General features: G+C 44.4%; 1 protein-coding gene across 1 annotated transcript; it reads right to left on the bottom strand.

Moving 5' to 3' along the window:
* Window positions 1–39,237: 39,237 nt before the first annotated feature.
* On the bottom strand, window positions 39,238–44,116 carry LOC103645547 (probable ion channel CASTOR). The gene is made up of 6 exons (XM_020544012.1): window positions 44,086–44,116; window positions 41,651–42,080; window positions 41,298–41,328; window positions 39,847–40,062; window positions 39,665–39,757; window positions 39,238–39,519 (listed from the first exon to the last, which is right to left on the bottom strand). Exons 1-6 carry the CDS (start codon window positions 44,114–44,116, stop codon window positions 39,253–39,255), a joined length of 1,068 nt encoding a protein of 355 aa, XP_020399601.1. The 3' UTR covers window positions 39,238–39,252.
* Window positions 44,117–72,089: the final 27,973 nt, after the last annotated feature.

Genomic DNA, 72,089 nt, shown 5'->3' with positions numbered 1-72,089 from the left:
CAACGCTGTCATTGGTTTCGCAATCTTCGAAAACCCTTCAATGAATCGCCGATAATATCCGGCCATTCCAATGAAACTCTTGATTCCTCGGGCATCTGTTGGCGCTTTCCAGTTCAGAATGTCTGCCACTTTCTTCGGATCCACGGCCAATCCTTCTTTGTTGATTATGTGACCCAAGAACAGGACTTCACTGATCCAGAACTCACACTTGCTCAACTTTGCATACAACTGGTGCTCTCGCAATCTCTGCAATACCATCCTCAAATGATCTGCGTGTTCTTCTTCGCTATGAGAATAAACCAGAATGTCATCAATGAATACCACCACAAACTTATCAAGGTAGTCCATGAATACACTGTTCATCAAGTTCATGAAGAACGCTGGCGCATTGGTCAAACCAAAAGACATCACTATGAACTCGTACAAACCATACTTGGTAATGAATGCCGTCTTCGGAATGTCCAAAGGTCGGATCCTGAGCTGATGATAACCTGACCTCAGATCAATCTTGGAGAACACACTGGCTCCTCTCAACTGGTCGAACAGATCTTCAATTCTGGGCAAGGGATACTTGTTCTTGATCGTGACCTCATTCAAAGCTCGATAATCGATACACATCCTCTTGGTGCCATCTTTCTTTTCCACAAATAGGACAGGGGCGGCCCAAGGCGAGGTGCTTGGCCGAATGTAACCTTTCTCTGACAGCTCATCAATTTGCTTCTTAAGCTCAACCAACTCTGGTCCGGATATTCTGTAAGCTCTCTTGGAGATAGGGGCGGTTCCAGGAAGAAGCTCTATAGCAAACTCAACTTTCCGCTCTGGTGGCATACCCGGTAAGTCCTTTGGAAACACATCTGGGAACTCGGACACAATCTTGATCCTCTCAATTGGGTCTGCTTCACTGCTATCAACAGCTATCTGATAACAACTTCCTTTCTTTGGCTCAGGCGGGACTAACTCAGTCACCACTTCCTCTCCTAGTGGGGACACCAACTTGATTGTCCTCTTATCACAACTGATAACTGCCTGATACTTATCTAGCCAATTCATCCCTAGGATGACATCTATTCCCTGAGTACCCATTACTATAAGGTTGGCGGGAAACGCTATCCCCCTTATTTCCACACTTATATTCAAACAAATGCTATCGGCTCGAATTCTACCACCGGCTGAGTCAATTTGAATGGGGGTTGACATGGTAGTAATTGGAAGATTATGTGCTTCTACCCATGATGCAGTAATGAAAGAATGCGTTGCTCCAGTATCAAATAACACTTCTGCAATATGGGAGTCGACTGGGAACATACCTACTATCATGCCGGGGGTCTCCTGAACTGCTTCAGCTTCCAAGTGGTTCAGCCTTCCATGATTGTAGCGCGGCTGAGAGCGATTGCCTGTTCCGGGCTGAGGCACATTCTGCTTTGCTGGGGCATTGGGGCCTGACTGCTGCTGGGCTGCCTTCTTCGGACATTGCATCACCCAGTGGCCTTGCTCTCCACAGTGGAAACATGCTCTGTTTCCAACCTGAGCTGGTGCTGCCTGGTTGTTCTGCTAGTTTGTTGGGGGCAGGAAGACGAGGTGCCTGCTGATTCTGCCTCTGAAACTGACCTCCTGACTGATTGCTCTGACGGTTCTGGTACTGATGCTGAGGATACTGCCTTTGAAACTGCTGATGCTGCTGAGGTGGACGCTGGTTCTGCCTGAACTGCTGAGGTTGATTGCCTGAGAAACGAGGACGATTGCTGCTTCCAGGCTGGGGCCCACTACTCTTGCGCTTACGATCTTCCATCTCCTTGCGCTTCCTCTCTGTCATGATTGCTCTGTCAATCAGGTGCTGGAATGTCGAGAAGGTGTGATTCATCAGTTGGTACTGCAGAGGGTCAACCAAGCCTCTCAGGAAACGATACTGTCGCTTGGCGTCAGTGTTGACATCTTCAGGAGCATAGCGAGACAATTGCAGAAACCTGTCCCGGTACTCACTGACAGACAATGGCCCTTGCTTGAGGGCCAGGAACTCCTCCTTCTTCACTGTCATCAGACCTGCAGGAACATGGTACTGACGAAAGCTACCTCTGAACTCTTCCCAGGTGATGGCGTCAGGGTGGGCATGGGTGGCGAGGTAAGACTCCCACCATGATTGGGCTGCCCCTCTCAACAGACGGGGACCATACAGAACCTTCTCCCTGTCATCGCACTGAGCGGTATGCAACTCACGCTCCACAGTGCGTAGCCAGTCTTCAGCATCCATAGGGTCAGAAGAATGAGCGAACGTTGGTGGATGACCTCTCATGAATTCAGCACGCTTGTCTCTAGGCATCTGAGGCATCTGAGGCTGAGGTGGGGCCTGCTGCTGTTGCTGCTGCTGCTGCTGAATGGCGGCCAAAGTCTGACCGATGGCTTGAACTGCCTGAGTCTGCATCAGAAACATCTGCTCGATCGACATCGGGGGCGGGGGCGGCAGGTGCTGCTGCTGGGGCACCTCCTCCTGTTGAGCGGCTCGCTCCTGCTGAGCACGCCTTCCTCCTCTGCGCCTGTTCTCTGACATCTGCAGAATGCAACCACACATCAGAACTGATCTGGCAAATCTTGCAGCATAAGAAAAGAGTATAGAATTCTTCAACAGCACTGAACAGATGAGCATCTTCACTGATCTCCAACACAGACCACACAGCTTCTCAGATAAAGAGGAGAGTGGAATAAAAGGTTTCCCAACTATATAACTAACTCCATTAACATAATAGGTAAACCAAAATGCGGGGGATACCCACACTCTGGTGACAGTCATTACAAAGATCCAAACCAAACATAGTTCATCATGACAAACATAAATGCACAGGATATAGCAAACTACCCTGTCTAACTAAGACTAACTAAGGCTGAGACTGACGCTAAGACTGTAGCTTCTATGTATATATTTCGTATTAATTACACGATCCAACTCTAACGAGCTATGGTTCTAGATTTATCTTGGTCTTGCAGTCGGGGTTGCCATAAGACTGGTGTCCACGCTGAGGTGAGCGGTACGGGTGCTGAGTCCCGACGGGAGCGGGGGAACCACCATCCAAGTGACGATGTTCCGCGCGCTCAGCCCGCAGCAGGGCGATCTCAGCACGAGCCCTACTCAGCTCGTCTAATGCATGGTCCAGCTCCGTGTTTAGCACGGCGGCTAGGTTGACTGTGCTGCTCAACCTAGGATTGCCCTCACCGACAGGTGAGACAATCACGCCTCCTGTGCTGCCAGATGGACGGCGGGGGTAATACTTCAGGTCAAGACCGTCAGCTGCCCCACCGAAAACCGAGCAGTAGTGCGAAAGCGCACGCCGTGCAGCATCTTGCATGGCTGCCTCAGCTGAGTCCCGCTCAGAGATAGAATAGTGCTCTGAGCAGGCCTCCGCACCCTGGAGACTGTTCTCCGGGCAGCGCACCAAGCAAGTTGCCTCCCAGCGGTCCGGGTAGACCCCGCGACTGTGCTGGTAGACCACACAGCGATACTCGACGGACCAAGTATGCCGGTTAAATGCCCGATGTAGCAGGGTGTCGAGCGCATCGTGGAAGTGACACCCGCGAGCAGCGTCGCGAGTGATGGGTCGAGCAACCCATCCTTCCGGCTCAGGGTTAGCAGAGAAGTCGGTATCGTGGCTCGAGCTGTCGTCGCCACCTCCGTCGTCTGGGTCTCCTCCAGCAGCTACTCCAGAAGCTGGGACGCCCAGTGGTGGTGCAGGGGGCGCCTCCAGAGGAAGCACAGGGGAGCAGCTCCTCACAGACTCTATCTCCTGGTGGAGCGAGAAGGAAGAGCCCTGCTGCTCCTGTCGTCGACGTTCCTGCTCCTCACGCAGGCGGTGGTGTAGTCTCTCCAAGTGGCTGGACTGTCCGGCCACGGGACGGCGAAGCGGACGCTCAGCAAGACGGGAGGGTAAGAAGGGGATGACTGACTTTCGTGCAGTGTGTCTAAGTCGAGCCATCTACAAAAGACATCGCAAGCAAAAGGGTGAGAACAGAATCAATATGACCAGCAAGTAATGAATCATAAATAAATGAAGGATTAGAATAAAACACGATTTTCAGCAAGGTATAATATATAGTAGAACATAGGTTTGGTCGGTATGACCAACTTTTGAAGGGATATCAAAGTCAAGGCAGAGACAGAGGTCTATAGTCCTTAGAACGACCATTCTACTCTAGGTTAGCGGTCCTACAGTCAGCACAGCTCTGATACCACTTGTAACACCCCGTCCAATCCCTGGACCGGCGGTACTTACTCCTGGCAGCTCTCTAGGATCATATATTGTCCCCACAGACCAACACGAGTCTTTTGTGCGCACTTTGTCCTCACTCATGCGCACCCGAGAAAACTTCCCGGTTGGTCACTCATCCCAAATTGCTCCAAGCCAAGCACGCTTAACTTGGAGGTTCTTTTGAGATAGGCTTCCGAAAAAGAAGATGCACCTTGTTGGTATGATTACACTATTAATTCTATTTAGCCTTGGGCCAGGACATCCCATCCCAGGGGCCAGGATATCACAATCCACCCCCCTTAGAAGACCGACGTCCTCGTCGGTCAACCCCAATGCAGGAACCTCCCCTCTTGGCCACGTCTGTATGTCTAGTGTCGTCATATGCCATGCCATGTGACCACTCCGGGCCCACATGCGCCATGCGCCATATACCCGAACCCCCTAGCCTTGCAAAAGAAGTATTGCAAGCATGGTAAATAGTAGAAGGTTCATTACATACTCTCCTAGGCACATGATGCACAACATGATTTTTCCTAGGCTTACTTCTACCATGCACAAAAGTAGAGCTAGAGGCAAACATAGCATGTGAATTAAACACATCATAACTCCTATTATAATGAGCATTTCTAGAAAATTTTCTATCATAAATGTAAGCATGACATTTTTTAGAACTACTAGCCATAGGAGCCTTCCCTTTCTCCTTGTTGAGAATGGGAGCCTTTTGGCTTGTTAAGTTCTTGGTTTCCTTTTGAAAACCAAGTCCATCCTTAATAGAGGGGGTGTCTACCAATGGTGTAGGCATCCTTAGCAAATTTTAACTTATCAAAATCAACCTTGCAAGTCTTAAGTTGAGCATTAAGACTTGCCACCTCATCATTTAATTTAGTTATAGACATAAGGTGTTCATCTCAAGCATCAACATCAAAATCCTTACATCTATTACAAATACTAACATGCTCTACACATGAACTAGATTTATTTGCTTCTTCTAGCTTAACATTTAAATCATCATTAAGACTCTTTAAACTAGACACAGTTTCATGGCAAGCAGATAATTCAGAAGATAACATTTCATTCCTTTTAATCTCTAAAGCAAGGGATTTTTGAACACTAATAAACTTATCATGCTCTTCATACAAAATATCCTCTTGTTTTTCTAAAAGTCTATCCTTTTCATTTAAAGCATCAATTAATTCATTGATCTTTTCTACCTTAGCTCTATCTAAACCTTTGAATAAGCTAGAATAATCTACTTCATTGTCACTAGAATCATCATCGCTAGAAGTAGTGTATTTAGGGGTATCATGAACACTTACCTTCTTTTCCTTGGCCATTAGGCAAGTGTGTCGTTTATTGGGGAAGAGAGAGGACTTGTTGAAGGCTAAGGCTGCCAGTCCTTCATCGTCGGAGTCAGATGAAGAGCAGTCTGAATCCCATTCCTTGCCAAGGTGAGCCTCACCTTTCGCCTTCCTATAGCTTTTCTTCTTCTCCTTCTTCCCATGTCTTTCTTCCGCCTGGTCATTTTCATTATCGGGACATTAAGCAATAAAGTGACCAGTCTTACCACATTTGAAGCAGGAGCGCTTTCCCTTTGTCTTATTCTTGTTGGGGTACTCCTTGCATCCTTTTAATGCGGTCTTGAAGCACTTGATGATAAGCGCCATTTCGTCTTCATTGAGGTCGGCGGCCTCCACTTGTGCCACCTTGCTTAGTAGCGTCTTCTTGCTGCTAGTAGACTTAAGAGCCACAGGTTGAGGCTCGTAGACGGGTAGTAGACCGTTTAGCGCATCGTCCACATATCAAGCCTCCTTCACCATCATGCGCCCGCACACAAACTTCCCAAGAATCTCCTCGGTCGTCATCTTGGTGTACCTGGGTTTCTCACGAATAAGGTTGACAAGATGGGGGTCAATTACGGTAAATGACCTTAGCATTAGTCGGACGACGTCGTGGTCCATCCATCTTGTGCTTCCATAGCTCCTAATCTTGTTGACCAAGGTCTTGAGCCGGTTGTATGTTTGAGTTGGCTCCTCTCCCCTGATCATGGCAAACCTTCCCAGCTCGCCTTCCACCAGTTCCATCTTGATGATCATAGTGGCATCATTTCCCTCATGTGAGATCTTGAGGGTACCCAGATTTGCTTGGCGTTGTCCAAGCCGCTAACTTTATTGTATTCATCTCTGCAAAGCGAAGCTAACAAGACAGTAGTAGCTTGGGTATTCTTATGAATTTGTTCATTAATGAATACAGGGTTATCAGTGCCATCAAAATGCATCCCATTTTCCACTATTCCCCAAATGCTAGGATGGAGAGAAAATAGATGACTACACATTTTATGACTCCAAAATGAGTAGTCCTCTCCATCAAAGTGTGGAGGTTTTCCTAGTGGAATAGAGAGTATATGTGCATTTGTATTGTACGGCATGTGAGAATAGTCAAAAGAGTAATTTTGATTAACCGTCTTTTTCTTTGAAGAAGGATCGTCATCGTCGTCGTCTCTTGGTGAAGAAGAAGATTCATCGTTGTCGTAGTAGACGATCTTCTTGATGCGCCTCTTCTTCTTCCCATCCTTCTTCTTGTGACTTGAGCCAGAGTCAGTGGGCTTGTCGTCTCTAGGCTCGTTGACGAAGGACTCATTTTCCTTGTCGTTGACCACCATCCCCTTTCCCTTAGGATCCATCTCTTCGGGCGATTAGTCCCTTATGTGAAGAGAACGACTCTGATACCAATTGAGAGCACCTAAAGGGGGGTGAATAGGTGATCCTATAAAATTCAACACTAATAGCCACAAAACTTTGTTATGTAAGTTAGAACGGCTAAGAAGCTTGAAACGAGTTCTTGTGAACACAAATAATCAAAGGTAAAGCACACAAGAGACACGCGATTTTATCCCGTGGTTCGGCCAAGTAACACTTGCCTACTTCCATGTTGTGGCGTCCCAATGGACGAGGGTTGCACTCAACCCCTTTCAAGTGATCCAATGATCAACTTGAATACCACGGCTTTTCTTCCTTATCTCTTTTCCCGTTTGCGAGGAATCTCCACAAGTTGGAGTCTCTCGCCCTTACAACAAAGATCACAACGAAAACACAAGAGTAAGGTTGGAGAGCAACACACACAAATCCACAGCACACACACGCACACAAGCCAAGACTTGAGCTCAAAATGAAGCACAAAGAGTTCACAACTAGAACGGAGCTCAAATCAATAACACGATCGATAAAGTGCGCGGAGACGGAGTGTGGGAGACTTAGAATGCTTAGTGAATGCTTGGGGTGACTCCTCCATACGCCTAGGGGTCCCTTTTATAGCCCCAAGGCAGCTAGGACCCGTTGGAGGCCAACTAGGAAGGTTATCCTTGCCTTCTGTCGGGTGGCGCACCAGACAGTCCGGTGCACCACCGGACAGTCACTGTAGACGGTCCGGTGCGGATTTGTTTCCCTTTCTGGCGCAGACAATCGTTGCAGATTCGTGGCAGTTGGCGCACCGAACACTATCCGGTGCCCCCTGCCGACCGTTGGCGCGGGCCACGCGTCGCCCGTGGGTTGCGTGACCGACCGTTGTGCTGGCGGCCGTTGGCTCACCGGACAGTCAGATGCGCCACCGGACAGTCCGGTGAATTATAGTCGTACGCCGCCAAATTTTCCCGAGAGCGGCCTGTTCACCGGAGCTCAGCCCGGTGCACCGGACAGTCCGGTGTGCCAAGCCGAGCTGGACTTTGGTTGTACCAAGCCAAGTCTTTTGCATCTCTTTTCTTTTCTTCTTTTCTCTGTTTCTAGCACTTAGACAATATATATTAGTACTCAAAATAGTGTACTAAGTCTAGAAACGTACCTTGTTACATGATTTGCACTTCTCTCTTCATTTGACACATAATAACTCACTCACTATGTGTTGGACACTTAATCACCAAAATATAATAGAAATGTTGGATCTTTTATGGGCTTGGCCCATGGTGTGTAATGGTGGAGAATACCAATAGTACCATATTAGAAGTCCAAGGGTCTTTTGGCTTGACTTATATGGTGGGAATTATTCCACCTAACTTGAGAAGTCAAGAAACGGACAAGGGCGTGCCACGCGCGCGCGCGCGCCGCCGCTACCGGTCGGGCCGGGCGTGGCGTGGCGTGGCGAGGCAGGCAGGCAGGCAGGCGAGCGGGCGTGGTGTGGTTGTGTTAATTTTTAGCACTCACTAACCGCGTAAACCTTTCAGTTGCCTGTCTCTTCGTCAACTGCATACGAGACTCTTGTCCTTCAGCTGCCTTTCCCTTGGCATGCAGCATGCGACCCTTCTCCTTTAGCTTCCCTCTGCGAGAGGTTAAGTAGAGGAGAACCCCTGGCACTTGGTACACGTGAACAGAACCATTTCAGAGTCACAGCCCAGCCGCAAGTGAGAGTATTCCCATCTCGTGACTCTGCGTGCACAGAGCAGCGAGAGGGCAGGTGCCTCTGAAGCTCTTGCCGTTCGAGACCTTGCACGAGGGATCGACAATTAGGTTTTTGGGGAGCGTCTACGCGACTGCCCAAAACATCTTCTTCCTGGCGACATGACAAGGGAAGCTGGACAAGGATCTGGATCATCAGAGCGCATGGGAGGGTATGATCAGTTTATTTCCTTACTGTTTTGTGTTCTGCAGATTATATATGTTTCATATATTCATCTATGTTGTTTCATATGTAGCAATGATTTTATCTTATGTGTTCTGTCTTATTACAATATGTTAAATCTGTTTGTTTTAATTTTACAATCATGTTGTTTATATTGCTATCTGTTTGGTTTCAATTGTTCAGTTAGTTTACATGCTTATCGTATTTATATGATTTATATGATTCATATGCTTTGTGTTCTCATGATCCATATTGTTATGGATATATTTGAGATCATGATTTCTATGGTTAATTATCTTTTATATGTCATCATCATAATGTTAATTTATGGAATTAAAATGATATGGAAAATGCATATAACTCTAACAATCCAAAAACCTAATGTTAGACATTTTTCTGTCAGAGGTTTTGCTGCTGTGCTAAAGCCTGATCCTTTTGATGGTAAAAACTTCTTGATATGGAAAGCTAAGATGGAATTGTGGCTTACTGCAATGTCTTGTTTTCATGCCGCTAAGGGCAAGCCTGTCGACTTACCTCCTGAGGATGAGGCTAAGTTTAAGGCTGAAGGCAACCTCTTTCGAGGAGCAGTAATTAGCGCACTGGATACTAAATTCTAGAAAAGCTATATCATCCTTCCTACAGGGAAAGAGCTGTGGGATGCACTTGTTGGAAAGTTTGGAGTAACTGACGCTGGTAGTGAGTTGTATCTCATGGAGCAGCTGTATGACTACAAGATGGTTGAGAACCGATCTGTAGTGGAACAGGCTCATGAGTTTCAGACACTAGCTAAGGAACTCGAACTTTTTCCTTGTCCTTTGCCTGACAAGTTTGTGGCTGGCAGTATAATCGCCAAGTTGCCACCTTCTTGGAAGGACTTTGCTACCTCTCTCAAACATAAGAGACAAGAGTTCAATGTGGAAGAGCTCATTGGTACTCTTGATGTTGAGGAAAGGGCTAGAACAAAGGACAATGGAAAAGGTGTGGAGACCTCTACTGCTAATGTGGTGCATAAGATTCCGCAAGTTCAACAAGAAGAAAAACCAGAACAAACAAGAGAATGCAAATAAACCTGTTCAAATAGCACATTTTAAAAAGAAGAAGAACAACAACAAGGGAAAGGGAGGATGCTTTGTTTGTGGCAGTGATCAACATTGGGCTAGAGAGTGCCCTGATCGCAAGTTCACACAGGGCAAGAAATCAACTAATGTTGTAACCACTGAAACTGAAGATGGAACATCTGGGTATGGTAATTATTTACCATTTGTTCTTTCAGTCTGTAATTCACCTGAGTGGTGGATGGACAGTGGTGCAAACATTCATGTGTGTGCCGATGCCTCTATGTTCACTTCCTACCAGGTCGGGAGGTCTGGCGCCTTGTTAATGGGAAATGGGTCGCGTGCTCATGTTCTTGGTGTTGGTACAGTCATTCTGAAGTTTACTTCGGGAAAGACGGTGCCATTGAAGAGCGTGCAACATGTGCCCTCTATCAAGAAGAATCTCGTTAGCGCTTCTATGTTATGTCGAGATGGATACAAAGTTGTTCTTGAGTCTAATAAATGTGTTGTGTCGAAACATGGTACTTTTGTTGGTAAAGGATATGACTGCGGAGGCTTGTTCCGCTTATCCCTGCATGATGTGTGTAATAAAATGGTGAATTCTGTTAATTTTTCTGATGAGTCAGATTTATGACATTCACGTTTTTGTCATGCAAGCTTTGGCTGTCTTATGCGGTTAGCAAATCTAAATTTAATTCCTAAATTTAACTTGGTCAAAAAGTCTAAGTGCCATGTGTGTGTTGAATCAAAACAACCTCGCAAGCCTCACAAGGCTGCTGAGGCGAGGAATTTGGCACCTCTAGAACTTGTTCATTCTGATCTGTGTGAGATGAATGGAATTTTGACCAAAGGTGGTAAAAGATACTTTCTCACTTTTATAGATGACTCCACTTGATGTTGTTATGTGTATCTCTTAAAAACAAAAGATGAAACGTTCAATTATTTTAGGACCTATAAAGCTGAAGTTGAGAACCAACTTGAGAGGAAAATAAAACGTTTAAGGTCCGATCGAGGTGGAGAATATTTCTCTAATGTGTTCGATGAGTTCTGTGTGGAACATGGTATTATTCATGAGAGGACACCGCCATTCTCACCACAATCCAATGGGATTGCTGAAAGGAAAAACCGCACTCTAACAGATTTGGTGAATGCCATGTTGAGTACAGCGGGATTATCCAAGGCATGGTGGGGTGAGGCGATTTTGACAGCATGTCATGTCTTGAATAGAGTTCCAACAAAGAACAAAGAGATCACACCTTTTGAGGAATGGGAAAAGAGAAGATTAAATCTCTCATATTTGCGCACTTGGGGTTGCTTGGCTAAAGTGAATGTGCCAATCAACAAAAAAACGTAAACTTGGGCCTAAAACTGTTGATTGTATATTCCTTGGATACTCTTTTCACAGCACTGGGTATAGGTTCTTAATTATAAAATTTGATGTGCCTGATATGTATGTTGATACTATCATGGAATCAAGAGACGCAACATTTTTTTGAGAATGAGTTTCCCATGAAGAATACACCTAGTGATATAAGTCATGAGACTGTAATTCCCCACGAGCACGAACTGTCGATTCCTATAGATCATGCTGAGGATTCTCATGTGCACATCCCTGAGGAGGATGACACTATAGTCACTCGAAAGAGCAAGAGACAGAGGGTTGCAAAATCCTTTGGTAATGACTTTATTGAGAGCACCTAGAGGGGGGGGGTGAATAGGTGATCCTGTAAAAACTTGAAACTTATAACCACAAAACTTGGTTAAGTGTTAGTACAATGAAATCAAGTGGCTAAGGGTCGAGCTCTTGCGAAACACAATAGTCACAGTGAGAACAAGCACAAGAGACACGATGATTTATCCTGTGGTTCGGCCAAGCATAACACTTGCCTACTCCACGTTGTGGCGTCCCAATGGACGAGGGTTGCACTCAACCCCTTTCAAGTGATCCAAAGATCCACTTGAATACCATGTTGTTTTTCTTTCTTTCACTATATCCCGGTTGTGAGGAATCTCCACAACTTGGAGCCTCTCGCCCTTACAAAAGATGATCACAAAGAAGCACGGATGTAAGGGAGGGAAAAGCAACACACACAAGTCTTAAAAGCAACAGCTCAAACACGCATACTAGCCACAACTTGAGCTCTAAGTTCACACACGGAGTTCTCAACTCAAGAGGAGCTCAAATTGCTATCACAAAGAATCAAACGCGCTAGAATGAAGACTTGGTGCTTAGAGATGATCAAAGAATGCTTGGTTTTCTCCTCCATGCGCCTAGGGGTCCCTTTTATAGCCCCAAGGCAGCTAGGAGCTGTTGAAAGCAATCCGGGAAGGCAATCCTTGCCTTCTGTCGGGTGGCGCACCGGATAGTCCGGTGCACCACCGGACAGACACTATTCAGTGTCCGGTGCTGATTGCTTTCCTAATCTAGCGCAACCGACCGTTGAGGATTTGGAGTCGTTGGCGCACCAGACATTGTCCGGTGCACACCGGACAGTCCAGTGCTCCCATCAGACCGTTGGCCCGGCCACGCGTCACGCGCGGATTACGCGGCCGACCGTTGGCTCGGCCGACCGTTGGCTCACCGGACAGTCCGGTGCACCACCGGACAGTCCGGTGATTTTTAGCCGTACGCCGCCGACGAAATCCCGAGAGCGGCCAGTTTGACCAAAGCCAGCCTGGCGCACCAGACACTGTCCGGTGCACCACCGGACAGTCCGGTGCACCCAGACTGAGCAGAGTATTGGCTGCTTCAGCCAAGTCATTTTCCTTTTGTCTTTTATCTGATTCTAGCACTTAGACAAATATGTTAGTACACAAAAACCAATGTACTAAGTCTAGAATCATACTTTTGTGTTGATTTGCACTTCATCCACCATTAGGCACAGTTTAATACTTAAATCATTTTGTGTTGGCACTTAATCACCAAAATATTTAGAAATGGCCCAAGGGCACATTTCCCTTTCAATCTCCCCCTTTTTGGTGATTTATGCCAACACAACAAAAGCAACACATAGAAGTGCAACATCAATGCAAATAAGAACAAGAATTGTTTTTTATTCAAATTTGGCATATTTGGATCATTCTTTGCCACCACTTGGTTTGTTTTTGCAAATCAACTTCAATTTCCTATCTCTAAGTCAAACACACTTGTTGAGGCATGAAGAGAGGCATTCCAAGAGAAATTGATCAAAGATTCAAAAACTCCCCCTTTTTCCTATAATCAAAAAATCTCCCCACAAGAGACCAATTTTTGACAATAAGAGACAATAAGAGTATGTTGACAAAACAAAAGCTCTAACTCTATTATTTTCAAAATTCTCAAGTGGTAGCTGATCCATTTGCTTTAGCCCTATTTTCTCCCCCTTTGGCATCAAACACCAAAACGGGATCATTTTTGGCCCTTTAACCCCATTGCCTCACCAAAATCATCAATTAAGAGTAAAAAGGCAAAAAGAGCATGGAGATGAACTTGGAGTAAGTTACCCTCTCATCGGAGTGCAGTGGAAGTCTTTCATGGTCCAAGTCCACCTTTCCCTTTCAATCCACTTTTGAGACTAAAACAAGTGAACTCAAGCACACAGTTAGTCTCAAAGTGTCAAGTTGTAGCATGCCTCCCCCTAAATAAGTGCATCGCTTGCAAATGGACTTATGAGGTCCTGGGATCATGTGTACAACTTGAGCACCATAAATAAGCAACAATATGCATAAAAGAACATGATCAAAGGCATAAACACATGTATGCTATCGATCAATCCAAGTTACGCGAATCTAAGACATTTAGCTCACTATGCAGCCTGCAAAAGGTTGACTCATCTAGAGGCTTGGTAAAGATATCGGCTAGTTGGTTCTCGGTGCTAACATAAAACACTTCGATATCTCCCTTTTGTTGGCGGTCTCTCAAAAAGTGATGCCGGATGTCTATGTGCTTAGTGCGTCTGTGTTCAATAGGATTATCTGCCATGCGGATTGCACTCTTATTATCACATAGGAGTGGGACTTTGCTCAGATTGTAGCCAAAGTCCCTGAGGGTTTGCCTCATCCAAAGTAGTTGCGCGCAACACTGTTCTGCGGCAACGTACTCGGCCTCAGCGGTGGATAGGGCAACGGAGGTTTGTTTCTTAGAACTCCAAGACACCAGGGACCTTCCTAAGAATTGGCACGTCCCTGATGTACTCTTCCTATCAACCTTGCATCCAGCATAATCGAAGTCTGAGTATCCAATCAAGTCAAAGGTTGACCCCTTTGGATACTAGATCTCGAAGCAAGGCGTAGCAACTAAATATCTAAGAATTCGCTTAACGGCCACAAGGTGACACTTCCTTGGATCGGATTGAAATCTAGCACACATACATACGCTTAGCATAATATCCGGTCTACTAGCACATAAATAAAGTAAAGACCCTATCATAGACCAGTATGCCTTTTGATCAACGGACTTACCTCCTTTGTTGAGGTCGACATGTCCGTCGGTTCCCATTGGAGTCTTTGCGGGCTTGGCGTCCTTCATCCCAAACCGCTTGATCAAATCTTGCATGTACTTCGTTTGGGAGATGAAGGTGCCGTCCTTGAGTTGCTTCACTTGGAACCCAAGGAAGTAGTTCAACTCTCCTATCATCGACATCTCAAATTTTTGAGTCATCACCCTGCTAAACTCTTCACAAGACTTTTGGTTAGTAGAACCAAATATTATGTCATCGACATAAATTTGGCATACAAATAAGTCACCATCACAAGTCTTAGTGAATAAAGTTGGATCGGCTTTCCCAACCTTGAAAGCATTTGCAATTAAGAAGTCTCTAAGGCATTCATACCATGCTCTTGGAGCTTGCTTAAGTCCATAGAGCGCCTTAGAGAGCTTACACACGTGGTCGGGGTACCGTTCATCCTCAAAGCCAGGGGGTTGCTCTACGTATACCTCCTCCTTGATTGGCCCGTTGAGGAAAGCACTCTTCACATCCATTTGGAACAACCTGAAAGAATGGTGAGCGACATATGCTAACAAAATGCGAATGGACTCTAGCCTAGCTACAGGAGCAAAAGTCTCCTCAAAGTCCAAACCTGCGACTTGGGCATAACCTTTTGCCACAAGTCGTGCCTTGTTCCTTGTCACCACCCCGTGCTCATCTTGTTTGTTGTGGAACACCCACTTGGTTCCCACAATGTTTTGCTTGGGACGAGGCACCAGTGTCCAAACTTCATTTCGCTTGAAGTTGTTGAGCTCTTCCTGCATGGCCAACACCTAGTCCGGATCTAGCAAGGCTTCTTCTACCCTAAAAGGCTCAATAGAAGAGACAAAAGAGTAATGCTCACAAAAATTAACTAATCTAGAGCGAGTAGTTACTCCCTTGCTTATATCACCCAATATTTGGTCGACGGGATGATTCCTTTGAATCGTCGCTCGAACTTGGGTTGGAGGGACTTGAGGTGCTTCTTCCTCCATAACATGATCATCTTGTCCTCCCCCTTGATCACACGCCTCTTCTTGATGAACCTGTTCATCGTCTTGAGTTGGGGGGTGCACCATTGTTGAGGAAGAAGGTTGATCTTTCTCTTGGTGTTCCTATGGTCGCACATCTCCAATCGCCATGGTGCGAATTGCGTCCGTTGGAACATCATATTCATCTACATCATTAGGATCAACTTGCTCTCTTGGAGAGCCAGTAGTCTCATCAAATACAACGTCGCTAGAGACTTCAACCAAACCCGATGATTTGTTGAAGACTCTATACGCCTTTGTATTTGAGTCATAACCTAACAAAAACCTTTCTACAGCTTTGGGAGCAAATTTGGAATTCCTACCTTTCTTCACTAGAATGTAGCATTTACTCCCAAATACACGAAAGTATGAAACGTTGGTTTTTTACCGGTTAGAAGCTCATACGAAGTCTTCTTAAGGAGGCGATGAAGGTAGACCCGGTTTATGGCGTGGCAAGCCGTGTTCACGGCTTCCGACCAAAACCGCTCGGGCGTCTTGAACTCTCCAAGCATCATCCTCGCTATGTCTATGAGTGTCCTGTTCTTCCTCTCTATCACACTGTTTTGTTGTGGTGTGTAGGGAGCGGAGAATTCGTGATTGATTCCTTCCTCCTCAAGGTACTCCTCCACTTGAAGGTTCTTGAACTCGGACCCGTTGTCGCTCCTTATCTTCTTCACCTTGAGCTCAAATTCATTTTGAGCTCTCCTTAGGAAGCGCTTGAGGGTCCCTTGGGTTTCAGATTTATCCTGCAAAAAGAATACCGAAGTGAAGCGGGAAAAATCATCAACAATTACTAAACCATACTTACTTCCCCCGATGCTAAGGTAGGCGACGGGTCCGAAGAGGTCCATATGCAGCAGCTCCAGGGGTCTTGATGTGGTCATCACATTCTTGCTGTGATGAGCACTTCCCACTTGTTTACCTGCTTGACAAGCTAAGCCTTTAACCTTGCCTTGATTCCCGTCACCGAATATGATTGAATCTTGGGAATCTTTGTTCTTGACGTAGGAGGTGAACATCTTCTTCTCCCCCGTCATGTGGTTTGTGCATCCGCTGTCGATAATCTAGCTTGATCCCCCGGATGTATAAACCTGCAAGGCAAATTAGGCTTGGGTTTTAGGTACCCAACTCTTGTTGGGTCCTACAAGGTTAGTTACAATAGTCTTAGGGACCCAAATGCAAATCTTGTCTCCTTTGCATTTGGCCCCCACCTTTTTAGCAATTACTTTTTCATTTCTACATGAAAGAACAAACTTAGTATTGCAAGCATGAAAGACAGTGGTAAGTCTATTATACACTTTCCTAGGTATATGATTAACAACATTTCTCCTAGGCATGTGATGAGTAACATTCTTCCTAGGCATATCTCTACCATGCACAAATGAAGAACTTGAAGCAATCATGGCATTTGAGTCATACGCATTACAACTCCTATCATGATGAACATTTCTAGAAAATTTCCTATCATGGTACGTGAAAGCATGGTTCTTTTGACTATTACTAGTCATAGGAGCCTTCCCTTTTTCCTTGTTGAAAATGGGAGCCTTATGACTTGTTAAGTTCTTAGCTTCCCTTCGAAAGCCAAGCCCATCCTTAATAGAGGGGTGTCTACCAATAGTGTAGGCATCCCTTGCAAATTTTAGTTTGTCAAAGTCACTTTTGCTAGTCTTGAGTTGGGTATTAAGACTAGCCACTTCACCATTTAATTTTGCAATCGAAGCAAGGTGCTCAACACATGCATCAACATTAAAGTCCTTACACCTATTACAAATTACTACATGTTCAATACATGAGCTAGATTTGTTAGCTACTTCTAACTTAGCATTTAATTCATCATTAATACTTTTTAAGCTACAAATAGATTCATGGCATGTAGATAATTCACATGAAAGCATTTCATTTCTACTAACTTCTAAAGCAAGAGAATTTTGTGCACTTACAAATTTATCATGCTCTTCATATAAAAGATCCTCTTGCTTCTCTAACAATCTATTTTTCTCATTCAAGGCATCAATTAATTCATTGATCTTATCAATTTTGGTTCTATCTAAGCCTTTGAATAAACTTGCGTAGTCTACTTCATCATCACTTGAAGAAGTATATGCAATAGTACTATGAGTGCTTACCTTCTTTTCCTTTGCCATGAGGCAAGTGTGATGCTCGTTGGGGAAAAGAGCCGACTTGTTGAAGGCCGAGGCGGCGAGTCCTTCGTTGTCGGAGTCGGACGAGGAGCAATCCGAGTCCCACTCCTTTCCAAGGTGTGCCTCTCCCTTCGCCTTTTTGTAGGCCTTCTTCTTTTCCCACTTCCCACTCTTTCCTTGTTCTTGGTCACTATCATTATCGGGACAGTTAGCAATAAAGTGACCAATCTTACCACACTTGAAGCAGGAGCGCTTTCCCTTCGTCTTGCTCTTGTTGGGATGCTCCTTGCGACCTTTGAGCGCTGTCTTGAAGCGCTTGATGATGAGGGCCATTTCATCCTCATTTAGCCCGACCGCCTCGACTTGCGCCACCTTGCTAGGTAGCGCCTCCCTGTTACTTGTTGCTTTGAGAGCAACGGTTTGAGGCTCGTGGATTGGGCCATTCAACGCCTCATCAACGTATCTTGCCCCCTTGATCATCATTCGCCCGCTTACAAACTTTCCGAGTATTTCCTCGGGCGTCATCTTGGTGTACCTAGGATTCTCACGAATAGAATTAACAAGATGAGGATCAAGGATAGTGAAGGACCTTAGCATAAGCCGGACGACGTCGTGGTCCGTCCATCTCGTGCTTCCGTAGCTCCTTATTTTTTTGACCAGGGTCTTGAGCCTGTTGTACGTTTGGGTTGGCTCCTCCCCCTGATCATTGCGAAACTTCCTAGTTCGCCTTCCACCAACTCCATCTTGGTGAGCATAGTGACGTCGTTCCCCTCATGCGAGATCTTGAGGGTGTCCCAAATCTGCTTGGCGTTATCCAAGCCGCTCACCTTATGATATTCATCCCTGCACAATGATGCTAAAAGAACAGTAGTAGCTTGTGCATTTTTATGGATTTGTTCATTGATAAACATGGAGTTATCCGAACTATCAAATTGCATTCCATTTTCTACTATCTCCCATATACTTGGATGAAGAGAGAACAAGTGGCTACACATTTTATGACTCCAAAATCCGTAGTCCTCTCCATCAAAGTGTGGAGGTTTACCAAGTGGAATGGAAAGCAAATGAGTATTGGAATTTTGCGGAATACGAGAATAATCGAAAGAAAAGTTTGAGTTAACCGTTTTCTTTTTCTCCTCTTATTCGTCGTCCTTTTGAGAAGAGGAAGATTCGTCGCTGTCGTAGTAGACGATCTTCTTGATGCGCCTCTTCTTCTTTCCATCCTTCTTCTTTTGACTTGAGCCGGAGTCATTGGCTTTGTCGTCCCTCGGCTCATTGAAGATGGACTTCTCATTGTCGTTGATCACCATCCCCTTTCCCTTAGGATCCATCCCTTCGGGCGATTAGTCCCTTTCTTGAAGAGAACGGCTCTGATACCAATTGAGAGCACCTAGAAGGGGGGTGAATAGGTGATCCTGTAAAAACTTGAAACTTATAACCACAAAACTTGGTTAAGTGTTAGTACAATGAAATCAAGTGGCCAAGGGCCAAGCTCTTGCGAAACACAATAGTCACAATGAGAACAAGCACAAGAGACACGATGATTTTTATCCCGTGGTTCGGCCAAGCATAACACTTGCCTACTCCACGTTGTGGTGTCCCAATGGACGAGGGTTGCACTCAACCCATTTCAAGTGATCCAAAGATCCACTTGAATACCACGTTGTTTTTCTTTCTTTCACTATATCCCGGTTGCGAGGAATCTCCACAACTTGGAGCCTCTCGCCCTTACAAAAGATGATCACAAAGAAGCATGGATGTAAGGGAGGGAAAAGCAACACACACAAGTCTCAAAAGCAACAGCTCAAACACGCACACTAGTCACAACTTGAGCTCTAAGTTCACACACGGAGTTCTCAACTCAAGAGGAGCTCAAATTGCTATCACAAAGAATCAAACACGCTAGAATGAAGACTTGGTGCTTAGAGATGATCAAAGAATTCTTGGTTTTCTCCTCCATGCGCCTAGGGGTCCCTTTTATAGCCCTAAGGCAGCTAGGAGCCGTTGAAAGCAATCCGGGAAGGCAATCCTTGCCTTCTGTCGGGTGGCGCACCGAACAGTCCGGTGCACCACCGGACGGGCACTGTTCAGTGTCTGGTGCTGATTGCTTTCCTAATCTGGCGCAGCCGACCATTGAGGATTTGGAGCCGTTGGCGCACCGGACAGTCCGGTGCTCCCATCAGACCGTTGGCCCGGCCACACGTCACGCGCGGATTGCACGACCGACCGTTGGCTCACCGGACAGTCTGGTGCACCACCGGACAGTCCGGTGATTTTTAGCCGTACGTCGCCGATGAAATCCCGAGAGCGGCCAGTTTGACCAAAGCCAGCCTGGCGCACCGGACACTGTCCGGTGCACCCAGACTAAGCAGAGTCTTGGCTGCTTCAGCCAAGTCATTTTCCTTTTGTCTTTTCTCTGATTCTAGCACTTAGACAAATATGTTAGTACACAAAAACCAATGTACTAAGTCTAGAATCATACCTTTGTGTTGATTTGCACTTCATCCACCATTTGGCACAGTTTAATACTTAAATCATTTTGTGTTGGCACTTAATCACCAAATATTTATGTCGGGGACCATAATTAGGGGTACCCTCAAGACTCCTAATCTCAGCTGGTAACCCCCATCAGCACAAAGCTGCAAAGGCCTGATGGGTGCGATTAAGTCAAGGATCGGTCCACTCAAGGGACACGATCTCGCCTCGCCCGAGCCCAGCCTCGGGCAAGGGCAGCCGACCCCGGAGGATTTACGTCTCGCCCGAGAACCCCCTCCAGCAACGGACACACCTTCGGCTCGCCCGAGGCCCAGTCTTCGCCAAGAAGCAACCTTGGCCAAGTCGCCACGCCGACCGACCGTATCGCAGGAGCATTTAATGCAAAGGTGGCCTGACACCTTATCCTGACGCGCGCCCTTCAGCTGACTGAGCCGAAGTGAGCACAGTCACTTCGCCGCTCCACTGACCGGCCTGACAAGAGAACAGCGCCGCCTGCACCACTCCGACTGTTGTGCCACTCGACAGAGTGAGGCTGACAGCAGCCAAGTCCGGCCTTGGGCGCCATAGGAAACTCCGCCTCGCCCGACCCAGGGCTCGGTCCCGGAAGACGACGAACTCCGCCTCGCCCGACCCAGGGCTCGGACTCGGGCTCGGCCCCGGAAGACGACGAACTCCGCCTCACCCGACCCAGGGCTCGGACTCGGGCTTGGCCCGGGAAGACGACGAACTCCGCCTCGCCCGACCCGGGGCTCGGACTCGACCTCGGCCTCAGCCGACGGTCTCCGTCTCGCCCGACCCAAGGGCTCGGGCTCGACCTCGACCTCGGAAGACAGACTCGACCTCGACCTCGGAGGAGCCTCCGCCTCGCCCAACCCAGGGCTCGAACCGACCACGTCACAGGAGGCGCCATCATTACCCTACCCCAAGCTAACTCAGGCTACGGGGAACAAGACCGGCGTCCCATCTGGCTCGCCCCGATAAACAAGTAATGATGGCGTCCCACATGCTCCATGACGACGGCGGCTCTCAGTCCCCTTACGGAAGCAAGGAGACGTCAGCAAGGACTCGACAGCCCCGACAGCTGTCCTTCCGCCAGGTTCCAGCGCTCCTCCGACGGCCACGACACCACACGAACCGGGTGCCAAAACCTCTCCGGTTGCCACGATGGCATGTACTCAGGGCACTAGCTCTTCTCTGCTAGACACGTTAGCACACTGCTACACCCCCCATTGTACACCTGGATCCTCTCCTTACGCCTATAAAAGGAAGGTCCAGGGCCCTCTTACAGAGGTTGGCCGCACGGGGAAGGACGAGACGGCGCTCGCGTAAGGCCTCTCGCTCCCTCCCGCGTGGACGCTTGTAACCCCCTACTGCAAGCGCACCCGACCTAGGCGCGGGACAAACACGAAGGTCGCGGGTTTCCCCTTTTACGCCTGTCTTCCTCCGGCTTTTCCCCCCTTCGCGCTCCGTCTCGCGCCGACCCATCTGGGCTGGGGCACGCAGCGACAATTTACTCGTCGGTCCAGGGACCCCCCGGGTTCAAAACACCGACAATTTAGAAATGGCCCAAGGGCACATTTCCCTTTCATTTATAGTGTACCTTATGGAAGACACACCAACTACCATTAGTGAGGCATACTCCTCTCCTGATGCTGACTTATGGAAGGAAGCAGTAAGGAGTGAGATGGAATCAATTATGTCTAATGGAACTTGGGAGGTCGAGAGTTGGATGAGGAGATCTACATGGATCAGTCAGAAGGGTTCACTGTGGATGGTCAAGAGAACAAGGTGTGCAGGTTGATAAAATCATTGTATGGCCTAAAACAAGCACCTAAGCAATGGCATGAAAAGTTTGATAATACTCTTACAGCTGTTGGCTTTACTGTAAATGAATCTGACACGTGTGTGTATTATCGGTATGGTGGGGGTGAGTCTGTTATGCTGTGCCTTTATGTTGATGACATCTTGATATTTGGATCAAATCTCAATGTGATTGAGGAAGTTAAAAATCTTTTATCGAGCAATTTCGAAATGAAAGATTTGGGAGAAGCTTATGTCATTCTAAACATCAAGCTTGTTAGAGAAGCTGATGGTGGGGTAACTTTGTTACAATCCCATTATGTGGAAAAGGTATTGAGTCGCTTTGGTTTTAGTGACTGTGATCCTGCTCCAACACCTTATGACCATAGTGTGCTATTGAGAAAGAATCGGAGAATAGCAAGGGATCAATTGACATACTCCCAGATCATTGGCTCGCTCATGTACCTTGCAAGTGCAACAAGGCCAAACATCTCTTATGCTGTGAGTAAGCTAAGTCGGTTTGTGTTGAAACCAGGAGATGATCACTGGCGTGCTCTTGAGAGAGTGTTGCGGTATTTGAAAGGTACTATGACATACGGTATTCATTATACTGGAAACGCAAAAGTGTTGGAAGGCTATTGTGATGCCAACTGGATTTCTGATGTTGATGAGCTTTATGCCACAAGCGGATGTGTGTTTCTATTTGGAGGTGGCGTTGTTTCCTGGAAGTCTTGCAAGCAGACTATCTTAACGAAGTCTACAATGGAAGCAGAACTCGCAGCATTAGACACTGCTGAGGCTGAGGTCGAGTGGCTTCGTGATTTCCTATTGGATTTACCGGTAGTTGAAAAACCGATACCGACTATTTCCATGAACTGTGACAACCAAACGGTGATTACAAAGGTTAACAGTTCTAGGAATAACATGAAGTCTACAAGGCATGTTAAGAGGAGATTGAAATCTGTCAGAAAGCTGAAAAACTCCGGAGTTATAACGGTGGATTATGTCCACACATCGAATAATCTGGCAGATCAATTCACTAAGGGTCTATCACGCAATGTGATAGAAAGTGCATCGAGAGAAATGGGTATGAGACCCATGTGAGATCTACTCTAGTGGTAACCTGCTCTATGTGATCGGAGATCCCGTGAAGCAGAGTGGAGAAACAAGCTAGGAGTAGATTGTGAGGAAAGATCCCTTCTTTAACTCATTTCTGATGCACATCTTTCCTATCTGTAAGGCAGGATGGTTTTTACCTTAATGTATTCCAAGAGTCTTATAAAGGTGAGATGTTGTCCTACAGAACATATTTTGAGGAATACACCTATATGAGTCAGGCTGCTGGTCACAGTCTATGGGACTTGGGTAATCCCTAAATACTCATGAAAGGCACTGAAGTGTGACTTATATACTTCTAAACAGCGGGAATACCCTTTTGCAGCCTAGTATCAGCAAAAGATTTGAGTGAATCTCACTTCGCACAAAACTGTCAATTCAAGGCTTAGTCCATTGTTCAGTTGTGAATGGGTGAAACTCTTATTCTAGATGGATGTTCAACTTAACAGTCTCCATCGAAACACTGGTATATCAAAGGATTGTGATTCTGATACTTCATCATTACAAACCCTAGAGTTTGGTAGGGATTGTTGGATCTTTTATGGGCTTGGCCCATTTATTGAATAAACTCTATGGTGTGTAATGGTGGAAAATACCAATAATACCATATTGGAAGTCTAAGGGTCTTTTGGCTTGACTTATATGGTGGGAATTATTCCACCTAACTTGAGAAGTCAAGAAACGGACAAGGGCGTGCCACACGCGCGCGCGCGCCGCCGCTGCCGCCGGCCGGGCCGGGCGTGGCGAGGCAGGCAGGCAGGCGAGCGGGCGTGGTGTGGTTGTGTTAATTTTTAGCACTCACTAACCGCGTAAACCTTTCAGTTGTCTGTCTCTTCGTCAGCTGCATGCGAGACTCTTGTCCTTCAGCTGCCTGTCCCTTGGCGTGCAGCATGCGACCCTTCTCCTTCAGCTTCCCTCTGCGAGAGGTTAAGTAGAGGAGAACCCCTGGCACTTGGTATACGTGAACAGAACCATTTCAGAGTCACAGCCCAGCCGCAAGTGAGAGTATTCTCATCTCGTGACTCTGCGCGCATAGAGCAGCGAGAGGGCAGGTGCCTCCGAAGCTCTTGCCGTTCGAGACCTTGCACGAGGGATCGGCAATTAGGTTTTTAGGGAGCGTCTACTCGACTGCCCAAAACATCTTCTTCCTGGCGACATGACAAAGGAAGCTGGACAAGGATCTGGATCATCAGAGCGCATGGGAGGGTATGATCAGTTTATTTCCTTACTGTTTTGTGTTCTGCAGATTATATATGTTTCATATATTCATCTATGTTGTTTCATATGTAGCAATGATTTTATCTTATTAGTTCTGTCTTATTACAATATGTTAAATCTGTTTGTTTTAATTTTACAGTCATGTTATTTATATTGCTATCTGTTTGGTTTCAATTGTTCAGTTAGTTTACATGCTTATCGTATTTATATGATTTATATGATTCATATGCTTTGTGTTCTCATGATCCATATTGTTATGGATATATTTGAGATCACGATTTCTATGATTAATTATCTTTTATATGTCATCATCATAATGTTAATTTATGGAATTAAAATGATATGGAAAATGCATATAACTCTAACAAGAAATGGCCCAAGGGCACATTTCCCTTTCGATTTTCTGCTAAATCCTTTGGTGACACTGGACATTTGCTATGCCGTGTTGATACTTGTGCTGCTAAGAAAGAAAAGGAACGATATGGTAGAATTCAATATATTCTTAAATATAATCCTGATGGTTCACTAATGTGTTGGGAGTACTATGATGCTAGGGCACGTACTGAATCATGTCGTTTGATTGCTAGAACAGATTTACCTATTTTCTTTGTTGAACGTGATGCATTTGAAGGATATATCGTGAATGCTCATGATCCTGTATTTGTTAAAACATCTAGACAAACTATTACTAGAGACCTAATCAAGCTTTATAATAAACGTATGGACAAATTAATTGAAACTTTGAAAAAGTTTGTGTCATCTGTTGCTATTACATCTGATATCTGGTTAGGAAAGGCTAAAGAAGATTATATAATTGTAGTTGCTCAATATGTCAATTCTGGCTGGGAGTTAGAAAAGAGGTTGCTTGGTTTAAGGCCAATTGAAGTGGCTCATACTGGACGACAGGTAAGGCTACAGAGGCATGGGATGACATATATGGGGATGATACTGATATCCTCATACCTTCCCAATCTACTAGAACTACTCCTACATCTGAATTATCTATTGTTGCTATATTTGAGTTGTCATCACATCTTGATAGTGATATTGTCACCCAGTTTGACTATGATTTCAATCTTCTAAACTGGTGGCAGCGGCACAAGTTGATATATCCCATGCTTTTTATACTTGCTAAAGATGTTCTAACTGTGTCTGCTTCCACTGTATCATCATAATCCACTTTTAGTTTAGCCGGCACAGTGCTTGAAGATCGACGGCGATGGCTAACTCTTGATACGGTTGAAGTTCTATTCTGCATAAAGGAATGAGAACTTGCTGACTTGCATAGCCAGCACACAGTGGAGAAAGACACCAAAGAACTTGAAGATGTTTTTGAAGCAATGTACCTAGAAGAAACTAGTGGAGGCAATGAATGAAGAGGTGGAGGATCTAGTGGAACTGGTGGAGGCCAAGAAAGAATATGTGGAGGATCTGGTGGAAGTGGAACTGGTGGAGCTGGTGGAACTATGGGTAGATCTTGAACAGTTGAGGCATGATGAATGTTGCATCTGTCCTATTGTTATTGCTTCTTGATTCTGTTGCTATTACTACTATGTTGTAACTTGTGATGAACTATTAAACTCTTGACTTATATTAAACATATAGGAGCTGGTTGTATTCTTTTACTTCCTTAGGTTTTCTTACGAGGTGTGAATTTTTACCTAGGAAGGCTTTTAATGATGCAACATTGCAGTAAGGTTCCATTAGTATATTGTTTGCATCAACTTTTGTCCCCGAGCTGTTTTGTGACCTTGAATATTTCATCACTTTGAATTGTGAGTATGTGAACTATGAATTTTCATACGTTAATGTGAACTATGGAAAGTGAGCTGTTTTGTGAACTGTGAATTTACATACGTTATTGTGTGAATTGTGCGAATTTCCATTTGTCTCTTAGCTGTTTTGTGAATCGCGTGCTTCGAGCCAGCCTGGCCTTGTGTGCTGACCGGGCCAGAGGCACGACACAACCCAGTTAATCTGTTTTCGTGTTGTGTTTGGGCCAGCTACTAAGCTCGCGGGCTAGCATGGAAGTAGTATTGTGTCGTGTCATGCTCCTCCGTGCCCATGTCGTGTTATCCCGACATGCATGAATGAACATGTATACTCCACCGTCGGTCGCCCTCCTTGTTAGCGACTTTTTCTCTGTTAGTTCGTCCTCCATCCCTTCTTTCTCCTCTCATGTGTCTATGTTCTAGGGTTTGGGTTTGTTGCCTGCGATGGCCACGACCACACAAAGAGGTCGCAGCTCCTGCGTCCCTATTGAGGCGTGTCGGATGGCATTCGGCAGGGCGGAGGCGACCGTCGGCGAGATCGAGGAGAAGGGCCTAGGCTGGGCGGCTTGGCTGCCGAACCTATATTGTGTGGTTGTAGAACCTGTACGGTGTGCTTTAGTTTCTGAAAGTCGAGAAGGCCCTGGGCTGGGAGACTTTTCATGCATATAGACTATAATGTCTCGTAGTGAGGATGTCACATATTCTTTTCAATTCAGGTTGGCTGCTCCCCTAGAGCAGTACAACGCTGTATCTCTCAGGGTACACTACTGTTAAAATCCAAAAGCAAGAAAAGTTCATCATTTGATGTTGTTGTCTCAGGTTAGCTAGCTTTCAAAATTTCAAGCCCACGGTTTTGCATGCATGTTGCCTTGTGCTTTCAGGAAAAAAGTATTGGCACTTTCGAGGAGTAATATATCTTGTTGAATAAATTATTGAAGGTAATTTGATGTTCAAATAGTTACTTTCAAAAAGGTTATGTCGTTAAGTGTCAAATAACAAGTATAAATATTTGAATAATGAATTTAGAGATATGATTTGTACTTACCATGTTGTAGGTCAGTAAACCTGTAATCCACGATAAAATTATGAAAAAGGTTGATAAACACTTGCCAGAAACTGCTAATATTATATATTACTAATCAGGCTGCAATTTCTGCAATTGAACCAGTTAGTAATTTATGCAGAACTCGTTAGTAAATTTCTACATTTTTTGTAATTTCTGCTAAGCTTAGAAATTTCTGCAAAGAAACGACATGTTGTACTTTTAGCTGCAAAGAAACGACATGTTGCAAGACTTTTGAAAAAGGTAATTTGGAACTGAATGGCCTGGTAAATTAAGATGGACATTTGTTCGAGACAATGTAATCTATCAATTATGTTATCCGACATTTGCGGTTGATATGTAGTTCATTACATTTTAGGCGTCTATTGTGCAGTTACCATGTACATGTAAAAATGGCACTCCTAATCTGAAATGCAAGTTGATACACTAAGGCCCTGTTTGGACAGCTCCAGCTCCAGAAAATTTGATGGAGTAGGTCATTAGGTACTATAGAAAATCATGGAGCTAGAGCTGTAAGCCTTTAAAAGACAATTGTATAAGTCATTTTCTTTATTATTTAGTTTAAAAATATTTATAAAACTATTTAAATTAATATTGTAGACTACAACTCCACACTAGAGCTAGAACGTGGATCCATCTCAAACACCCCCTAATTATGTGCAGATTGAAATCAAATATTTCCTTGGTGACCAAGCCTAATAGTATTGTTGAACTACGGAGTTCTGAATAATCATAGCATGAGTATGTGGATCACACGTTATTAGCTGATGAATAACTTGACGCCTTACCATTATGTCAAATTGCCTTTTGTGCTTTGTGCAAAAAAGATAAGTTTGATGGCCAACTTGTTTTTCTATCATTTTTTCCTTTTTAATCTGATCGATCCATTGCCTGCAAGTGGAAGGCCTATACTGACAATGTAGTCATATGTAATTCTGATTCTCTTTACCGAGGATACGTGTTTGAATAAATTGTTATAGGGTTCAAGACCATCCGGCTAAGCAGGTGGTGTTCTCTTAATTTGCTTCTTGGAGTACCGATCTGAAGTTTCAGTGCAGCAACCGTTTATTTCCTTTTGAGGTGGTCGTTTATAAGGTTGTTTGTAGATCCAGAAAAAATTTGCCGAGAAAAGAGCTCTACTAAAGGCTAGTTTGTGAACCTCATTTTTCTAAGAACAGTTCATCGTTGAACAATAGGTGTTGTGCAATAATGGCTGGGCAAAAATACATGGACTTTACTGTACTTCCGTGTGTTTAACGGGGACTTGTATCCAGTGGTGTAATCGAACAATGAGGAAATGAACATTGTATTAATCCCAGTTGTAAGTAATACACATATGGTTTAAGTGATATGGTATAGTTTCACTCAATCCAACTCTCTATTGAACCTTTGTGTGTGTTAAATACTAGCATGCCGAATAAGGCCTAAATGGACGGTGGTGTGAAAATTAGAAGAACAAGGCAAAACATTTCTTAACTTGTTAATTCGAACATCATTTTTTCGTGAGAAGACAAGAAAATCATTAAGTACAATTACAATGATGTAGATATCACACTCTCTATAGTAGTATACATGTCATCTAATATATTATACTGTAGTGATTTTTTGCAATGGTATATCTTTATAGATATATATAGCTATTTTTAATACTTACGTACACTCTTTTGTACCACCTCGGTTTCTACGTATAGGCTCACTCTGGGTTTATAAATAACAGCGCTCTCTGTTCATTTAATTCCTTGTCACATAAGGGTTTATAAATAGCAGCGCTCTCTTCATTTAATTCCTTGTCAGATAAGATAGATATTGATATAGACTTTTTATAGAGAGTTGACTTGGCACCATTACAGTTGCCCTAATGATCGTGGACCACTTGGTGCTTCTACGCCATGCCTAAAATTAGAGCAAGCTTAATGATATAGTCGACTGTCAGCTATACGAATCCTTGCCGCAACTATCTATATTAGCTCGCATGTATATCGGTAAACTCTTCATTATTAATGGATGATCCATTTGTCTCTCCCACAAGTTTTTTTGGTTTTTGTGTCTAAGTCGATTGTAAGTTTAGGCTCTTCCCAATGGGTAGTATCATACTTGTTGGAGACTCGTTCTCAACTGCTATGAATTAAGAACAAGGCAACATAAAATGTTAAATGTTAATGCCCTTCGTCCGCTGACGCATTATTCCTTTAAGGATTAACGAACTTCAGACGAAGGTTAAAGACGATGCAATTACGAAGGTTAAATCTTCGTAATTGAACCCCAATAGATTATATAAAATAATACGAAATATGAAGCATCAAAGGTAAATAAATTATAAATGAACATCATTACTTTCATATTGTATCAACTTAATGTACTCAAATATTAGATACATTTATACCTCTGCCTTGACAAAGATTAATTCCTGAGTGATGCGATTGCAATTACAGGAATGCGTGAACAGTAAAGGAGTATTGTTCACTATTTATAGGCACAAGACACAGCCTGTGAGGAATTACAATCATGCCCCTCATAAAAGTTTACAACAACGACTCAAACACTTATGGACTAAAAGGTCATTCTACTTTTAAGTGGGTTCGTAATTCCAAAGCTTCATGAACAGCAACCTTCGGTCATCACATGCAGACAGCTTCAGCCGAAGCTGTTTCTTCCTGCAGGACCTTCGGCGACGAAGCATGGTCCCAACAGTAGCCCCTTCGCGGTGCTAGATTGTTTTTCGTAACGAGCTTGATCCGTGAAAAAAGTCTCTTAGGCTTCAGGAAGCCGAAGGTCCGAAAAACACCTTCCCTGAGCTCGTTGTCGAGAAACGATTCAGTTTCCGAACGCGTAGCGGTCCCACCCTGCAGGGTTACTGTTTGGCCTCTGTGGTCCACCGCGCAGCGGGTGTAAGCAGCTGTTTGCCTGGTGTGAAAATCCTGATGATTCACCTTCTTACCTGCAGCACTATATAAACAGACGGGTAGGTGTGAAGTTACCACAGCATTCATTGCTATTGCACTGTTTTGCTGCCAAAAATTTTAACCATAGCCGAAGCTTGACTCTCGCAATCAGACGAAGCTCCAGTTTAAAGCGTACTTCGTCAGAAGAAAAAACTTCGAAAGGAAAAGTTTTTTAGTTCCCAAAAAATTCAGAATTAAATGGCCAGAGTGCGCTCTACCGCTAGAGTTGAGCGTGAGGGAGGCGAAGCCGAAGGAGCGGAGACCGTTCCCATCTCCGAAGCGATGCAACGATCCGGACTGGTGACCTCGGAAGGAATCCATACTGCCGAGACAGAGCAGACTGTTGCCGAGACAGAACAAGTTGCTGCCGAAGCAGAAGAAGGAAATATTGAAGAAGCTGATCTCGATGATGATTACCATATTGCCATGTCAAGCAAGCCCAGCCACTTGGACTTCGGAAAGTCGACTGTCTCTAAGGCTGATCTCTCCAAGATGGTGAAGTCGGGTTATTTTAGTGAGAATGAGAAGAAGCTACTTCGCTTCGGGGGGAAGAAACTACCCCGAAGCCAGAAAAGGATGAAATAGTCATTTTCAAGAGCTTCCTAAAGGCTGGGTTGAGATTTCCCTTAAATAGGATGATCTCTGATGTGCTGCAAAGATTTGGCATCTATTTTCACCAACTGACTCCCAACGCGATTGTCAGGCTCAGCGTCTATATCTGGGCTCTCCGAAGCCAGGCGGTGGAGCCATTTGCTGACAGCTTCTGTCGAGTTCATGAGCTGCATTACCAAACAAAAGCCAGAAAGGATGGATTGCATGAAAATTTTGGTTGCTATAATTTTGCTTATCGGAAAACCACGAAGTTTCCCGTGATCAGCTACCGAAGCAAATGGCCGGCAGGCTAGAAATCAGAATGGTTTTATGTCAAAGTTGACGAAGACAAAGAGAAGCTGGTTCAGAGCCCTCTTGAATTAACCTTCGGAGAAACAAGACCCCGATGCAGAATGGAAGTAGAAGGTCCAACTTGGGCTGCACTAGGCGAATTCAAAATTATTGCAGAACATATTGGCACTAGAGATTTAGTGCAGGAATTCCTAGCCTTCAGGGTTTTTCCAACTATGAAAGAGTGGACAATGCCGAAGCTTAAGGGGGAAAAGAAAAAGGGAGAACTCGTCCGACTGCCCTACCATTATAAGTTCAAGAAATACTTTAAAGTACCCTGCCAAGAATGGCTTGATACAATTGAAATAATGAGCAATGAAATTCTTGAGAATTACTCTAAAAAAGAGGACCAACTGATGACAGCGGCCTTCGGCACTCGGCCGAAACGAAGGCTGAACAGGGTACTTGATGCCATAGGATTTGAATACGCTGACTATGGTCGACTGGGCGGAGATGCTGGAGGCCCGAAGCGAAAAAGGATTGCCAGCGCTACTGACGAAGAGGTCGTCAAGGTAGCTAAAAAGAAAAAGAAAGATTCTGAAAATCTTAGCGCTGAAGAGTTAAATCCTGAGCCGAAGGTGGCCACTACAGAAAAGAGAAAAAGTGCATCCCCAGAGTCGGAAACGCCGGTCCGAGAAGAAGATACTTCTGCTTCTCCTTCTGCTATTGAAGTAGAAGAAATTATGAAGGTAATGACTGAACCTTTGCCTTTCAGGCTAAGTCCGCTGGCACTGGAACTGACGAAGTTTTTTCAGAAGGACAATGCAGCTTTGGCAGTAGAAAGTCCTGCGAAGCCAAAAAAACAGAGAATTATTCAAGTGACAGATGTGATCCATCAGACGCCGCCATCGGCAACGGTGTCAAAAATTGTTTTTGCTGAAACTGCCGAAGCCGAAGCTACTGGAATGAAAACTGCTGAAGCTGAAACCGGCGAAGCCGAAGCTACCGGGGCCGAAGCCGGGGCCACCGAAGAGTCGAACCTGGAAACCACACTTGAGGTTATTGACAACATACTGCTGAAAATGGCTGAAGAGGAAGCTACCGTGGCTACAGTGAATACGGCAACTGAGAAGGGGAAAGAGCAAATTGATGAAATTTCAGAAGAAGAAGATTTTAACTTTCAAGATTTGCTCGGACAAGAATTAACGGACGCCGAAAAAGAGGAGTTGAAAAAATATGCCATATCTTGCGGGTACAAATCAGGGGCTATGCTTTTTAGTGGGGTCAACGAAGGGAAATTAAGATGCCTTCGGAACCGCACCGAAGCCAAAATTGTTAGAACCCTTTCCAAAAGCATTGGCTTGCCGAAGCTGGAAGCGGACTTATGCCGTTACCAACGACAACACATCGCCGGAAGTTTGCTTTATGCTAACTTCAAGGTAACGAATATTTTTACTATTTTATTACTATTATTATTAATTTTTTGGGTCGTGTTCTGACGAAGATCATTTCGACAGAGCATATTATTAAGCAAGGTTCTGAAGATGCAACAAGATCTGGAGGAAGAGAAAAACAAAACCGTCATTCAAGATTTGGCTGAAAAAGTTAAAAATCATGAAGCCAATCTGAAAAAGAAAGACTTCGCAATTCAAGATCTTGAAATCATGGTCAAAGAGCACGAAGGTGCACTAGAAAAGAAGGATTTTATTATTCAGACCATGGAGGGCTCTTTGGCTGATGTCCAAACTGAAAATGACAAATTAAAGAATGAATTGCTCCGTCAATCAGAAAAATTCGAGCAAGAAAAGAAATATTTTGAAGCAAGCCTGAAGACTGAAGTGGATAAATACTCAAATCTGCAGAAATCCTTTACAGAACTTCAGGAGAAATGCTTAAGCTTCGGCATCCGATGTGTGCAGCGGTTGAAGGACGTGTTTCACTCTGTCGGAGCTAGCTCTTCGAAATTTACACCTTCAGCTGAAAACCTGCCAAGAACATTAGAACATATTGAAGGCGAAGTTGATGCCCTTGACGAAGTTATTGGTGGGCATGCTGACTTCTGCGCCCTGGTAGCTTCTCGGGGTACAGCTGCTGCTTTTTTGAAGGCTGGCTGCACACATGGAAACATTGTGAACAGACCAAACTTTAGCTTGTCAGCTTCAGATTTGTTAGATATCCCAAGCTTAGCCAGAAGCATCGGGAATAGATTCATGACCCAGATCTGGGTAAGTGGCGGGCGGAAAATGGCAGGCGACGAAGCTCGAAGCCATCTTAAGCCGGTAAAAAACTTATGTTTGTTACTTTTACCTTCTCATTTAAAATTTGTATCTTTCTTACTGTGTTGTTTGATATATATAGGATGACGAAGCTAAAGATTGACAATGCTGAAGTTTGACAAAACTGAAGACAAAGCCTTAGCTGAAGCTTAAAATTGCTTATACTGTGCTCACCTGCAAAAATTCTTGGAGAAACTCTTGTAATATAGATATAGAATAACTTGTGTAAATTTGTACATACCTTGTAATATATTCTGTCTCCTTTAACCGCATCCAGTCTGCTTTGCTGTGGACGAAACTTCTCTTTTGAGCCGAAGGCGAAAAACACCTTTCCTTCTTTTCGTACACAACGAAGCATAGAAAATTTTTCCTTCGAATCTTTTCTTTTTTTTCCTGAAGCATCTATCTTTTTTGTGTAGCATGATGATGATTCTATATATGTCTAAATGGATGTTTATGAATGCAAATGACATGATGATATGTTATGTGCAAATGAATATTAGGACACGTTCAAAAAACCATAAGCACAGCCCTTCGTCCCCTCAAGAATGATAAAAATCTTTTTGCCGTTTACTTTTCGGCTTCACCGTTTACTTTTCGGTATATCAGCGTTGACTTTTCGCTGTAAGCCTCCCTTAGGAGCTTCTTCGCCTTTTACTTTCAGCGGAATCAGCGTTTATTTTTCGTTGTAAGCCTCCCTTAGGAGCTTCTTCGCCTTTTACTTTCAGCGGAATCAGCGTTTATTTTTCGCTGTAAGCTCTGCATTCCCTTAGGAACGACTTTTGAGCTTCTCCCCGTTTTCTTTTCTTTCTCTTTGCACTCGAGGGTGCGTTCTCAGCTTTTATATTTACATTTTTGGGGGATATCGCTCTTATAGAATTGAAATAAGGAAAAGAAAAATTACATGTTGTGGCCCCATTAAAAACCTTTCTCCCCCTTTGGAAAGGAAAAGGGTGCCACAAAAAAGAATATAAAAAATTACATCAAACTAAACATAATATCTCCGAAGCTCATCCGCATTCCACGATCTGGGAATGTCATTGCCGTCCAAATCCTTCAACCTGTAGGAACCAGGTCTTGATGAAGATACTACCAAAAAGGGGCCTTCCCACTTCAGCTGTAATTTGCCTACTGTTTCAGGGTTAGCTACTCTTCGAAGTACCAAGTGTCCTGGTTCAATGTTCTTCAACTTGACCTTTCTATCTCGCCATTTTATTGTTTCAGCTTGATACTTATTGATGTTTTCCACAGCTTGTAGTCTGATCCCTTCAATAGCATCTTTTTCTATGGAGCAATCAGCTTCGTGTTCGCCCTCTGCCGAAGCTACTGTCCTTATTGATCCTGTTTTAGCCTCTTCTGGGGTTATTGCTTCGTCACCAAACAATAATTTAAAGGGTGTAAAGCCTGTTGATCTTGAGATGGTTGTGTTATGACTCCACACCACTTTGATTAACTCGTCTGGCCACTTTCCCTCGGTTGATTGAAGATTGACTTCATTATTCCTGTCATTATGATCCCATTGGCTCTTTCAACAAGTCCATTTGATTCTGGGTGTCGGACTGATGCAAAATGGATCTTCGTGCCGATTTGATTACAAAATTCCCTGAAGGCTTCAGAATCAAACTGTGTCCCATTGTCCACAGTGATAGCCTTCGGCACTCCGAAGCGACAAACAATGTTTTGCCAGAAAAACTTTTGAATAGTAAATGAAGTTATTGTGGCTAAGGGCTTCGCCTCAATCCATTTGGAAAAATATTCCACTGCCACCACCACATATCTTAAGTTCCCCTGTGCTGGTGGTAATGGACCTAGCAAATCCAGACCCCATCTTTGTAATGGCCAAGTGGGTTGTATTAATTGAGTTAAAGACGAAGGTTGTTTTTGATCTCTTGCACATTTCTGACAACCTTCGCACTTTTGAACTAAATCCGCTGCATCCGAAGCTGCCTTTGGCCAATAAAATCCTTGGCGAAAGACTTTCCCAAGCAAGCACTACAAGAAACTGGTTAAAGAACGTGGGTGAAAAACCGTCGAACTTAATGTAATAGGCCGTCGAACTTACCATAAAAACGTGGGTTTACCGACGAATATAGCCGACGGCGATTTTTGGACGAACTTAAAGAAGTAAGTTCGACGGCCCCCACGTTCTTAAGGTTAAGAACGTGGGTACCGTCGAACTTAACATTAAGAACGTGGGTACCGTCGAACTTAACATTAAGAACGTGCGTTTTTAAGTTCGACGGGGGCTGTCGAATTTAGAGAAGTAAGTTCGACGGTACCCACGTTCTTACTGTTAAGTTCGACGGGGACACGTGGTCGTCGAACTTATGTGGCATGCGTGGGTCTGCGTGGGCTGCACATTAAGTTCGACGGTACCCACGTTCTTAACATTAAGAACGTGGGTACCCACGTTCTTATCCTTTTTCCAAAAAAATAAAAATTACAGAAATGAAAAATTAGTCAAACATAAAATCACATGCAACATAGAATATCTCATACAATACAGATTTCAAACACATGGATATATGTTCATATCACAAATTCACATAAGTCCAAATATAAGTTCACAAATTCACAATTGTACAAATACATAAGTTCACAAATTTACACAAGTTCGCATCCATAGTTCACATTTTAGTTCACAAGTTCAAACATTAGCTCCATCGCTCTCGATCAGGACATCGAATTGTTGTTCGTAGCTCCACCACTAGAATTGAGACATCTGTCCGCAAAGTCAGCGTGAGGGGCAGGAGTCACTTGATGAGAGCCGAAATCCTACAAAATAAACCAAAATTCTCATAAATATACAACTGGCATTAAATCACATGTACACAAAGATATAGGAAAGCATGATAAACACAAAATGTGGCTTCCAAGAAGATCACAAAATGCTGGCATTAAATCACATGTACACGAAGATATAGGAAAGTATGATAAACACAAACTCTTGAGGGTAAGCCATCCCTGAACATATCTATCTTACATATCTACCTTACAGCCTAATGACCACCCTATCTGTGTGCTTAAATGCTAGTTACTCACCAATCTCATAGAACATGGCAGAAGTTTCCATGAAGAAGAGACCATTCTCTTGAGCGTAAGCCTTTGCTTCTTACGTCATAGGATCATGTTACCTAATGTATTTTGTTTTGGTTCAAACAAGACGACATAAGCAAAAAAAGACATTGCTGGTATCATGCACCAACATTTTCATGCTCCCAGGTCCCAGCTTACATGAGACCATTACTGCTATGGTTCAGAAAGAAAAGGACTTTGACATACGCATCAAGCTAATCAAATTCAAAACAGTGATAGGGAACTCGCTGAATGGGCTCTAGTCGATGTTGCCAGATATTCTCTTAATGAAAGTAAATTAGAGCAGCGTGTAATTGCAATCAATGAAGCTGAAGCAATCTCTGAGCAGATACGGGCAACTGTTGACCATGGTTATCAATGTTATATTTTCAGGCTTCAAAATTATATTTTCTATTACATAACATTGGCCATGCCTATGCATACATAATGTCACAAAATCAATAATTGCTACAGCAGATTATTGGAAGAGATGATCAGAATACCAAGTTCTCTCCATGTTATTGTTTGTCTCCTATATAATTTTACTTTACTTCTTTACTCCTCAAGAAGAGGTTCTGTTTTCCACCCCAAATTAAATCGCTTGTCCCCACTATCTCTACCTTTCCCTTTCTTTCTCGATCAAATTCCCATGGCCCAATCACTATCCTCATTCCGAGATCGGATATCTGTAACTCTACTTGGAAACATTGGGGTGGGATGGATTTCAACTGTTGAACCAAAGTAGAGCAGAGGCATTCCGGTTGAGCATGCACTCGAAAACAACTAATGCACACGCAGCAGAGACTTGGGAAGGGAGGAGCAGTGAGGACTTACCAGCAATGGGTGACGCGCACAAGTAGCCCGGACCTGGCGGCGCATCGTGAGGCCTTGCACTCCTCCTCGCTCTCCGGCACGCGCGCACTTCACCAACAGGGTTGTCGGCAAGGTTGCGAGGGAGGAGCAGTGAGTAGGAGAAGCATGCTGGTGGACTGGTGGGAGAGGATCACTGAGGACTTACCGGCGACGGGTGACATGCACGAGCAGACCGGACTTGCTTCACGTCATGACTCATGAGGCCTTGCACTCCACGCTGTCCGGCACGGACGCACTTCACCGACAAGGCCCTCCTTGCTGTTCAATGCTGATAAATATACCACAACAGTGGGCTCATTGATAATCATCATAACCTCGAGCCCGTCAATCCTACCAGCATCATTGGTAGCCTGGCGCTGAGCATCTGTTATTTACTATGAAATAAGCTGGGACATTTAAAAACACATTATAAATAATATGCTATCTGTTATTTACTTATTTTAAAAGACACAAATTTGAGGACAGAAGATGAGTAGCGTACCAAACTCCATGAAATCTCACACAATGCATCAGCCCATCGTGAGGTGGAGTCAGCAATCATAAATAGATTTGTCACGAATCATAAAAATCAGGTAACAGTTATGAAGAAAGAGGCATGAAACCACTTCACTATGATCTTAGCAGCATTAAATAATATATATGTGCATTTCAGAATATGGGCACAAGAGAGCTTGCAACTTTAATCAGATGAGTTAAGAACAGGTTATGCTAAAGCTGAATCCCAAAACACAACAACAATAACAATAACAAAGGTGCATAATCAAAACAGAAACAAAGAAACCTGATGTATTAGGTAGTAGCTACTTTAAGTTCACAGGGCTTATTCAAGTTTCCAGTAAAAAAATGAAGAACCTGAGTGCAGAACTAATCATTAGATTATTAGAAATACAATGGTTGTCAATCATTTGGCAATGGGACATCAATCTTTTTTGTCCAAGTATAAATTGAAAAGACTGCTACCAACATAAATAAATCACTACAGGCATGTTGATAAGTGAAAGGCCAAGAGTACCCCTAAACAACCCTGTCGTTTTCGACGTCAATTTACTATATATACCAGGTCTTGATGATGAGTGAAAGCAATATGTGGCCACAATCATCTTTTTTGTTTACTTCTTTCAAGCTATAAAATATATGCGAGTATCTATGTTAACCACATAGCAAACTCTCAAGAATTGGAGCGTTTTAAATCTAGAGTTTTCCTTGCAAAATGATTAAAAATAGGGATTTTTAAATCTGAGGCGAAAGAGGTGTGCATCAAAGATTCCACTCCAGTTTGCATATATATGAGTAAAAACAGAAATCAAAGAAAGTGAGAATAATATTCTCACACAAAGTATGTAAAAATGCATAGGCATATATGAAACTATTAGTGCCAGTGGCATACCATTTGCGCATCTAAATATCTGATCATGCTTTTACTCCTTCGCGCTCAGCGCTTGCCTTCTGCCAAATGCGCATCTGAATCAAATAGCTCTCTGCGTTGGTCGGTGTGTGTGTGCTGCGGCGCAGCTATCTGTTCTTCATTAGGTGTGGTCACTGGTCAGGAGCTTGCTTTTGTGTCAACTGTGATCTGATAAACCTCATTCTTTCTTGGATATAACAACAAAAACATCCTTGGGTGACCACCTTCGCCTTGAAACTTTGTCTATTGGATTGATTATGGCACGCTCAGCTGCCTCAAGATGGTACCTAATGACAATCTCTTTCCTCTGCCTAGCTCGCAGAATGACCTCAAAGAAATTTAATTCCTCTTCTTCTCTAAGGTACATATCAGAAGGTCGTATTTGCATTTCATTTCCCTGTAAAGGGTGCAGTTGCAAATACAGATTAACCAGACAGAAACATGAGAAGACACATGATTCAAAAGCAGCCAAGCTGCTAACTTAGAAATATAATCAAGCAAAGCGGAGCATGAGAAGAATCATATTTCTAAAGCACAAAAGGAAAAAAAGTGAACTTGAACAGAACGGTCTAATCATAATAGTCCAGAGCTATTCACATAGTCCTTCAGTCTGCAGATGGGATTTCATAGGTAAGGTTAACCTAGTAAACAATATCCATGTCAAATATAAAGCTCTAATAGTTCAGTTAATTTACTAGGGGTTGAAATATAATAAGTATATCTAATTGAATGCAGAATCATACTTGTAACTTTTGAGACGTAATTTCTAGGTGAGTAAAAAGTGATTGAACATGCAACTATAAGCTTTGAGAATTATACTTATTCAGCGAAGAGCTCCTCCAAGACATTATTTATCTGCCGATCTTCTGCGACCATTGCCAATGCCATGCTCACTAATTCATTTGAAAGAACGTAGTCACTAATTTTTGACACTGACAACAAATTTTTTGTCCTGGGGTCCAAAATTTCACTGATTATGACATATTTATCAGATGCTTGTTGCATCTCCCCTATCCAAGAACCTTCAGAAAAGGTCCCTCGGGGAACATGTGAAATCAATGATTCCTTGCATGTAAGACGTTTTGCCTACAGTAGTTAAGAAAGTGAGAACAATCTTCAGTTCTCGTCATGAGGAAAGACAACATGGAATATATTTATTAAAAAAACATGATCAAAGATGATTGCATGTGATCTGAAGATGATTTCACAATTCTCTGTTCTAGAAAGAAACCTGAATATCTCTTATCAGCAGCAAAGTTGCAAGTGACCTCGACTCAGCTTGGATTGCTGAATCTTCTACAGATTCATCTGCCAAAATCAGGATCTGCATTTGGTTTTCAAGCATCAGCCAGGAAAGGCCAACCAACTAGTCATTGGAATTAGTAGGGTACAACATAATATTTCATAACTTACAGAATCGAATGATTCTAAAGGAAGGCTCTCCAAGTGATGGCGAATAACAGCATTTCCCTCACGATGCACCAAAGTAATATTATCGAGGCGACTGAAGTCCAAACCTCCATCAATTAGCTTTCTTTCTCTGTCAACCTCAGGGACATCATTAAACATCCACAACCCTGATCCTGGCGCAAGGAAAGCATCAAGTACCTGGAAATCAACAACCAATGTTTAAAACATGTTCTCAACCAAAACAAATGAAGGCCTAAATAGTGAATACCACCTTCTATCAACATCGCTGCTTTGATATTAATTAAACATAATCAAATTCAAAACAGGAATAAATAATATACTATATATTAAGAAGCATTGGCACAGGTAAGTTCTGCCACCAAATCCTTTTGCCACAAATGTCTCCATTACATGCAAATGAACTAACAAAAAATTATACATGAAGAGTTAAAGAAGAATACAATAATTTTCTTAAAAGCACCCTACATAACTCAGATGTAATAAGCAGTTAAGCAAACCATATAACTAAATAATAATGATAATATATTTAGAGAAAATATTTGCAACATTGTCTTAGCCACAAACTCAGATGACACAAATGCTATAGCATATACAGATGACTTCTTGTCATGCTAGGGATTTAATGATTGCAAACTCTTCTAAGTTCCTACAAAACCAGTAACAACATAGATTACAAGGGATGCATCTGCTTATATGTAAGATATAGAAACATCTTGTTGCTCCCATAGGATACCCTTCTGTTTGGTGTAGTTCTATTTGCAAGATTAAAAGTAATGTGTAGAAGCCCATTGACCAAAATCAGGATTCTAGACACATCAAAACTCAGTGCAAGCAAAAGCATAGGGTATTCCATATGAGTGTTTAAGGTATGCCATTCAATCCTATTATTTAATTCCTTTCTCAGGCAAAGCAAGAGCCTTCTAATTACCTCCTTGAGCATCACTGAGAGATCAAGCCTAATAATTGATGGATCAAGATGCCATAAAAGCAACCTACTACAAATAAAAGATATGACTAAATCAGTATATTATAGAGAGTAGATGTTTAAAAGTCCAAGCAGTAACAACAAAAATACACTCTTTGCTTAATATGTAGCAAAGAGCCAGCTCCATCGGTGTGAGGAATCCTGTTAGTTGTGACACAGTTATTTCTAGAGTTTGATTCATAAGAGCCATATTACACATACTCCATGTGTTTAAGAAAGTTGAGCATTTACATATTGGCCGCACTAAATGATGCAAAAGACTACAAGCAGAACTTAAGCTTTGTTTTCCTCCCAAACATGCTTGAATAAAACCCAATTGTTCTTGGAAATAAGAAAAGTTAACCTGAAATTAAAAGTATAAGAGTTTGTTAGTTGACTGGACATGTAGTGATCTATTCAGAACCATTGAGGACACATGAACATGGTGAGTTGATCCAATAAATCAAACCCAATTGTTCTGGAGATAAGAAAAGTTGACCCTGAAATTAAAAATATAAGAGTCTGTCAGTTGAATGAACATGTAGTGAGCTATTCAGAACCATTGAGGACACATGAACACAATAAGTTGATCCAATAAATCAAACAAAAGCAATAGCATATACACAAATATTTAAATCACATAGCATGGAAGTAACAATATCAGCATTGAAGTTCTTTAACTATGAGTTTTATTTGGTTAACTATCATCTTCATCTTCTTTTAAAGAACCTTTAATATTTGTAGCGCTGCAGTCTGGAGTGGATTTCTAATTGAACAAAAATGAAAAGTAATACCATGCAAGTATTTATATACTAAACTTACCTGCAAGTGACGTGCAGACAGCCATCACGCTTCTCCACGAAGAACTCACACTTGGGGCACCGCTTCCAATTCTTCCCCTTAGCCATCTCAAGCAGCATCATGTCCTCGATGCCCCTGCCCCCCTTCTGTTCCTGTACTCGGTGCAGGTAACGCCGGCGTGCCACAGCGCAAGCACAGCTCGGGCACTCTGACTCAGCGAAGTCATTGTCGTTGTCCACCAGCATCTTCGCCGAGCAATCCTTGACAGGGCAGTAGGTCCTCTTGCCCCCAATAGCATGGACTCGCACACCGTGGCACCCTGATCTGGCGGCGGCGGCGAGCTGATCTGGCGGCAGCGGCGCGCTGAACAGGCGGCGGAGTGCTGAACTGGGGGCGACACGCTGAACTGGGGGCGGCGCTCTTATCGGGCTGGCGGTGGGTGGGCTGAGAGCTGGTGTGAGAGAGACCCGCGACGCAGGATAGGGTTTTGGTATTTTGGGTTAGGTTCGACGGTGTCGAGTTGGCCCACGAACTTAATCTAAGAACGTGGGTACCCACGCTCTTAATAGGTTAAGTTCGACGGTTTTGGCTAGGGCCCACGAATTTAATTTACGAACGTGGGTACCCACGCTCTTAAAAAAACTCATGAACTTAACTAATTTAAGAACGTCGGTACCCACGTTCTTAATAAAACCCACGAACATTTATCAATTTCTTGTAGTGAAGGGCCTAGATCCAATGTGAGATCCACACAGGCCTGCATGTATGTCCTTCATTAACTTTATACCTTCGAATCTGGATAAGCACTTGAGTAATGGGGAACAGACCCCGCGCTTGTATAACTCCTCTTCTATTATAATATAAGGTCGAGCTCTTGCTTCTATTCTCCTGTTATAAGCTTCGTCGTCTGAAAGAAAATTACCATGAAGGAAAGAGATGATCTCAGTTCTCCAATCTTCACTATAAACAGGGGATATGTTAAGGATTGCTCTTTCAAGAAGCTCGACCGAAGGTGCTTTTATTGTTTCAAAAAATACTTCCGAAGGTACAGGCAGCCCTTGGGCTGCTGACTTAGCCAATAGATCAGCGTATTCATTTTCTCCACGAGGAATATTTTTGACAGAGAAACCTTCGAAGGAAGCCTCAATCCTTCGGACTGTATCTAGATACTTTTCAAGCTTCGGGTCTCTTGCTTTGTAACTTTTGTCAATATGACCAGAAATAACTTGGGAATCAGTTTTAAGGATGGCCCTTCTGATTCCCATTGCCTTTAATTTCCGAAGACCCAAAAGCAGAGCTTCATACTCGGCGATGTTATTTGTGGAACTAAAATCAAGTTTTGCCGCATAACAAGTTTTAACTTTGGAAGGTGAAACCAACACAGCAGCCGCTCCCACTCCGAAGGTTCCCCAAGACCCATCGCAAAACACTGTCCATGCTTCGGCGTCTTTATTTGTTTCTTCCTCCTGAGCCCCTGGCGTCCAGTCAGCAATGAAGTCTGCTAACGCCTCACTACAAGAAACTGGTTAAAGAACGTGGGTGAAAAACCGTCGAACTTAATGTAATAGGTCGTCGAACTTACCATAAGAACGTGGGTTTACCCACGAACATAGCCGACGACGATTTTTGGACGAACTTAAAGAAGTAAGTTCGACGGCCCCGTCGAACTTAAGGTTAAGAACGTGGGTACCGTCGAACTTAAGGTTAAGAACGTGGGTACCGTCGAACTTAAGGTTAAGAACGTGGGTACCGTCGAACTTAAGTTTAAGAACGTGGGTTTTAAAGTTCGACGGGGGCCGTCGAATTTTTCCCCATAAGTTCGACGACACCCACGTTCTTAACCTTAAGTTCGACGGGGCCACGTGGCCGTCGAACTTATTGGTCGTGCCTGGGTCGGTGAGGGCTGCCCATTAAGTTCGACGGTACCCACGTTCTTAACCTTAAGAACGTGGGTACCCACGTTCTTAACCCTTTCCAGAAAAAAAATAAAAATTACAGAAATGTACAATTAGACACTCATAATATCACATGCAACACAATATATCACATACAATACAGATTTCAAACACATTGATATATGTTCATATCACAAATTCACATAAGTCCAAATATATAAGTTCGCAAATTCACATAATTAAGTCCAAATACATAAGTTCACAAATTCACACAGGTTCACATCCATAGTTCACAAGTTCAAACACACAAGTTCAAACACACAAGTTCAAACATTAGCTCCATCGCTCTCGATCAGGACATCGGATTGTTGTTCGTAGCTCCACCACTAGAATTGAGACATCTGTCCGCAAAGTCAACGTGAGGGGGCGGAGTCACTTGATGAGAGCCGGAATCCTACAAAATAAACCAAAATTCTCATAAATACACAACTGGCATTAAAACCAATCTAGAACTAACTGATTACCAACAGAAATCAACTAGCATTACATTCAGGAACGTACCGCTGGTGATGGAAGTGGCTGTGTTGGCCATGGGGGCCGTCCCCAAGGCCCCATTGGATGTGTAGGATATCCCCATGGTGGTGGCGGCCAATATCCCATACCTGGTTGTGGAGGAGGAAGAATCTGTCCTCTAGGGGGCATCGACCACTGTAAGTCCATCTGTGGGTTTCCTTGTCCGGTCTCAGAACCCTATAACCAAATAAAACGATGCATATGATTATAATTGTAAATGAAAGTAAATATACTACAAAACTATACCTGTGTTTCATTGGTGTTTGGAGTCTGTCCAGATTGTGACGGACGGGTGAACTGGGGTCCCATTTGAGATCCCATCTGAGCACTGTACATCTGCAAATACAATAAGCTTGAGTTTTATTTTAAACTAATGTATATATAGAGTTTATACTAAACAACTGAATTCTGAATCCGATGGAAAACATAAAGTGCATTGGAACGTGTAGGATTAGAGTGGTTGATAGATACAGAAGAAAGACAGAGCTAAAAAGCACTCGCGCCACCATAATCTATGTGCATGCTTTTTTTATTTCTACAACCAGACCATTTTAAAAAAACTTGGATGTAAAAATGTTGTAAACGATGGGATGCTAGCTGATGTCGAAGTTGGTTTACCAACTGAAGTCACAAGCAAGTTACCAACTGAACCATGAGTTAGGCTTTACCAATTGAAGTCACAATTCACTGATGCAGGCAGCAACTAGCAGATGACAGAAATTGCGATTACACATAACACAAAAATCAGCTAATCAAGAAAGCAAACAGAAATAGCCTAGATTACACATAACACAAAAATCAGCTAATCAACAAGTGTGTAGTGGAACATGCTGTCTACAGAAAAGGGGCTGGAACAAGGGAACTATAGGAACAAGTTATGGGATGCTAGCTGATGTCGAAGTTGGTTTACCAACTGAAGTCAAAGGGAACTATATGATACTAGTAGGAAAGGTACTCCAAAGAAGGATTGGCAGATTCCTGAGTTTTCAGATTGTAAATAATAGCTAAGTCTGAAATTCAGTATTTTGAGACTGACCTTGGAGCATCTTTATGGTAAATCTAAAGAGCTTTGGGCTGTGATGTTTATGGAGGAAGTAAAGACCATATGATGTTGAACAAATTTGTTTAAGTTAGTTTGATTTGGTTTTACACTAAAATTGGAGAAAAGGTGGCTCAAAGTTGAACTATCAGATTGGTTGGGCTGAATTTGTGTCACACTCTGAAATCTAAATTTCAGGTTAGGGTGCTTTGTTTGGGGCTGTTTTGTGGTTAATCTGTGTGGTTTGGCATTATAGTTTCCATAGCAACGTTGGAGACCACAGTAAAGTAAACAAGTTTTCTGGAGTGAGGCAGACTTAGTGCAGTTTTCTGAAACTGAATTTCAGTACAATTTGCTGAACTTCAGAGCTCTTTTCTGGAGTGAGGCAGACTTAGTGCAGTTTTCTGAAACTGATTGCAGTTTCTGTTTTAGTTAACAGGAGCAGTAGGTTGGGGTTTCGGTCAGTTTTTGGCAGCCCTTTTTTGTTGATCCCAGGATTATGAATTCTGGATCTTCTAGTAGAGTCTTAATGGATGCTTTGGTGTACAATTTTCATGTAGAGTAATCCCTCTGTCACAGCTGGGAGGGTGAGATAGGTGGGTGTAAGCAGGAAGGGGTGCAGTGGAATAGAGGATCTTCTACCACGCGGCGTTCACGGGATCGGGCTCATTCAACTTAGCTTGCCGCCACCGCCGTCGAAAGCTTGGTTGTTACTGAAGCACCAGTGCAACAAAGCACCAGATCAACATAATCTAGGTGTTGCAAATAGATTATGGTGTCTATAGTGAATTGTCAAACCATAGAAAGGTGAACAACTCTCTTGAGAAGGGTTGGGTCAGGTACTGCACAGAAACCTGAGTTAAATGCCCTCAAACATTCACTGTCAATAGGTGCTATGAACTGAATGGGATTCGAAAGCTAAAATCGAATTTCAGTAAATTGTGACCAACTCCGGAGTATTATAACTTAAGATCGAGGCACTTTTGGCTCTGGGCGGCTGTTTAAGATTTGAATCCTATAGTATGGTAAACAAGTTCCCTTAGGCAAGCTTGTCCAGGTGCTGCATAAAAAGTGGAGTAAAATGTGTTTCAATTTCCTCTGTTAGGTGTTGATTGCAGTTTCTGTTTTAGTTAACAGGAGCAGCAGGTTGGGGTTTCGGTCAGTTTTTGGCAGCCCTTTTTTGTTGATCCCAGGATTATGAATTCTGGATCTTCTAGTAGATTCTTAATGGATGCTTTGGTGTACAATTTTCATGTAGAGTAATCCCTCTGTCACAGCTGGGAGGGTGAGATAGGTGGGTGTAAGCAGGAAGGGGTGCAGTGGAATAGAGGATCTTCTACCACGCGGCGTTCACGGGATCGGGCTCATTGAACTTAGCTTGCCGCCACCGCCGTCGAAAGCTTGGTTGTTACTGAAGCACCAGTGCAACAAAGCACCAGATCAACATAATCTAGGTGTTGCAAATAACACAGTGCGAGAAGACACCGAAAGCTCCTGCGGGTGGCACAGCTCCGGCAGGAAGCACAACTCCGGTGGTTGCTACTAGGGTTAAAGGAGGCGCAGGTATGGAGAGACGAATGGGTATACATAAATTGTGTTGCATTTGTCTAATAAAAACAGGTATGTCTAATAAAAACAGCGCCTAGTTAAGGGTATGTTCATATCACAGGCTGTGACAACCTCCTAATAAATGCAGAAATCACTAAACAATTGACCAGACCGATTTTGGGCTGTCTAAGGCTCAGAGCGAGTTAGATAAAAAAATATGGGCAAATTCTGAGATTGGGCAGATTCTGAGCGTATTAATAAAATTATTACCTGCATCAGCATTCCATGCATCATCTGAACTTGTTGAGATAGTTGTTGAACTTGTTGTTGTTGTTGTCTTAGTTGCTCATCAAGCTCTGATTCCCTCGAAGTTGAAGTTCGAGATCTACTCCCCACCGAGGAAACTGACCGACGACCAAAGCTATCGCGACTCACAACCCCATCACCGATCCCCAACCTAGAAACATCACAAGTTATGAACCAATAGTTTTTATATATCACAACTTTGATCTTATCATACCTCCCATGTGGTAGCCCACCACCAGCAACATATGCTGCATCCAGATCGAAAGGTGCCTCCCTCCAATCTAGATCATCGTCTCCTGCTTTCCTCCTAACCTCTTCGGCATAACGAGTCTACAAAACAATTTATGTTAATTATAAATGAGTCACAAGTTAATTAAGAATAGATAGTTATTATTTACACCTACCAGCTTTTCTGTCGCGCTGTCGTCACATAAAACTTCTGGATGCTCTGGATCTGGACCTCGGTGTCCCTCCATGTAAACGTCAATGAATCGGGGTTCAACACCATCACGAGCCTCCTGCAGTAAGAGACATAATAAAATATACAAATTTGTCTGAGGGAAAAAGACTAAATGTTACTTAGCTCGTCATACCATTCGTTGTGATTTCCCAATAAATCCATCTGCTCCAAATCGATGGAGGCCCGGTTTGCTCTTCCGGTTCAAACGATTTCTATCTGAAATCACTTTGTACTCATCTGAGGCCCAGTACTCGCAGAGCTTGACCCAAGCTTCAGGATGAGCAGTGAGCCAGTCCACTTCACTTTGTTTGTACTCCTCAGCTGTCAAGTGGATTTCACATGCCTGCTTGTTGGTCATTCTTTGACCCTTCACTTTCTTGAAGTACACGGTAACAGCTTTGACCCGTGCATCTGACATTGAACCATTTATAACTTTTCTAGCAGCATTGTGGAATACACGTTTTGCATGTTCTTCGTTTGCTGTTTCGTCCAATCTAAATTGTTCCTGCAAAATGAAGAAGAAATTAAATTCATTTATAGACGCCCACGGTAAGTAAATTTAAAAGACATAATAAACTCACCCAAAACGATGACCACACCGCGTCTTGGTGAGTACGGTCGGGTCCATATGGTTTGAGGCCCCAGTGAGCCCAGTGATACGCCCCTATCTCTACCCCGTTGAGTTGTACCACCCCTGGATAGTGAAAACGAGCTATAGATCCCAGCACTGTGTTAACCGGTGTCCGGTGACCTTTGCCACTCCATGCCACCTCCACCCAGCTCCTCTCTCCTGCAGGGTTTATGACCCTACGTTGGTCCAAGGGTTGTGTCGGTGGAACTCTAAGGGACCGCCGAAACCTACAAAATTGTAAATTGTGCACTGGTAATAATATCAATCCAACAAAAAATAGAACTCCTCGTCAAAATAAAATTACCTGAAGTTTGTTGCCTGTGTCGTCGTAGCAACCTCATCATCGGCCTCTCCATCGTAGTCCTCCCCATAGTCATCATCATCACGCATCGGTGAACCTTGGCGTGCCAGCTCGTCCTCTAGCCTAGGTGCATTGTGCTCTGCCGCCTCGCGCGCTTGCTCAAATGCATTGTGGTCCTGCTCTAGCATAGGTCCACTTGAGCCTATCGCCTCACGCTCTGGCTCAAGTGCATTGTGGCCTGCCACATCGCGCTCTTGCCCAGGTGCACTATGGCCTGCCACCTCGCGCTCTTGCCCAGGTGCACTATGGCTTGCCACTTCGCGCCCCTGCTCCTCCATGCAACCAAGGAGCTGCTCTAGCCGTTGCCTTGACGCTGTAGAGCCCTACAAACATAATCAACAATGAGATATATCAAGTACTCGAAGTATACATAGAAGAAAAGAAAATAAAACAAATTAAATACCTGGAACAACATAGAGGATGTATCCCCACCACCTGAACCCCTAGTCGACCGTGACCTCGAGGAGTCACCACGGTCTCCGCGCTTCTTCCCTTTGAGCTTGTCCATGACCCTCATCATCTGCACAAATTTCATTACAAGAATTAATTATATATACTTTTAGTATTGAAATAGGAATGCATATACAAGAATTTAAATATATATACTTTTCAAAAATCATCGGCATCAGAATCTGCTTCAGCAACGCGCTGCTCAATTATTTCAAGTCTTTGTTGTTTTTCAAGAATTCTCTGTGACCTATGAGTCCTTGCCCTAGAAGGACCTGGTTCTTCTGCCATCAAATCTATGGCGAGACTAGCTACTTCATTGAGCCCTAAATCCTCAGATATAGTAAATTCTCTATTTTCTGACTGATCGCCTTCTTCTTGATAAATATTAACAGAATCATCATCTTCGTTATTTGTGTTGTAATAATCATATCGTAACGGATGGACTTCAGGATTAATTTTGTATACAACCCAACAAGACTTCAAGTTTTCATGAGGATATGTTAGATAGTACACCTGTTGCGCTTGATGTGCAAGCACAACATTGCTATAATCGCTGCCTTTAAACCGTGATTCATGCTTTACCTCCACAATTCCAAATTCATCCTCTCGCGTTTGTTGAGGATCAAACCATTCACAATCAAATAACACAAACATGAACTCTTTGGCCCCACCAAGAGTGTACTCCGTTATGTCTTGAAGAACACCATAATAGTCATGAGTGCCTCCGTCTGCATTTGTGGCAGTTGCTACTACTCCACTGTTTGTCGTGGCTGCCTGCGGGCGGATTTTTTCTAATTTTGATGTTCGAAAACGGTATCCATTAATATCATAGCGGCTATATTTTCTTGCTTTCAACTGACCATGTGATATCTGTCGCAAATCATCCGAGACTAGAGAGTCCAGTTTCTTACACTACATAGAGCAGAAAAAAAAAGATATAGGTAAATAGCAAGTCATATGTGCAAACTAAGTACACAAAGGAAAATTATAAAGAGATAATTACATGCTCGTGGAACCATTCAACAAAACATGGACCTCCATTCATCCCTTTCATACGTAGATTATCCAGTTCCTTTGGTGTAGGTTTGTGGCCAGCTAAATATATGGAATCAAACATTTCAAAGTATGGATCAAGTTCCTCCATGTTGGTGTACAAGTAGAGCATGGTGAAATTACGCTCTCTTATGTCAACATAATGTGCAGTAGAAGCCCCGACCCCTTTCCCCTTCCATAGAAAAACACTAAGGTCGGTCGAAGGACCTTCTTCTTCAGTATGATACCGTGTTGACTGAGCATTCACGTTGTTAGAGTGTGATAAATACTGACTTGAGAAGATTGTGATCTCTTTAGCTGCAAAGGCCTCTGCGATACACCCCTCAACCCTTGCTTTGTTCCGCACAGTAGCTCTAAGTTTTTTCAGTTCTCTTTCTTGACTATACATCCATCGGAACTGCACTGGTCCTCCTACCAATGCTTCATAAGGTAAGTGCACTAGCAAATGTTGCATCACATTCATAAATCCAGGCGGAAATACTTTTTCCATCTTGCATACAAGCACCGCGATTTGTTTCTCAAATTGAATCATCAATTTCTTTGAGATATGCTTAGCACATATATGTCTATATATGTAACTAAGTTCAGCAATCATCTTCCACAGAGGAGGCTTCAAATAGCCACGGAACATTACCGGCATAAGTCTTTCCATCAAAATATGGTAATCATGAGCCTTCAAGCCATTTAATTTATTAGTGTCGAGGTTAACAGTACGTTTTATGTTAGCTGCATAGCGGTCTGGAAACTTCAACATTTTCAACCATCGAAATACTTCTTTTCGCTCTTCCGGCTTTAGACAGTATGGAGCTCGTGGTGTCCTCTCCTTTCCATTAGGATTTAATTTGACCTCAAGGCTAGGGCGGTCGCAAAGATTAGCTAAATCTTTCCTGGCATTGATGTTGTCTTTTGTTTTACCCTTAATGTTTAGACACATGCTTATGATGCTTTCAGCAACATTGCGCTCTTGGTGCATCAAATCTATGTTGTGTGGTAAAATCAATACCTTCGCATACGGAAGTTCCCAGAGAAAAGATATATGAGTCCAGTTGTGATCTTGACCATAGCCTTCAAACTCATGACCTTCTGCAGCCCTTTGAAGCGCACGATGTTGTATCATGATATCTTCACCCATTAAACGTTTTGGTGGACCGTCTTTAACTTTTATGCCTCTTCTAAATGACTTCGTATCATTTCGAAACAGGTGGTTGGATGGAAGAAACCGTCGATGGCAATCAAAGAATGAGACCTTTTTACCATGCTCCAATCGATATGCTTGTGTGTCCCCCATGCATATGGGACAACACAGTCGACCGTGGACACACCAGCCAGACCAAATACCATATGCAGGCAAATCATGAATTGACCACAAATATGCAGCACGTAAGGTAAATTCACGTTTTAGAAGACCATCATATGCCTTTACCCCTACCCATAGCTCTTTGAACTCTTCAATCAATGGTTGCATGAATACATTGATCTTCTTTCCAGGATGTTTAGGCCCTGGAATAATAAGGGCAAGAAATATGAACCCTTCTTTCATGCATTTGTTGGGAGGGGGGTTGTAGGGCATGATGAAAACCGGCCAACAAGAGTATGAAGTTGAACTGTTGTCGTAAGGAGTGAAACCATCAGTGGACAAGCCTAGGCGAACACTCCTAGCGTCTCTTGCAAATTCTGGGTCAAAACGATCCAGAGCCTTCCAAGCTTCGCCATCTGATGGATGCATCATAATGTCTGGATCTTGGCTCTCACGTTCTCCTTCCTTATGCCACAACATTAGCTTCGCAGTTTCTGGGGTTAAAAACAGACGTTTAAGCCTTGGGGTGATGGGCATATATCGAAGTTGTTTAACTGCCACTTTTGTAGCAAAAGTAGCTCCATCCTCTTTTAGTACCTCCGCATATCTTGATTTACCGCATATCTGACAATGGGTGGCCGCTTCATATTCCTTCCAGAACAACATGCAATTATCTTCGCACACATCAATCTTCTTATACTTCATCCCAAGACCGGACACGATCTTTTTAGACTGGTATAAGTCTTTTGGCATCTTATGGTTCGATGGGATGAGATCAATAATCAGATTGATTATATCGTTATAGCAGTTATTCGAGAAGTTATACTTTGCCTTCATTGCCATAAGACGTGTAACCACCTGCAACACGGTCACAGTGGTGTCCTTATGCACTTTTTCCTCTGACGCGTGAAGAAGCTTATAAAACTCCTGCACTTCATCTGGTGTAGCCTGTTCTGAGGCCAATGTTGGATACTCTCTACTAATATCAGCCACCAAGTCATCCATCCGATCATCCTCATCATCATCAATTCTTTCTGACTCTATGATATTCTGCTCTACTTCTCCATGTGAGCGCCACACAAGATAGTTAGGCATAAACCCATTCTTGCAAAGGTGATGCTCCAGTTCTTCGATCTTTCTCACATACTTAAAATTCCGACACTTGGTACACGGACACTTCACCACACGAGGTCCACCGGAAAATGCGAGATCCACGAATTGTTTTGCAACCCTAACCCATTCCTTTGAGTGACCTAGAGTCACGCTATTGAATCCATCATACATCGCCCTTCTTCTATTGTCATCCATTTCTAAAACTACATAACCCAATGTATAAAAAATGTGAACATCATTAAGCATATAAACGTAAATCCAGACTGTGTATAATAACCCTATTAAAAAGAATCACTAGACATATGAAATATCTATTTATATGAAACTTTAAAATGCCCAATTAGAAAACTGAGGAACAAGGTTGCCTAGGTGAATACCCAAACCAAATACTTGCATGTTCATCGAAAAAAGCCAGGTGGAACTAATTGCTAAGACTACCACACAACAATTTGCATGGCAACGCAAACATGCTTCAAGTGTAACTGGGTCCAAAAATCTGCTAACCCAAAACAAAACATAACTATGGCTTCGTCCATACATTTAACATGTTTTTTAATAAGAAATGGCTCCACGGTATATCTGAAATGAAAAAAAATATCTAGAGGTAATTAGTTACTTACCCCTCTCCTATAAAAAACCTTATCTATTTGTGTTTTACACTATTCATGGAGTCCAGAATGTGTTCTTCTCTATTTTCGATGTTGCAGATTCTATGCAAGAGACACCCAAGAGCATGTAAAAATACCACAAACACTAACGTTAACTCATGGCACTATTATTAATTAATCAGTACAAAAAGATAATTGCAATTCAATAATATGATAGACAACATTTGCGTAAAACCAGAGAGCTCCTGCCTTTTGCATGTGGTCCAATTTATTACTATGTATCCTCATTATAAAAGAAAGTGAAATATGAGAGGCAAATGTATTAATTCTATCACACCATCTCTAAACGTGGTGCAGCAACAAAATAAACATATTCTTAGGTGTTCATATATTTATTTGTGGTGCACAAAAATTACATATAACTCAAGGTGGCAGTACTGTTGCAGTGCATGATTTGCTTTTCTGCACTCTCAACCAACTTTCGAGTATTTCCCAAGCATCAAATATTTATTTTATTTGCTTCACTTCACTATGGCAATGTGTTTGTGGTGTCCAAAGGCCTCGTCGTTTGTGGATTTCGCAGGGAAGAAGGCTAAGTATGTCAGCCGCTACCGTATTACCGATTCAGATTCATTAGATGCTGCAATGGAGGCAACTGACCACCAACGTCAAATCTCTGTTGGTGTGGTGTTTGTGACCGTTGGCATGAATGCTTTGATATAATGTTGCAAGTGGAATCTTCCGTGGCGCTAAGTTTAGTACAATCATGTTGGTTCTCTACAACACATTTTTCGTTCATTTATATGTAAATGCTAACTGCATCATCGCATCAAATTGTGTGAATAGTTAATGAAAATAAAATGTAAACACAAACATTTGGGTATGGCTACATAGATATTTGCAGGAGAGTTCTTGAATTGCAGGTATGCCACTTACTCCATTTGTATTTGTAGCTTTGTTATTAAGTTAAGATCACCAACTTTATGTCAAATTCTTAAAGAACATATGCTCACCAATCCGGGTGACACCACAGTTTACCATAAGAAGTTGTATGTGTTTCTACTCATGGTAAATCTCTGAGAGAAAAAAGATGCAGTGTTGGCAGCCACAACACCAGTTCATATTTATAGGGTCTGACAAAACCTATTTTGGCCGAAACATACAAAGGCCTCTTATGAGAGAAGGTTTTGCTTTGGTTCTAAACAATAGCACCACAACACCAGTTCATACTTAGGAAAAGCAAGTGGAACGGAGGGGAGCCAGGAAGCCTTACCGTGCCGGGGCGTTGGGGCTTCGGGGCGTCCGGGCGTCGGGTCGGCGGCGCGGCCCGCTTGCGGCGGCGTGGCGGCGGCGCGGCCCGGTCCCGGTGACGGCGCGGTGGCGGCGTGGGCTCGCGGTGACGGCGTGGTGAGAGAGGAGCGCGTGCCCCGGAGGGGACCCAGGAAGACCTACTGTCCCGGGGCGTCGGGGCGTAGGGGCGGCGGCGCGGCACGGTCCCGGTGACGGCGCGCGTGGGCTCCCGGCGTGTGGCGGCGTGGGCTCCCCGGTGAGAGAGGAGCGCGTGGTGAGAGAGGAGCGCGTGAGATGAGACAGAGGGTGAGAGAGAGACGCGCGCGTGGTTTTTTTGATGTAGGTTTAGGGTTAAGTTCGACGGTGTCTATAACCCCGACGAACTTAACTTAAGAACGTGGGTACCCACGTTCCTAACTAGTTAAGTTCGACGGTTTTATCCAGGGCCCACGAACTTAACTTAAGAACGTGGGTACCCACGTTCTTAATATAACCCATGAACTTAACTCGAGTAAGAACGTGGGTACCCACGTTCTTAATTTTACCCACGAACATTTATCAGTTTCTTGTAGTGCCTGGGACTGAATCAAAGATCTATGAACATATTCAATACAAAATTCATTGAGCTCTGCAGCCCATTTTCCAATCCTTCCAGTAGCTTCTCGGTTCCTCATAATATCCTTCAGAGGTTGTGAAGAAGGAACAATTATGTTGTAAGCTTGAAAATAGTGTTGAAGCTTCCTGGAGGCCATCAAGACAGCATACAGTACCTTCTCCAACTCTGTATAATTTTTCTTTGACAAACTAAGAACCTCGGATACAAAATATATTGGGGCCCGCCTCTTAACTTGGCCTTCAAGCTTCTCCTGAACAAGTGCTGCACTTACCGCTGAGTGCGAAGCTGCCACATATAATAACAAAGGAGCCCCTGGCGTAGGTGGAGTTAGTGTTGTCAGATCTATCAAATACTGTTTCAGTTCTTCAAAGGCCTTCTGCTGGATTGGTCCCCATTGAAAGACTTCGGCTGACTTCAGCACTCCGAAGAATGGTAAGTTTCTTTCTGCTGATCTGGATATGAATCTATTGAGAGATGTCAGCCTTCTTGTCAATCTTTGAGCCCCTTTTTTGTACTTGGTGGCTCCATTCGAAGTATAGCTTCGATTTTACTTGGGTTCACCTCAATTCCCTTTGTTGAAACTAAGCAACCAAGAAATTTCCCCTTCTTTACTCCGAAGACACATTTTTCTGGATTCAGCTTTAGACTAGCCTGTCTAAAATTAGCAAAGGTCTCTTGTAAATCAGCAATGTGGTTATCCTGCTTCGTGCTTTTTACAATGATATCATCAACATAAGTTAGTACATTCCTGCCTATCTAAGAATGGAGAACCTTTGCTGTCATTCTGCTGAAGCTTCCTCCAGCATTCTTAAGCCCTTCAGGCATCCGAAGGTAACAGTATGTCCCACTAGGGGTTATGAAGCTGGTTTTTGGTTCATCCTCCTTCTTCATCCAGATTTGATGATAGCCTGAATAGCAATCCAGCAGACTCATAAGTTCTGATGAAGCTGCTGCATCGACTAGAGAATCTATCCTTGGCAATGGGAACTCATCCTTCGGACAGGCCTTATTGAGATCAGTAAAATCGATGCACATTCTCCATTTACCATTGGCCTTCTTCACCATAACAGTGTTAGCCAACCATTCTGGGTATTTTACCTCTCTAATAACTCCGGCACTGAGGAGTCGTTTCACTTCATTCCGAGCACCTTCGGCCTTATCATCAGACATCTTCCGAAGTCTCTGCTTCCTGGGTCTGAAGGATGGATCAACATTGAGCGAGTGCTCAATAACATCCCTGTTAACTTCGCAAAGATCATTAGCTGACCAAGCAAAAACATCTTTATTGTTGAACAAAAACCTTATCAAGGTTTTCTCCTGCTCTTCGGACAATTGAGATCCCAATAGCACCTTCTGCTCTGCTATATCCTCACACAAGAGCATGGGTTTCGGCTGATCAGCTGAAGCAGCTTTTTCCCTTCTGAACTTGTACTGCTCACAAGCTTCAGTTCCATCTATATTATGGATTGCTTTTGAGTCTGTCCAATTTCCTTCGGCCCTTCTGGCAGCTTCTTGACTTCCATGAATAGCAATGGGCCCTTGGTCCGAAGGTATCTTCATGCAAAGATAAGCTGGATGCAGAATTTCTTCGAAGGCATTAAGAGTACCACGACCAATGATTGCATTGTAAGGGTATTCCATGTCAACGATATCAAACATAACTTGTTCAGTCCTTGTGTTGTTGATGAATCCGAAGGCCACTGACATTGAGATTTTACCGAGTGCTACAATTTGCCTTCCTCCGAAGCCGCAGAGGGGATGTGTGGCATCAAGAATTTTATCTTCGGGCTCTTGCATCTGTCTGAAGGCCTTAGCAAATATGATATCAGCTGCACTGCCTGTATCAACCAAAACATTGTGGACCAGAAATCCTTTGATAACACAAGAGATAACCATAGCATCATTGTGTGGGTAATCCTTGAGTTGAAGGTCCTCTTGGGAAAAGGTAATAGGAATGTGAGACCATCTTGACTTGACGAAGGGTCCTTGCACCCCGACATGTTGTACCCTTCTCTGTGCTTCCTTCTTCTATTTCTTGTTGGCTGGTTCTGAACATGAACCGCCCGTTATCGGGAGTACCAGCTTCGGAACCGAAGCAGCTCTAGCTTGAATATTGAACGAAGCCATTAGCTCAGAAAAATGGAAGTGAGTTCACCGGAGGTGGGCGCCAATGTTGGGGACTCGTTCTCAACTGCTATGAATTAAGAACAAGGCAACATAAAATGTTAAATGTTAATGCCCTTCGTCCGCTGACGCATTATTCCTTTAAGGATTAACGAACTTCGGACGAAGGTTAAAGACGATGCAATTACGAAGGTTAAATCTTCGTAATTGAACCCCAATAGATTATATAAAATAATACGAAATATGAAGCATCAAAGGTAAATAAATTATAAATGAACATCATTACTTTCATATTGTATCAACTTAATGTACTCAAATATTAGATACATTTATACCTCTGCCTTGACAAAGATTAATTCCTGAGTGATGCGATTGCAATTACAGGAATACGTGAACAGTAAAGAAGTACTGTTCACTATTTATAGGCACAAGACACAGCCTGTGAGGAATTACAATCATGCCCCTCATAAAAGTTTACAACAACGACTCAAACACTTATGGACTAAAAGGTCATTCTACTTTTAAGTCGGTTCGTAATTCCGAAGCTTCATGAACAGCAACCTTCGGTCATCATGTGCAGACAGCTTCAGCCGAAGCTGTTTCTTCCTGCAGGACCTTCGGCAACGAAGCATGGTCCCAACAATACTCATTAATGAGATGCTACATAGGACCTTTTGCTGATGTGATAAGATATTTAATATGATGGAGAGAAGAGTTATATATATACTGTTTTGGTATGATATCTTAGGTTACGGTACAAAAAACAATGTTTAGGTTCTCTTGTAGACACATCGTTACACCAATTAACTAGTTTAAATATATAAGTATGATATTACACCTTGTCGATGGGTATATCTTCCTAACAGTATCATAATTTATATTCTATATGACATTTTTCGATGATGTTGCAGTATGATACTTTAGACTAGAAATAGCCTTACAAGTTACAACCTGTTTCTGCTCTTATCTCTTTCATATCAACATTTAGCCTATTTGCAGTCTATTATTATACTAGTAACTCGCTCGCGCCATGCGCGAGTCTTTGACCGTTGTATTTACATGGTTGAAAGAGTATTAATTTAGGCATATAGAAACAACAAATTATATGTGGTACATAAAATTATCTAAATAGACAATTGTTAGAAGTATAACAATTTAGCATACAAATGTAGCATTATGAGCAATCTAAATCTTATATTACCATGGCGCTATTTACAGATAATCAAGTGGATATATATATATATAGAACGTTCAAAAATATTAATCTTAGTTGCCACAAAATAATTATGTGCTAAAAAAAGTTTACAATGAGTTTCTCAAGGTACACACCGAGAACGGATCAACCATACATACAAATTTATTGAGACAAAAAAAATATCGGTATAAGGCCACAAAATATAGATTGGCACTAAAGAAACATGTGTTTTTTTACAATCATGTTTAATATTCATGGAGTTCATTGTCCTATCTTTCGATGATGAAAGTGCATTCATCCCTTTTGTGAGTTTTGGTGATTTGGATAATGTAACGCCCTGAATTTGGGGGTAGAATTTTTTTCTTCTTTTCTCTCACCAAATTCGGGCGTTACTCTCTTTTCTCTTTCCCCGTTTGCTCCTTCTTCCCAATTTCAAACCAGTATAACGGCATGTGTCCGTGTCATGTATAAACCAAAACCTAAGTGTCATGGGTGTTGCATCATGCCGAAGCACATTTCTTTGTCTGATGTTGAGTGTTCGTCTCGTTCCGTTCCGGATTTTGATTCGCGTTTTAAGTTCGTTTAGTGGTCCGCGCTCGTCGTGGGTTTTCGATCCGCGAAGTGGCTCGGCCCAGCCCAACTTAGCCCAGCCCAGCTCAGCCGGCCCGGCCCGCCCTGGCCTGCGCCCCCGGCGCCCAAACCCCCCCCCATGCGCCCCCATCCTCTCTCTCTCTCTCATTTGGATCTCCCGCGCAACAACCTCTCCTCTCCCTCTTCCACCTCTCTCTCCCCGTGGTGCCCTAGGATTTGGAGACGGCGATCACCGGATTTTGGACCCCGAGGTGAGCTCCTCTCCCCTCCCCTTCTCTTCTCTCTCTCCCTCTCCCTCCTCTTCTTCCCCCCGCGCGCGCCCTCCCTCTCCCCCTGCCCGTGCGCGACCCCGCCCGTCCCCGCCCCTGCTCGGCGCGGCGGCGCCCGACCTCGGCCCTCCCCGGCGGCGCTCGGCCGCCTGCCCCTGCCCGTCCCGCGGCGGCTCCCCGCCCGGCCTCCCTCCCCGGCGGCGTGCGGCCCCCGCTCGGCCCCCTCGGCTCCCCGGCGGCGCTCGGCCCCGCTCGGCCCTCCCCGGCGGCGCTCGGCCGCCTGCCCCTGCCCGTCCCGCGGCGGCTCCCCGCCCGGCCTCCCTCCCCGGCGGCGTGCGGCCCCCGCTCGGCCCCCTCGGCTCCCCGGCGGCGCTCGGCCCCGCTCGGCCCTCCCCGGCGGCGTGCGGCCCCCGCTCGGCCCCGCTCGGCCCCTCCCCCTCCCTCCCCGGCGGCGCTCGGCCCCGTCCCGGCCTCCCCGGCGGCGCTCAGCCCCCGCCCGGCCTCCCCGCTCGCCCGCGCGCCCCCACCCCCCGGCTCGGCCGCCATGGCCGGCTCGGCCGCCCCCGCGCCCTGCCCCGTGCCCGCCCGGCTCGGCCGCCCCCGTGCCCGCCCGGCTCGGCCGCCCCTGGCCGGTTCAACCGCCCTCTGGGCCGGTTCAACCGCCCCCCCCCCCCCCCCCCCGTTCGGCCGCCCGTTCCCGTCCCGGCCTCGCCCGACCATATCTTCGCTCGCCCGCGCTCGCGGTGATTATTCGTTAATTAGCGTGTTGCGTCGCGCGCTTCGCCGCACGACGGATTTGTCTAAATTCAGATTCTATCTTGTGTGTGTCGTGCGCTTCGTCGCGCGACGATCCATTTTTGTTTCAGGTTGTTTAAGGTGTAACGTCGCGTGTGTATTCACGCGATGTTCCACTTTGGACTCAGTTTAGTCGACGTATGCCGTCGTGCGCTTCGTCGCGCGACGTTTAACGTCTCCTCGTATCTAAGGCGAAGTGTCTCGCTGCGTGCTCGGTCGCGCGACGAGTCGTTAACTTTTTAATTTGTTTTAGAGAGCTTTGTCGCGCGTCTCGCCACGCGACCATTCTTTTTATTTATCTCCACCTGCTTATAATAATTAGACATGAAACATGACTTTACTTTACGCTAAACATAGTGTCTACATTAAATTTCCTTCCATTAAGCGAGTAGTTAATTTATAATCATGTAACGTGATCGTTTCTCGACTGTCTTTTCCTCTTTCTCTCTTAACCGTACTCGCAAGCCCACGTGGAACGTCTGTTTACTTATTGCATTCTATTGTATGGTGTACTGTTCTTTTGTATTAAATGTGTGGATGTATGTATGTTTGCGCTCGCATAGAGAACGATCCGGTTGAAGAGCCCGAGGAACTCGCAGGAGAAGCCCCTGAGCAGCAGTCGGTTGGTGGAGGCAAGTGTCCTTTGACCTATCTCTGTCCTATTCATTCTTTAATTCACCTCCCGCTTTACATATTTATGCCTAAGGTTTGACTAGCTTTTGTTATCCCTATCCTTGCTTACCTATTTGGGTTGGATTATTACTGTTTAGCTTTATGCTATTGCTCAACTCTAATCAATGAACATGATGAGATTATCTATGATACGCTGTTTTCCCTTCTCTTATGATGATGTTGTACTTGTGACCTTCAAGGGGGCTCGAGCGGTTTCTCGAGTGCCTCTCCGTAAGGACCTGTTCTATGGATGACCGCCCGGGAAAACAGTGCAACCATGAGGGTGGAATGGGATGCCCTTAGCTGAATAATTAGAGGATCCGGGGTGTAGTTCACTTAGCCGTCGTGCCGTCAATGGGGCTCGGTGTATGCGGCTCGCTCTGCCAAGGTTGATTTGTCCCTTGGGGAGGAGTGCGGTACATTTAGGAAACCTAACGGGTGGCTACAGCCTCGGGGAATCTTTGTAAAGGCTACGTAGTGATGCCCTGCTAGGCCACCTAGGTAGTGGTCAATGGGGAGTAGCTCTCTCCGGGCAGAATGGGAATCACGGCTTGTGGGTAAAGTGCACAACCTCTGCAGAGTGTTTGAAAACTGATATATCAGTCGTGCTCGCGGTTATGAGCGGCCAAGGGAGCTCCAGTGATTAGTGAGACTTGATCAGAGATACTTTGGTACAGGTGGCAATGAGATTGATGGTTTTAGTTATGACTATGGTGCTGGTAAGTGGTATTCTTTCCGTTTGGAAAGGGTACATCGGGTTAATAACTTGGGTTAATGCTAAAACTTGGCTTTCTACTAGTAAGTAATAATCTGACCAACTAAAAGCAACTGCTTGACTTATCCCCACATAAAGCTAGTCCACTACAGCCAAACAGGATACTTGCTGAGTATGTTGATGTGTACTCACCCTTGCTCTACACACCAAACCCCCCCCCCCCCAGGTTGTCAGCATTGCAACCACTGCTCAGGCGAAGATGAAGCTGTGGAAGGAGACTTCCAGGAGTTCCAAGACTACGACGAGTTCTAGGAGTGGGTTAGCGGCAACCCCCAGTCGGCTGCCTGTGAAGGCCGCGTTTATCTACGTTTCTTTTCCGCACTTTGATTTATTGTAAGAACTATATGGACGTCTCAGACGTATGATGTAATCAACTATTATTCCCTTTTAATACTATTTTGAGCAATGTGTGATGATGTCCATATTATGTAACTGCTGTGTATGTGAATAACTGATCCTGGCACGTACATGGTTCGCATTCGGTTTGCCTTTTAAAACCGGGTGTGACAGATAACAACACATTTAAAGGTCTAACGAGTTTGCTAAGTGTTGAACAGGAAATTCAGTATGATGAACATACTTGAATAGTGTATAATGATCAATGAACGAAGGTTCAACACGAGGTTAAATAACCAATGAGACAATGCAAATGGATATTATATGATCTCTATATTGGTTTGAATATATGGACAAGACCCGAGAAATCACTACATACATATGATCAAAATAGAGGATGAAGTGATTAAGAGGATAGGTCAAGCCAAAGTGAATAAGATATGAGGAATCGTGAATTGGCTTGACCATATTACTATCAGTCCATATATGCTTCTATGAGAATCAAACTAGAGCTTGATTGATCTTAACAGTTATATCTAGAAGACATTCAAGCAAGGTTCACAATATTGAAGAAATGATTCTCTCAATGGATGATCAATATGATGTGACTCAAGAATGGCTTGATAGGGTGAAGATAGCAAGGAAAGGGCTTCGAGGAACTAAGCGAAGGTGAAGGCCAAGCGACGGCTTGTGGACCGAGGTACCATGGCTAAGGTGAAGAAGAGAGTACTTGCACTAAGTCGATGAACTAATCAGCTATGAAGAGTTATAACATGTTGATGCATCAGTACAGTGACTTGAAGCCATGATTTGAACTCACATATGGTGATATGGCACAAGTCACATGGTTTGATTTATGTTTGCTTCAAAAGGTGAGACAAAGATGTTTGTGATCCTTATGAAGCAACGCCATGGAGAAATCACACATGAGACACCAATGACTCAAGGAGTTTACTTAATATATTTTATTTAACTTGAGTATAGGAATCGTTGTACTATAAAGAGGGATCCAAAAAGAAGGTAGGTGTTTGCCAAAGCTCAAGCCTCTATATTCAAAAGCTATTTTCTGAAAACCAAAAATCTCTCTAAAATTCTATGGCTGACCGTGGTTAGGTTTGAGAAACCTAGAGTGTTCTTGTTGAAAAGTAGCTGAACTTCTTAAACTGCAGCTGAGCTTTTCAACTGAGCTGAACTTCAGCTGAGCTGAGCTTCTTCAGCTGCAGCTGAGCTGAACTTCAGCTGAGTTGAGCTTTCTCAACTCCAGCTGAACTTCAACTTCAACCGGGGTCCAGGGCAAGTTCAACCGGGGTCCAGAGAGGTTCAACCGGGGTCCAGGGCAAGTTCAACCGGGGTTCAGAGAGGTTCAACCGGTGTCCAGGGAAAGTTCAGCCGGGGTATTTTCCCCGGACCTCACTGGTCAAAACCGGTTGAACCGGTCCTAGGGGAGGTTCAACCGGTGTCAGGGTCACCTAACCGGTCTGACCTCCTGACTGGCAGACTGACTGCCAGTGTGACCCCCAGGCGGTTGAACCGGCCCTAGGGGCGGTTCAACCGGTGTTAGGACCTGTTTTTGTAGTCTGACCTGCAGTTTGCCAGTCTGACTGGCAGACTGTCTGTCAGCCTGCCCCAGGCGGTTGAACCGGTCTTAGGGGCGGTTCAACCGGTCTTGGTCAACTTGACCAGTCTGTAGGTCAGTCTGCCAGTCAGTCTGACAGTCTGACTGGCAGACAGTCTGCCTGACCTGCCAGGGGTGGTTCAGCCGCCCTAGGGGCGGTTCAACTGGTCTCAGACAGAAAAATCTGCCCAACGGCTAGTTTTGAGCTCCACCTATATATACTCACTCCTACCTCTCTCCCCACACACAAAAGCACGCACAAAACTTCATTCCCAACCTGAGAAACACCTCCCACTCTCTCTCACACACCTCTTGCCTCTCCCATTTCAAATCTTTGGAGAGAAATCTTTGAGTGAGTTTGAGAGCTGCGGTTTTTGTGATTCATCTCCAAATCTCTCTTGCTCTTATTGATTCGAGCTTTGGTATTACATCGAGTTCTTTGTGGATTCATTACTCTTGGAGCTTCTAGCTCCTAGACGACTAGGTGTCTCTTGTGAGTCTCCAAATATTGTGGAAGACCACAAGAAAGTTTGTATTACCCGCTCGTTTGAGCAAAGATTATTGTGTGGGCTTGACCTTTGTGGTCGGCAAAGGGAGGATTAGGGTTGAAAGAGACCCAGCTCTTTGTGGGCGCCTCAACGAGGAAGTAGGGCACCTTGGTGGTGTGACCGAACCTCGGGATAAATCTTGTGTCTCTTGTGTTCTTGCTCATTGTGTTTGTTTGTGTTCTTCGTTCTCTCACCATTGCGTGGAAGATTTGTTTATATCTTTTTGGTGTGTGGATTTTGAGAAGTGCCCTTCTCAGATCTACTACTTTGAATCCTGTGGATCATTTAGAACATCTCATTTCCAAAGTTAACTGGGTGAATTTCGAGATCAATTCAGTTTTACCCAGTTTGCTTCTAGTTTTTGTTGAAAAAGTTTTAACTTGCCTATTCACCCCCCTCTAGGCAACTTTCAATTGGTATCAGAGGCTAATCCTCGTTCTAACGCTTAACCGCATGAGGAAAAGATCATGTCGGGGGGGGGGGGTCTAAGAAATGAAAGTGCTTCTAAGCTTGAAAAAGTTGAGATTGTCTCGACTTCATCTTTTGGTGCAGATGTTGATCCTAGGGCAATAAATCTTGCCATGAGAATCGCCGAAAGGATGTTCCTCATAATGAAGGAAGATGAGGCGAAAAACAAAATTGAAGAAGAAAATGATCGATGGAGACCAAACGACGAATCCACCTCTTCACAAGGTTCGTCTTTCAAATCCACTTCTCATATGTGCTTTATTGCTAATGGGAGTGATAGTGAAAGCGAAAGTGAGGATGAGGAGAAGCAAGAAAGTGATAGTGAAGATGAGGATGATCTTCAACAATTCTTCGCTCAGCTAAGCAAGAAACATCGGATGAGCTTGCTCAAACTCATGAAAAGAGCAGAAGAACAAAAAGAAATGCTTCATAAGCAAGAAGACTTCCTCATCAGAAAAATCGAAGACTTAGAGAAGTTGACCAAAGAGCATGAGAAGCTAAAGTGCTCTCATGATGATTTGGTCCAAAGGTATGAAGACATTTCAATTGAGCAAATTAAAGCTGTTAATAATTCATCATATATTGCTCAATTAGAAAATAAAAATGCTATGCTCAAGAACACGATAGAAAAGCTAAATATTGAAAATCTAGCTTTGCAAGAAAAACATGATATGCTTGTGTGCTCTCATAATAAATTTATGGATTCACATATCATGTTAGAAATGGCTCATGAGGTTATGTTAACTAATTTGAAATCATACCAACCTCACATATGCACATGTACTCAAATAGAAACTATATTATCATGTGCTAACAAATGTTGCTCTCAAGAAAGCCAATCTTCCATTGAGCTAAAATTTTCAGGAACAAGTAATGTTTCCTATGCAAAAGAAAACAATGAGCTCAAGGAAGAAAATGAGAGGCTAAAAAGGAGCTTGATTCAATTGAAGGGAAAGTGTCATGCTCAACCTTCTCAAGATAACTGTGATAATATGGTGAAAAAGCTTGAGAAGGGGACAATAGTAGCATGCACAAAACCCCTTCAAAAGAATATCAAGCTTTCCAAGAAGGACATGAGCAAACATCAAGAAAAGAAAGCCAAAGCTCATGACAAGTGCCTCAACCACGCCTCCACATGCTCCACACAAGGTAACAAACAAGTCACTCTTCCAAATAAGAGAAGATGCGCTAGAAAGTGTTATCAATGTCATGAGAAGGGACATGAGATTAAGTCATGTCCCTACACAAAGGATAGTGGCTTAACTTTAGAAAGAAAGAGGCTCACTAACCATGTAGCAAACAAGAAGCAAGGCAAAAAGGAGTCTTGCAAAATTAAAAATCAGATTTGCTACACTTGCCGAAGAAAGGGACACATATGCAAGGATTGTCCCATGAGTGAGTATCCTAAGCCTACCATGTTAATTCATTCATATTCACTTAGGAGACCCAAAAATGACACTTGTGCTAGAAAGGTAATTAGTTCACCTAAAACTAGCACAAAGGCCATTTGGGTGCCTAAGTATTTATTAGCTAACCTTGGTGGACCCATCCAAAAATGGGTACCAAAATGTACTTAATAAGTTTTGCAGGTACCCAGAGATGATATGAAGCTTTGGGGTGCTTGAGCGGTTCAACTCAATTCTTATCTCAAGCTATCAATCTTACATTGTCTATCCTTTAAGATTGACCCAAAGATGAATTGAGTTGTTATATCACTAAATTCATATTCATCTCTAGCAAGAACTTGTGTTGTAGGGAATAAGGCATAACCTTTGTGGGAATCAAGCAAAAGGCCCACAACCAAGTGATATTCAAAGGATGGTAACAATTAATTCTTAAGTGCACATTGCTTTTAATTGGTATATTCCTTTGTGTCTTTTGTAGCCACATAGGAAAAATGAAGCACTTGAGAATGAACTTAAAAGATTTTACCTTGCTTTGGAAACAATCTAATTATATGGTAGATTGCAAGTTCATATTTTTATATTGTGACAATCTACATGCTATAAATTGATTGTATGTATATTGTGGCATATTTCAAGTTAATCATCATATTATTGCCATGACCTAGACATAAAGAGTATTATCCCATGTTCTTAAATGAATAGAGTGCTAAGTAAGAAATTCAAATTCTTATAGCACTTACCAAATGGGGAATTCTCTATATGACTAGAGTTGTGAGACTAATGTTTCTATCTAAGTGTTTATGTAGTCTCACAACATGAGAATGTGTTTCCCAAAAGGAGTGTGCCATTCAACATTCAAAGAAGATCGAACCAATACTATGTGATGTATTCATTCTTGTTTAAATTGTTTTTGAGTCTTCTACATTAATCACTCACCATGCTATGAATTAAACTTGCCATGTAAACTTAATTAATAATCCTACTTTCATCTTTTTTACAATTGATGTTATGGATGATGCTTGTAAGGGTAATTTAGTTCATATCATGAGGTTTCCTTGTTTTAGTAACCTTCTTGTCATTCATATACTAGAGGTTGCTAAATAGGAAACTATTGCTTATGTTACTAATACAATCTCTTTTAAGATATTTCATGGAAATTCATAAGTAGAGATTGTGCTCTTTCAATTGGTAAAATCACAAGCTTTAAAGGTTAATCTTCACCTAAAAGAAAGATTAGGAATGCTCAAGGCAAAGGTATGGAACAAATTGCTTCAATTGGTAGTTGATCAATAGTAGTTCCTTCCAAGTGGCATTCTTTCAATTGGTAATAATATATTCTATGGAAAGGAATGTCAATATGAAGGTTAAATTCCTTTTGGCTTAAATTTGTAAATTAGTGCATATTGTGAACTCACTGCTCCATGTGCATTAACTTAAAAGGAATTTAATTTATGCCTTTACGCCTCATAAATGATGATTTGTTTGTCATTCATATATAGATATCATCATTCATTAAATACTTCCTTGTACTACTAATACCTCTTTTCAAAGTGTTTTATCGACTAGTTTTAAAAGGAAAAGAGATAACAAAGAAAGAAGTCTCCACAAATGATGAAAAGAAGAATACTAAGGTGACACCACCACAGATAGTAAGATCTGTCAAATTGGTATAACAAATGGTACATTCTATATGGTGGTAAGTATTCTTAGGCATAAGTTAATTCATTGCAAATTTATCATGCCTTGACCATGATATGTAATATACTCCTCATGAGACTCTTAACTGAACTGAAAGTGCATGTGGCAAGTCATTCAAATACTTGATGCACATATCTAGTGGGAGAACATTATATATCTTGTGTCATAGAGAATAAGTTTCACTTGAGTAAGCTATACTAAGACAATCCAAAATGGTAAATTTGTACCTCATTCATATGGATTGTAATCGTTGTTTTCTAAATAGCTACTCTTGATGCAGTTTAAAATTCCCTTATCGTTAATTCTAAAAGTGCATAAGAATCTTTTTGTTGATATTCATCACATACATATGCACTAACATGGATATGATTTTTAAACTGTAAAAGGTACAATTAGTGATCCATACTCTCTAAATTTTGGAAACCCATATTTTGATATCTTAGAAATCTACTTCAATCGATATCCATATGCTTCACATTGTATTGGACCACTAAGTTGTAAATTTCATGCATAACTTGTCTTTATGATATGAATGCTTGTGCAACTAACCTTGATAAGCTAGGTGCACCCAAAGTCAAGGTAGGTTCATCATCAAGAAGGCAACACAACGATGTATTAATAAAAGGAGAAAAGGCTCCTATTCTTAACTCTAGTTTTTATCTATGTGATTAAATATTGACTTGAAACCATGTAAGATGGTTGTCAAGTATATGTGGGTGCCTACACAAAGAGAAAGGCCACAATAAGGATTGTGTGGGTACTCAAGGCTCTTACCACTAATCTCAAAGGACCCAATTTGTCGGCGTTTCGAGACCGGGGGGTCCCTGGGCCGACGAGTGAATGTCGCCGCGTGCCCCAGCCCAGATGGGTCGAGCGCGAGGGCGAGCGCGAAGGGGGGAGAGCGAGGCGGCCGGAGACCGGCGTGAGAGAGGTGGGAATCCCGCGGCCTTCGTGTTTGTCCCGCGCCCAGGTCGGGTGCGCTTGCAGTAGGGGGTTACAAGCGTCCACGCGGGAGAGGGAGCGAGCGGCCCCAAGCGAGCGCCTGTCTCGTCCTCGTCCCCGCGCGGCCAACCCTCTCTAAGAGGGCCCTGGTCCTTCCTTTTATAGGCGTAAGGAGAGGATCCAGGTGTACAATGGGGGGTGTAGCAGAGTGCTACGTGTCTAGCGGAGGAGAGCTAGCGCCCTAAGTACAAGCCGTTGTGGCAGCCGGAGAGATTTTGGCACCTAGCTGGTGTGATGTCGTGGCCATCGGAGGAGCGATGGAGCCTGGCGGAGGGACAGCTGTCGGAGCGGTTGAGTCCTTGCTGACGTCCTCCTGCTTCCGTAAGGGGGCTGAGAGCCGCCGTCGTCACAGAGTATGCGGGGCGCCATCATTGCCTATCTGGCGGAGCGAGCCAGATGGGACACCGGTCTTGTTTCCTGCGGCCCGAGTTAGCTCGGGGTAGGGCGATGATGGCGCCTCCTGTTGACGTGGCTGGTCTGCGCCCTAGGTTGGGCGATGTGGAAGCTCCTCCGAAGCTGAGGTCGAGTCTGTCTTCCGTGGCCGAGGTCGAGTCCGAGCCCCTGGGTCGGGCGAGGCGGAGGCCATCGGCTGAGGCCAGGGCGGAGTCCGAGCCCTGGGGTCGGGCGAAGCGGAGTTCGTCATCTTCTGGGGCTGAGCCCGAGTCCGAGCCCTGGGTCGGGCGGAGCGGAGTTCATCGTCTTCTGGGGCTGAGCCCGAGTCCGAGCTCTGGGTCGGGCCGAGCGGAGTTCGCCGTCTTCCGGGACTTAGCCCGAGTCCGAGCCCTGGGTCGGGCGGAGCGGAGTTCGCCGTCTTCCGGGACTTAGCCCGAGTCCGAGCCCTGGGTCGGGCGGAGCGGAGTTCGCCGTCTTCCGGGACTTAGCCCGAGTCCGAGCCCTGGGTCGGGCGGAGCGGAGTTCGCCGTCTTCCGGGACTTAGCCTGAGTCCGAGCCCTGGGTCGGGCGAAGCGGAGCTTCCTATGGTGCCTTCGGCCGGGCCTGACTGCCTGTCAGTCTCACTCTGTCAAGTGGCACCGCAGTCGGAGTGGCGCAGGCGGCGCTGTCCTTCTGTCAGGTCGGTCAGTGGAGCGGCGAAGTGACGGCGGTCACTTCGGCTCTGCCGGCTGGGGGGCGTGCGTTAGGATAAAGGTGTCAGGCCACCTTTGCATTAAATGCCCCTGCAATTTGGTCGGTTGGTGCGGTGATTTGGTCAGGGTTGCTTCTTAGCGAAGGCAGGGCCTCGGGCGAGACGGAAATCCTTCGGGGTCGGCTGCCCTTGTCCGAGGCTAGGCTCGGGCGAGGTGTGATCGAGTCGCTCGAATGGACTGATCCCTGACTTAGTCGCACCCATCAGGCCTTTGCAGCTTTATGCTGATGGGGGTTACCAGCTGAGAATTAGGAGCCTTGAGGGTACCCCTAATTATGGTCCCCGACAGTAGCCCCCGAGCCTCGAAGGGAGTGTTAGCACTCGCTTGGAGGCTTTCGTCGCACTTTTTTGCAAGGGGACCAGCCTTTCTCGGTTGCATTTTGTTCCGGTGGGTGCGCGCGAGCGCACCCGCCGGGTGTAGCCCCTGAGGCCTCGGAGGAGTGGTTTTACTCCTTCGAGGTCTTAATGCCTTGCGTAATGCTTTGGCTGGTCTGGTTGTTCCCTCATGCGAGCTGGCCGTAGCCCGGGTGTACGGTCGGGTCCCAAGTTCTCGGGCCGGTATGTTGACGCTGTCAACGGTTCGGCCGGAGCCGGGTTTGCGAGAGCAGCCCCCGAGCCTCTGCACAGGGGGAGAGGGCGATCAGGGACAGACTCGGCTTTTTTACATACGCCCCAGCGTCGCCTTTCCGCAAGGAGGAGGGGGGAAAGCGCCATGTTGCCCTCGATGGGCGTCGAACATGGTGTCTCCGGTGAGCTGCAAGCGGGTAATCCGAGTGGACGTCTGTGCCCCGTTCGTTAGGGGTCGGCTAGGGGCCCAGAGGCACGCCCAAAAGTACCTGCGGGTGATCTGCCGGACCCGGTCCCCTGGCGACGGGGTCCGAGGGCTCGATGCCTCCCTCTGATGGGATTCCGTTACAAGATCGCTCCCGCTGGTCTCGGAAATGTCCTAGGGTACCTCGGGAGCGCAGCCCGAGCCTTGGTTATGTATCGAACGTACGCATGGTCATCCCTCGCTCGGCGTCTGAGGCGGCTGTGAACCCTTCGGGGGCCAGCCTTCGAACCCCTGATCAGTAATGGGCGCGGAGCCCGAGTAGCCTGAGGCGGCCGTGGAACCCTTCCGAGGGGCCGACCTTCGAACCTCTGACCAGTAGTGGGTGTAGGGCCCACGCGATCTGAGGCGGCTGTCGAACCCTTCCGGGGGGCCAGCCTTCGAACCTCTGATCAGTAGGGTGGCTCGGAGCCTGGTTCCTCCACAGGGAAGGATCCTTTTCGGGGTATCCCCCTTTCTCGGTCCCTGTTGCAAGAGAGAGAAAGAGGAAAAAAGGAAAAGGATACGAAATCAAACGACGCGGCGTACCTTTTTTGGCGCGGTTATTACGGCGAAGGCGAAGCGTCGCCTGCTTCTCCTGCCAGAGGCGCCGCCTGTCCCGCCGCGGAGTTAATGCGACGGGGCGTATGGTTGGCGGGGCGACCGTTGCGCGTGCGCGAGCCGTTCGAGGAACGGCTGTTTCGCTTTGCGTTTTCGAATCCCGCGTCCGGTCCGAGCGGAACGTTTGAACCGGTCTCGCCTTGGTCTTTATATACCCGGGAGAGGGTCTGGTGACGGTTCTTTGCTCCGCCTCCTGCCTCCCTCTTAGGTTTTCGCAACCCGAGAGACTTAGCCAGAGAAGAGGAAACCGCCCTCCCTGCCCCTTGCGCCGCCACCTCTTCCGCTCGGTGATGGCTGACTGGGTGACCATTGATAGTCGCCTAGAGGGGGGGTGAATAGGGCGAAACTGAAATTTACAAATATAAACACAACTACAAGCCGGGTTAGCGTTAGTAATAAAGAAATGAGTCCGCGAGAGAGGGCGCAAAACAAATCCCAAGCGAATAAGCAAGTGAGACACGGAGATTTGTTTTACCGAGGTTCGGTTCTTGCAAACCTACTCCCCGTTGAGGAGGCCACAAAGGCCGGGTCTCTTTCAACCCTTCCCTCTCTCAAACGATCCACGGATCGAGTGAGCTTTCTCTTCTCAATCACACGGGAACAAAACTTCCCCGCAAGGGCCACCACACAATTGGTGCCTCTTGCCTTGGTTACAAATGAGTGTTGATCACAAGAACAAGTGAGAAAGAAAGAAAGCGATCCAAGCGCAAGAGCTCAAAAGAACACGACAAATCTCTCTCGCTAGTCACTAGAGGCTTGAGTGGAATTTGAGAGGATTTGATCTCTTTGGTGTGTCTAGAATTGAATACTAGAGCTCTTGTAGTAGTTGGGAAGTGGAAAACTTGGATGCAATGAATGGTGGGGGGTTGGGGTATTTATAGCCCCAACCACCAAATGTGGCCGTTGGAAGGCTGTCTGTTCGATGGCACACCGGACAGTCCGGTGCACACCGGACAGTCCGGTGCACACCGGACTGTCCGGTGCCCCCTGCCACGTCATCACTGCCGTTGGATTCTAGCCGTTGGAGCTTCTGACTTGTGGGCCCGCCTGGGTGTCTGGTGCACACCAGACATGCACTGTTCCTTGTCCGGTGTGCCGGAGTGGGCGCGCCTGACATCTGCGCGCGCAGAGCGCGCATTAAATGCGCGGCAGA

Source organism: Zea mays, chromosome 1 (genome assembly GCF_902167145.1).
Source record: "Zea mays cultivar B73 chromosome 1, Zm-B73-REFERENCE-NAM-5.0, whole genome shotgun sequence".
In the NCBI taxonomy this organism is placed as follows: domain Eukaryota; kingdom Viridiplantae; phylum Streptophyta; class Magnoliopsida; order Poales; family Poaceae; genus Zea; species Zea mays.
This window is presented reverse-complemented; position numbering and strand designations above follow the sequence as displayed.

What these genes read in the sequence shown, in the direction of transcription:
- LOC103645547 (XM_020544012.1), bottom strand. Translation starts at nt 44,116, where the DNA reads ATGGCCAACACAGCCACTTCCATCACCAGCG. An exon ending in TGTCTGCACGTCACTTGCAG is followed by an intron (nt 41,329 to 41,650) that starts GTAAGTTTAGTA and finishes TTTTAATTTCAG; the next exon opens with GGTCAACTTTTCTTATCTCC. An exon ending in TGCTGATAAGAGATATTCAG is followed by an intron (nt 39,520 to 39,664) that starts GTTTCTTTCTAG and finishes TAACTACTGTAG; the next exon opens with GCAAAACGTCTTACATGCAA.